Source organism: Dermacentor silvarum, chromosome 8 (assembly GCF_013339745.2).
Source record: "Dermacentor silvarum isolate Dsil-2018 chromosome 8, BIME_Dsil_1.4, whole genome shotgun sequence".
Taxonomy (NCBI): domain Eukaryota; kingdom Metazoa; phylum Arthropoda; class Arachnida; order Ixodida; family Ixodidae; genus Dermacentor; species Dermacentor silvarum.
Window position 1 is genome coordinate 133930768 of NC_051161.1, and position 61594 is coordinate 133992361.

Here is a 61594-nt window from a genome sequence, read left to right on the forward strand (position 1 = left end):
CTAATTTGCTGCCGCAATTGATGCTTCGCCTTTCGGATGAAACTGCGACATTTTTTTATGAGCACGTTCCTAGCGCCAATAAATAAACGATACAACAATAAATGTGAAATAACACTCAAGCACAACCACATGATTTGCGCTGTACGTTAGCTTAGCCGGTGTTTATTAGCAGTCAGAATTGCTCCTGATAATAGGACACTTCATGAGTGCCTTTTCGTAATTTCCAGTCGTTTCTCGTCCATGAATTTATCGTGGTGATTATGGACTGCGATAATTCGCACGCATTTCAGAACTACACAATTTTAAGATCTCGCGAGAGTTGAGAACGACTACCTGTCATTCTTTTGCAGATACACAATTGTTCTGGAGCCAGAGAGAATATTTACAAATCCGGCTGCCGGGAAAGCCAGAAACGTTATACGAAAATGTCCTTTACTTCTGAGATTCATTGATAGCTTCCCTAGCCGCTTTTAGGCGAGAGAAATCTCCACCGCAATTTGTGGGAGCTATGTTGTGGGTAACATTCAATACCCAGCCGAGGCTGATGGTGAGGTTGCGCTCCGTCAACTTTGCGTAGGTTTCTGCTATCTGCAAAACAAGAAAAGACATTGTCACAGCCTGAAGAATGTTATTGGTACTACTTAAATTGCGTATTTCATTGGTTGATATATCTAAGCGCTGTGGGGTGTCAGTGCGCTTTTCGGTTGTCTGAGCAGGCCACACTAATAACTGTTTGGCGTCAAAATAAGACTGCAATATGAGCAGTTTGTTGGATGATGTTGGAGTGAAAAAATTAATTCATTGCATCACATCTCCGTTTTAAATTTACCATCTGCACCCTGCCGGCTCCAATAGTTAAATGTATTTGCGCCTTATTTTCTTCCTCGGCACCACAAAGTTCGAGCTTTCGGCACTTGCTAGAAACGCTTCTAGTTTTTTCAGCTGATGACAGGCTTTATCTCACAAGTTTCCTCATGCGAAGCATGAGTGCTGCATTTGACGTAGGATACCGATTCCATGCAATAACGGAATGCATTAAAATGCGCCGTGGCATTATTGGGAACTATCTGTAACGCGGAATATTTCGCAGTTGAATGTTGTCCCGCGATACTTGGCTTTTGAAGTTATACATAACTTATTCAGCTAACCTATATTTAATGACGAATATAGGTACAAGAAACTACAATGACCCAAAAGGTTATACAAGTTTCATGCACTGTGCGAATCGCTGTTATTCGACGCATCCCTCAGGGTAGCAGGCTACCTAGCATTGTTCGGTGTTACGCAAAGTGCTTCCAGGTGGAACAACGGTTTTTTTGTTTGTTTTTGTAGAGCGAGCAGGGTATACGTCTTACGCGGGTGTGTTTCTGACGACAGCAGCAAGGCGATGGTAAAAAGGATAATGTAACGGCGGTGCCATAGTTTCTACTTCAGGCATTGGAAGCCAGTTTACGGCATGCCGTTTCTTAAGGCATGCCACAGACATTAAGAATGTCGAAGCATGTATGTCTCAATGCTTTTCTGAGTCACTGTTATGCCAACAGGAAATATGGAAGACCACCTGTGACTAAATATTCATGATTCCTCTATGCACGTTACCACATAGCACAAAAACACTTACGCCTTAGAACGTGCAAACTTAATCATATTTTTATGACGGCCGAATGCCTGAATCTGCTATCGCGGCTTTTCGAGTGAAACCACGTCTGTTAGTACAAATTAAAAGCTACCATCTAAACGTAAAAGAAAGCGTTGGCAAAAACACAACGCCGATTTCTCCATTCAAGTACATGTACAGTCGCGAGCAAAAGTTTGGAGACCACGGCATCAGCAAAAAATTCAAATATATTCAAGCACTCCTCCGCGGCCTCCAATTGGCTTAATACGTTGCATTGGTCAAACACGTGCACGTAGGCGCCCACTCTTTATTTCAGCCGGGAGGCCCAGGCTGCGAAGAAAAAAAATAAAATCGTGGCCCCTTTTATCCACAAACTTTTGCTCGCGACCGTACATCACGAACAATGTTCTCATCACAGAACCCTGAAACATATTCAAATTAAACTTGTTGCGTTTGAAGGTGAGCGGAATTTTACCATTTGTTGGAAGCAAAATTATGGCCCTGGTAGGTTTGGAGAGAATAGCAGAAAATTTGTACAGTTGAAGTAAATTGAGGCGTAATGTTTACGAATTGAGGGACAGAATTCAGAGACTAAGACCTCGTTATAAGGAACTAGGCCCACTAATCAATTATTTCTCTGAATTTATCACTGAACAAATGCATGTAAAATGTTTCAAGAAAGCAAGCCTTCCCTGAAATAAATATAATAGTATCTTGTACAGCACATATTTATTGATAATTCCGCACTGATTAGACTGAAACATGGCGGGGTGTGACGCTATTTGTAACATGGCGATATTTTTACAGTCTGCGAACTTGGGACCGCACAGAACTGCCGCAGCGCATAGTCAGTGGTCGTGGCCTCCGAGATTTGGCAGCGCACACCTATCACTGAGGACCTCCGAGGGCATGTGGTTTTCCGCAATAGTCGACTCGCGCGTTCTGTGCGCAGAAAACAATGCACTTTGTCTAAGCACTATGGACTATAGGGCGATAAGTTTTAGGTTTCACATAATTAAAAAAAATCGTCTGTTGCATATACCGAGTTATGACGGTATAACGAAATTCTAACTTGCTAGTATAGTGTCACATGTGTTCCCTTTGTTGTTGTATTTGTGACCCCCCCCCCATGTAATACCCTCTGTTGCGAGGGCCTTTAGAGGTATTTTGTTTAAATAAATAAATTGTAGTGAAGACGAATGCCCGGCGCTGCAGCCACATCGCCAGTCATCCGGGAAGCGCGAGTCTCGAGATTGCCTAAGCCGCTCTGGTTGAGACACGCTGCGAACGCTGCCCGCTGCACTGTTGTCCTGTGTTCGCATAAGAGTCTGGTGGAGGTGCTGCGGTTTCCCCCAACCTGGAATTACGCACCCGAACTCTGCCGTCCGTCATGCCGGACGACCCCAGCCCGACATCCCCACCGGTTACTCCAGCGATAGTATGTGCCGGTGCCCAGCGTCAGCGGGATCCTGACATCTTCAGAAGCACCGATGAGAAAGACGTTGAAGATTGGCTGGAATCGTATGAACGCGCCAGCAACACTAACAAATGGGACGACACCCACAAGCTCAACAACGCTATGTTCTCTCTATCGGGCGTCACCAATCTGTGGTTTCGAAACCACGAAGCCGATCTCCGCACATGGGCTCGCTTCAAAACCAGCATCGCAGACGTTTTCGGCCGCCCTGGCGTGCGCAAGCTTCGCACTGAACAACGCCTGCGCAGCCGATCCCAGCAAACTGAGGAAACGTTCACCAGCTACATAGAGGACATCGTCAACCTCTGCTGGCGTGTCAACCCGACGATGGCGGAGGTGGACAAGGTACGTCACATCATGAAGGGCATTAACGACGATGCCTTTCAGATGGTGCTGTCAAAAAGCCCTGACACAGTTTCTTAGGTCATTGAGCTTTGCCAGAGTTTCGACGAGCTCTGCAGGCAGCGACTTCTCACACGGCGCCCACCTGTGTCCGATGAAAGCCTCGCGAGCGTGGCCGAGGCTCCTGGCATGGACTCCCTGCTTTGCCAAATTAAAGAGTTCGTCCGTGCTGAGGTCGCTCACCAGCTTTCGCTGCTGTCCTCAGCCACGTCACCACCCTCGCCTTTGCCGGCCAACCTTCGCCAGGTCATCCAAGAGCAAGTTTGCGCAGCTCTCCCTTCTGCCCGCGAGACTCCACCGGTGCCGACTCCCGTTGCTTTTCCCGAGGTGACTGCACCTCTTAGCTATGCCGAGGCTCTCGCACGGCCACCACCTCAGACCTTTGCGCCATTCCCATCAGCCGTGCCACTGCGTCCAGCCCCTCACTTCGTTCAGCCGCGGTACCCACACAGCAGTGGACAATGGCGCACTCCTGACAACCGCCCAATATGTTTTGCATGTGGTCTACCTGGCCACATTGCACGATTTTGCCGTCGCCGCCCAACATCCTACCGCCGTAGCTTCGACACCGAACCATACGGTTCACCATACCCGTCGTCCTCCGTGCCTCAGAACCCTGGCCAGATGTCTTCTTACTCGGACCACCGCCCTCTTGTTGACCGCCGTTCGCCATCGCCCCGACGTCGCTCGCTTTCACCGATGCGTCGTCGTCCCTTCTACGCCGGAACGGGAAAACTAATCGCCGCAGTTCCAGAGGCGAGAACTGCGTCACCCACGAACAGACCAAGGCCTCTCCCTTCTCCGACTAATATTATTGATGTATATGTGGACGGCGTCGCTGCACTCGCCCTCGTTGACACTGGTGCCGCAGTTTCGGTTATTAGTGCCACACTTTGCCGTTCGCTCAGGAAAGTTACGACGCCACTGTCAAACGTATCCCTTCGTACTGCCAGCGCAGACCGCATCACACCTGCAGCTGCGTGTACTGCTCGTGTTGTGATCAACGGCCTCCTCTACATCGTCGAATTTTTGGTGCTGTGTTCTTGTTCCCATGATCTTATTTTGGGCTGGGACTTCCTTTCCGCTAATAAGGCCATCATCGACTGTTCTCGTGCTGAGGTGGAATTTCAAACGCTGTGCGACGCCCCGCTCCTTGACGCTCGTGAACCTGACGATTAAAGTTTTTGTTGACGAAGACGTTACCATTCCACCGCACTCTTCTGCCCTAGCCACGGTGTCATGCAACCTTGTTGCTGATGCCAGCGCACTTTTTACGCCATCCGCCATTTTCGCTCGTCGCAAATGTTCCCCGCTGCCTTTCGCTGTTTTGGACGTTCATGCCGGCATCAGCAGACTGCTCGTCTCCAACCAATTGTCCTGTCCTCTCACTTTGCTTCGTGGGGAATGCGTTGGCCGCGTCCAGTGTGTCGACCCTGCTGCCATCATTGATATGCCAACTGGTTCCACCGCCACTCATGAGGTCGCCGGAATGACCTGTAACCCCGCGCAGGAGCCGACTTCGCCCGATGTTCTCCATAGCTCCATCGCCGACACGTTGACTGTTTCCCAACGCGCCCTAGCTTCTACGCCTTCTCGACAAGTTCCGTTCGTCTTTCGACTGCCAGCATGTTCCCTTGGGCCGCACGTCAACTGTTTGTCATCGCATCGACACGGGTACTAGTGCGCCACTGCGACAAAGACCCTATCGTGTATCCGCGACAGAGCGCCGTGTCATCGATGACCAAGTAGCTGACATGCTGAAGCGCGGCGTCATTCAGCCTTCGGATAGCCCCTGGGCATCTCCCGTTGTTCTTGTTAAGAAGAAGGACGGATCGATTCGATTCTGTGTCGATTACCGTCGTCTTAACAAAATAACTCGTAAAGATGTTTACCCTCTTCCGAGAATTGACGACGCCCTTGACTGTCTCCAAGGCGCGGAGTTCTTCTCTTCTATCGACTTACGTAGCGGCTATTGGCAAGTCCCCATGGCACCCGAAGACCAACCTAAGACGGCCTTTGTAACACCAGATGGCCTATATGAATTTCGTGTCATGCCTTTCGGGCTTTGCAACGCCCCAGCCACATTTGAGCGTATGATGGACAACCTGTTGCGTGGTCTCAAGTGGAAAACGTGCCTGTGCTACTTAGATGATGTGGTTATTTTTTCGCCCGATTTTCCCACCCATCTCTGTCGGCTGGAGGAAGTGTTACAGTGCCTAACTGCCGCCGGCCTTCAGCTCAACCTGAAGAAATGCCACTTTGGCGCAAGTCAGCTCACCATCCTTGGCCATGTCGTATCTAAACACGGTATTCTTCCTGACGCCGCCAAGCTCCGTGCAGTTGCCGATTTTCCCAAACCTTCCTCCGTACGAGAACTTCGCAGCTTCCTTGGCCTCTGCTCTTACTTTCGCCGCTTCATTCGGAATTTTGCGACCATCACCGATACTTTGAATCAGCTTCTATGGAGCGACTTGAACAATTACGCCTGGTCCCCTGCCTGTGACGATGCCTTCCAAGAGTTGCGTCGTCTATTAACATCGCCGCCTATACTGCGTCACTTCGACCCGAGTGCTCCGATCGAAGTACACACTGACGCCAGCGGTGTTGGGCTCGGCGCTGTGCTCGCGCAGCGCAAATCTGGGTTCGACGAGTACGTCGTTGCATACGCAAGCCGCACCCTCACCAAAGCAGAGACAAATTATTCCGTTACGGAGAAAGAATGTTTGGCCATAATCTGGGCACTTGGTAAATTTCGACCCTACCTCTATGGCCGCCCCTTTGACGTAATTACAGACCACCATGCACTTTGTTGGCTGTCCACATTGAAGGACCCCTCAGGTCGATTAGCTCGCTGGGCTTTGCGGTTGCAAGATTTCGACGTGCGCGTTGTCTACAGGTCTGGCCGCCGCCACACCGACGCCGACGCGCTTTCCCGTTCGCCCGTGTCAACCGTAAGCGATGCCTGCCTCTCTGCCGTTGACCACGTACTTTCGTTCCCAGTAGGCTGCGACATGGCTTCGGAGCAACGCAAGGATGCCTGGATTAGTGCTCTTATCCGCTTCCTTTCTAACCCGTCGACTGTTCCTCCACCTTCTCGAGCTTTGCGCCGTCAAGCTTCGCACTTCGAAATGCGGGATGGACTTCTCTATCGCCGGAATTACGTCTCCGACGTCCGCAAGTGGTTGCTCGTCATACCGCGACATCTTCGTGGTGAAATATGTTCTGCCTTCCACACTGACCCGCAGTGTGCACACGCGGGTGTCTTCAAGACGTACACCCGGCTTCGCTCCAGGTTTTATTGGCGTGGCATGTACACCTTTGTGTGCAAGTACATTCGGTCGTGCCCTCAGTGCCAACGCCGCAAAGTTCCTTCTCAGCATGTCTCTGGTCCACTACAGCCAATCCCGTGTCCTGCCAGGCCCTTCGATCGCATTGGGATTGACCTGTATGGACCCCTTCCGAGCACGGCTTCCGGAAACCGCTGGATAGTCGTCGCCATCGACCACTTGACGCGATACGCAGAAACAGCCGCTCTGCCTGCTGCCACAGCTCGTGATATCGCATCCTTCCTACTGAAAAACTTTATTCTCCGTCACGGTGCACCTCGCGAACTTTTGAGCGATAGAGGACGTGTGTTCCTCTCCGAAGTCGTAAACGCGCTCCTTACTGAATGTCGCATCGTTCATCGCACCACCACCGCCTACCATCCTCAAACTAACGGTCTGACGGAAAGATTTAACCGCACCCTTGGCGACATGCTCTCCAAATACGTCGCCTCTGATCACACTGATTGGGACCTCATTCTGCCATTCATCACGTTCGCCTACAACACTGCACCACAGGCGACCACAAACTTTTCCCCATTCTTCCTCTTGTACGGCCGCGAACCTTCGACTACTCTCGACACCATTCTTCCGTACAGACCCGATTCATCCGAATGTACACCCATCTCTGAAGTTGCCCGCCGCGCCGAGGAATGCCGTCAACTCGCCCGTTCCTTTACAGCCGTCGACCAATGGCAACAAAAATCTCGACGTGACGATGATCACACGCATTGTCACTTTCTTCCGGACTCCCTTGTGTGGCTTTGGGTTCCTGCCGTTCCTGTTGGCCTCTCATCCGAGCTGGTATCAAAATATCAAGGACCCTACCGTGTTGTAGCGCAGACATCGCCTGTGAACTATATTGTCGAGCCTGTCACGCCACCTACGGACCAACGCTGTCGTGGTCGTGAAACCGTCCACGTACAACGCCTGAAGCCGTATTACGACCCCTTGATTCTATGTTCACCATGAGTCGCCAGGATGGCTCCTTTTCCGATGGGGGGTGATTGTAGTGAAGACGAATGCCCGGCGCTGCAGCCACATCGCCAGTCATCCGGGATGCGCGAGCTCGAGATTGCCTGAGCCGCTCTGGTTGAGACACGCTGCCAACGCTGCCCGCTGCTGTCTTGTACTGTGTTCACATTAGAATATATACATACGTAGACTCTCTTATTCACCAGATATCTGGAACATTTCGAGTCATTTGTAAAGGCTACGAATAATTTGCTTCACGATATCTTAACTTATTAAATCTGGCCATTCCGCATAACACAATCCTTGTAATGCTCAACGTCGCCTGTTTTTATACTGACATACCACAGGCTGATGCAACAGCAGCAGTCCTGAATACTTATGAAGATTATAGTTTGAGGAACCTGCTCATAACGAAACCATGGGATCACTGGTAAAGCTTATTCTTGAACTCAATAACTTTGAATTTAGTAATTGGCATTATGTTAAGATCAGTGGCTACGTCAATGGTGTCTCTAATAAGCCCTAATTACGCTAATATCTTCAGGAGTGTTCTGCAAAGTGATTTTCTATCCAAAACTGACCTACATCCTTTCTTTTGTAAGCGTTTTATTGACGATATCTTCTTGATTTGGGCACTTGCGGAAACCAGCCTATTAAAGTTCTGTATCATAGAAGGGTTTATTCACTTTCATTCTTCAATAAATTTTTCTCACAATGACTAGTCAATGACCCAGACAGCGACTACTAGTCATCTTCGGTCGACTTTATGGACGTCACAATTACGATATCGCAAGGTGAACCGCTGAGAAAACTATATCACGAACCTACTGACAGAAACCGGCTCCTACAATTCCAGAGCAGCCATGTGCGACATTGCAAAACCGGCATTCCCTACAGTCAGGCTCGCCGTTTCACGTGATTCAGTTCCAATCGAAAAGATTTTATTTCCAATTGCGAACAACTGAAAAGTGCTCTCGTTAAACGGCAGTATCCATCAAATTTAATTGACGACGCCATTCGTTGAGCAAACAAATTAAGTAGAGCCGATATTCTTAGCATTAACTGATAACCCGAAAGACGTACCCATACAAATATTGTGCTAACATTCTCGGCATGAGCACCAAAAGTTTTTTTAGATTGAAACGCCACCCGAATATCCATGCCCAAAGTGAACATATTTCCGATATCTTTCCCGAACCGCCTTGCGTCGTGTACCGATGGAGTAAAAACATCCGGTATATGTTAACATCCTAATATAAATAGGCAAGACAAAACATCTGGCTGCGCCCCATGCAACAAAACATGTTGCAAGGTGTGTGTGCATATGCTAACAACTCAGAAAGTGGTTAGTACGCTTTCAGGCTTTACCTTAAAAATTCGCGGACCTTTAATTGCGATACCTCCAGCGCTATGTACATGCTTGATTGCACCGTTTGCATAAAACAGCCTATTGGCTAAACGGAAACATCGTTCCGAATACGCTTTATCAACCACAGATCACATGCTAATACGCTTCCTAACATACAATTGTCAGGACCAATTCGCGTACCAGGGCGTTCTTTCAAGAAACATAAGACAACTTGAATCAAGGTTTCATTCCCATTACGATCGCGAAGTCCTCGAGTCTTACCTGATCTATACGTTTAACAAAAGCAAGGCACACTAACTAGCGTTCCTATTAACATCCTTGACATTAGTCGTGACTCCCTATGTATGCCGTTAGACGCAGCTTTCTTTCAAAAACCCACTTTTCTTCTTTTTTCTGCGCAGTTACGTTAATTATATGTCGCTAAGCCTTCATCACTCACCCTGCTCACTATGACGGTTACTGGGCAGTGCGTATCACCTGCATTCTCACAGGGTGCTCTATTATCCCCACGTTTTCTTTTTGGATCTCGTTTGGTTTGCATCGTAATGTGTAGTCAACTAACGATTCAATTCTGTACTATATGCCACGTGTGAGCCACATTTACATGTTTTTAGTGATCCTCGACTGGTTTGCATTGCATTGCTTAGTAAACTAATGACTGATGTGCTGTGTGCCACGTGGGTACTGTAGAGCCACACCTGCTTATATTATAAACTTGATTATTTCCGACCGGAACATGTGTGGACATAGTGTAGTTGTAAAGTGTGGGGTGGTTTTTTTAAATGCGAAGCATTTCTTGCTGGCGGCTCTGTCCGTCCCTCCCGCGGCGTCCCACACCCCCACAGCGCATGCGCTTCCCCTCCCCCTGTCTCTCGTCTCCTACGCTCCCCCTTTCTCTCCTCTAGGAATCCTGTACGGCACAGCGCCCGCGTCCCACACCCGCACAGCGCATGCGCGCCCCCTCCCCCTCTCTCTCCTCTCCTACGCTCCCCCTTTCTCTCCTCTAGGAATCATCTACGGAGCGCCACCCGCGTGCCACACCCCCACAGCCCATGCGCGTCCCCTCCCCCTCTCTCTTCTCTCCTGATCCGGAGCGGCGCGCACAACAGGTGGTGCGACAGCTGAAACTCCGCTGGGGGCGCCACGGTAGTTCCGCAGTATAAAAATGACGGATCGCGCGCGCCTCATTCTCTCTCCTGTGCAGCGCCGCGATGAGCGCTCGGGCCGCAGCCGCGAAACCATCTCCCGCTCATGCTAACCATCTCCCCGCTGCTTCGCATCCACACATGGTTCCCTTTAGCGGGAGATGGAGCAATTTTTTTCTTGTTGTCATGTGCGATCTGACTGTGCTGTCGCCAGTACTGGATGTATGTCAAATTTCCTATCACTTACTGTATGATCGACGTTGCCGCGGTTATCGCTATTTTTAGGTTGTATTGTGATTGCCATTATTGTGCGCAACGCTATCTCATGTATACAATGTTGATAAGGAACCCCGATACTTGTTTGACGACGGCTGCTCCACCAGCCGAAACGTGAGCAAAATATACTGTGCAAGTCTAAGGTAGGTCATACTCGCTTTCCTTCACACACACACACACACACACACACGTATATATATATATATATATATATATATATATATATATATATATATATATATATATTGATGCATTTAGCTACCTGTCTATCTAGCTACTTACGCCCATACAGCAGCTCACGTTGTTTCCAGCTAGAGCCACTTACGCATACTATGACACGATTGTCAAGATGTCCTTATGGTTATTCCATTTTCATCATCTGACTCTTGTCATGCTGTCGCCGTCGCGCCTACTACACCGACCGAGTGGCCTAAGTTATCTAGCAGCATGGGCTGCTATGTATGTGGTCGTGGTCGTGATGTCGTAGTAAACGTCAAATTAGCCTCAATTCAGTTTTCTCATCTTGCTCTCATCATGCCTTCATCGCCACCCCATCGTCGTCATACAGTCGTCATTCATTCCTTGGCATCTCGACATCGTAAGCCGTTGTGGTATTTTTTCTCATCATCACCGTCTGTCTCTCCATCTGTCTGTAGCTACAGCTTCGTCATCCTCGCTCGTCGTGCTGTCGTGATAATGCAATGGTTGTTAAACAGTCGTTGTCATATTATACTAAAGTAATGATCACGGCCGGGACGTCATCGCAGATATCACGTCGTCATTGCAGCTTCGTTGCGACTATCGTGGTGCCGTCGTAGTGATGCCTTCTACGCCGACACAGTCGCCTAACAAGGGCAAAAGCTTGGGCCACTAGGTATGTGCTGACGGGCGTTATAAAAACATACTGTATAACTCTTCTTCATTTCACAATACTTCTATGTCTAATAAACCAAACCTAATATTTTCGGGAGCACCAGGAAAGACGTCATCAAGGTTCTCCTAATATTCAACGACATAATCGGCACTGAACGCTTTGACTTCACATACATATCTAGCCATTAGAATCAATTATAAACTCACAAGAGCTAGGCATACAGAATATTTATTAACAATGCTAAACGCTCGGCTTCTTATGTCGCAACTTTGCTCAAGCCCCATATTTTCTCACGTTATTTCTCTATAGAACACTGGTTCGTAAGTCGTATGTTCGAATCCTCCTCCAGTCCACTAGATTTTCAGGCACGGAACGGCGCCTGGCACCAGCTAAAAATATCGCCGAGAGCTAGTTGGGCTATACTAGTCCAGGTGCAACCAAATTAGGAAGGCCCATTAAGCTTCACAAAGTCACTCCTTCTCCAGAACAGGAATTGGACTCCCTGGTGGCCACTACCTCCCTCATGACTCCTGCAATTAACCCATGGCGCTCAGTCTCCAGCGGCTGCGGAGCACCTGACCAAAGCGGCGTTCAGACCTGCGACGCGACAGAGGGTGCTAAGAATCTCCGGGTATGGGCAGGCCGCCCCTAGAAACTGAACCTGGCAGCGTTCAACACGAGCTACCTATCGAGTGAGGCTAGATTAGCAGGGCTATTTCAGGAATTATCACGTATTGCCTGGAATATTGTTTGCCTTAATGAGGTAAGAAGAACTGGTGAGGCTTATACTGTGCTGTCTAACGGCCAGGTCCTCTGCCACAGAGGTCTTCCAGATAAGAGGGAGTTCGGAGTAGGATTTCTAGTCCATAAGGAAATAGCGGGTAATATTGATGAATTAGGCAGCAATAATGAGAGGGTAGCAGTCGTCGTAATGAAGCTGAATAGGAGGTATACAACGAAGGTAGTACAAGTTTACGTGCCAACCTCCAGTCACGATGATGAAGAAATAGAACAGTTTGATAAAGATGTGGAATTAGCTATGAGAAACGTGCAAATTCAGTATACTGTAGTCATGGGCGACTTCAATGCAAAAGTGGAGAAAAAGTAGGGTGGTGAGCAAGCTATTGGCAACTGCGGCATCAATTCTAGGAACACTAGAGGCGAGATGTTAGTAGAATTTGCGGAAAGTATTAGGCTCCTAATAATTAATACCTTCTTCAGGAAGCGCAGTAACAGGAAGTGGACCTGGAAAAGCGCTAATGGAGGAACAAGGAATGAAATAGATTTCATGCGCTCTGCCGATCCCAGCATAGTGCAAGATGCAGAAGTGTTAGGTAGGGTTAAGTGCAGTGACCATAGGTTAGTGAGGCGTAGGATTTTTTTCAATTTGAAGAGAGAAAGGGAAAAATTAGTCAAGAAGGAACAGGCCAACCTAGACGCAGTAAGGGTAAAAGCAGACCAATTCAGGCTGGTGCCCGCAAACAAATATGGATCTTTAGAACAGGAATATGAAGACAACATAAAGGTATTGAATGAAACTGTAACTAGGCTGATCTCAGAAGCAGCAATTGAAGTGGGACGTAAGTCCCCAAGGCAACCAGTAAGTACGCTTTCCCAAGTAACAAAAGACCTGATAAAGAAACGGCAGAACATGAAAGTGTCAAACTCGAGAGATCAGATAGAACTCGCTGAACTGTCGAAACTGATCAACAAGAAGAAAGTAAGGATTATCCGAAATTACAACGTGGAAACTATTGAGGAAGCAAGAAAATATGGACGCAGCATGAAATCAGTGAGAAGAAAACTTGGCATAGGACAAAGCAAAATCTATGCACTGAAAGATAAGCAGGGTAATATAATCAGCAATTTTGATGACATCGTAAAAGCAGTGGAAGAATTCGAAGTAGTGATGAACAGAATACACAGGCTCCTTCTATAACTAGCGATGAAATTAGAAGAGCCTTGAAAGACATGACCAGAAGAAAAGCTGCTGGAGAGGATGGAATAACAGTCGATTTATTCAAAGATGGAGGAGATATCACGCTTGAAAAGCTTGCGGCCCTTTATATGCAATGCCTCATGACTTCAAGTGTAGCAGAAAGCTTGAAGAACGCCAACATTATACTCATCCCTAAGGAGGAAGACGTTAAAGAACTGAAGAATTATAGACCCATTAGCTTGCTTTCAGTAGTGTATAAAATATTCACCAAGATAATTTCCTATAGAATCAGGGCAACACTTCAGTCAACCAAGAGACAGACTGGTTTTAGGGAGGGATATTCTACAATAGATCATATCCATGTCATCAATCAGGTAATAGAGAAATATTAGGAGTATAATCAACCTATCTATATGGTTTCATAGATTATGAAAAAAGCATTTGATTTAGTAGAGATACCAGCAGTCATAGAGGCATTGCATAATCAAGGAGTACAGGAGGCATAGGTGAATATCTTAGCAAACATCTACAAGGATTCCATAGCTACCTTGGTTCTCCACAAGAAAAGTAGAAAGTTACCTATCAAGAAAGGGCTCAGGCAAGGAGACACAATCTCTCCAATGCTATTTACTGCATGCTTAGAAGAAGTATTCAAGCTCTTAGACTGGGAAGGCTTAGGAGTTAGGATCGACGGCGAATATCTCAGCAACCTTCGGTTTGGAGATGACATTGTCCTATTCAGCAACAATGGAGACAAATTACAGCAAATGATTGAGGGCCTTAATCGAGAAAGTGTAAGAATTTGGTTGGAGATGAATATGCAGAAGACAAAGATAATGTTCAATAGCCTGGCAAGGGAACAAGAATTCATTATCGCCAGTCAGCCTCTAGAGTCTGTAAAGGAGTACGTTTATATAGGTCAATTGCTCACAGGAGACCATGATCATGAGAAAGAAATTTACAGAAGAATAAAATTGGGTTGGAGTGCATACGGCGGGCATTGCCAAATCGAGACTGGGACCTTACCACTGTCCCTGAAAAGAAAAGTGTACAATCATTGCATTCTACCGGTGCTAACATATGGGGCAGAAACTTCGAGGTTAACAGAGAAGCTCGAGAACAAGTTAAGGACCGCACAAAGAACGATGTAACGAAAAATGTGAGGCCTGACGTTAAGAGACAGGAAGAGAGCGATGTGGATCAGAAACAAACGGGAATAGTCGATATTCTAGTTGACATTAAGCGAAAAAAGTGGAGCCAGGCAAGCCATGTAATTCGTAGGATGGATAACCGATAACCGATAGTTACAGAATGGATACCAAGAGAAGAGAAGCGCAGTCGAGGACCGCAGAAAACTAGGTGGGGTGATGATGTCGGAATTAACTAGCGCAAGACAGGGTAATTGGATATCGCAATATAAGCTGATCATGATGATGAGAACACTAGTTCGTTCTAAACTGAAATTTGCGTCTACAGTCTGGGACCCTCTCACGAAAGCCTAAATGCATTATTATAATCAGTGCAAAACAAGTCGGTTCGTTTTATTTTTTTTTTCCAAATATAACCGAAGCTCTAGTATAACCTCCATGGAAGCTAACATGTCCCTTCTTTCTCTAGCATTTCACCGTAAAGTTGCACGATTATGCTTATTTCTTAACCTATGCCATCATGCCACAATCATGATGCCCTAATTAGTCGTCCCCAAAATGTGTCACACCGCATAGATCTTCAATAGCAACTCGAAATTCAAGCATGCAACAGTAGAGTAGAGCGCCCGCTTAGGCGGCGGGAGGTTGTGCGTTCGATTCCCACCGCCCCCAGGCACCTCAGGCGTGATACTTTTGGGAAAGGAGTCTGCGCCCGAAAGTTCCGTCGAAGCCCTCGTGAGCACAGAAATCTTTTTCACTCTTTTATTCCGCGCTTGTCCCTCGATTGGAACCATGTTCTTGCTGATACTGTCGCCATCTCTAAAATTAAACATTTCCGTGAAACCTTACCTAACATTGTAGAGCTAGGAGCAATTTTATTCTATAACAACTAGACTCAGGGCATTCTGTTGAATGTTTTTTTTAGGTTTCGTATTGCGATTCCACTATATAATGCAGGTGGCGTGAATGCACATGAACAAAAAAATAAGAAAGTAAATTATTAAAAAAATAAGCAAATTAGCTAGCCAACACAAAAGATGATGGTAAGTTACGTCATTCAATTACCTGCCAAATAGGTATGGGCAAAATATAGCGGTGGCATAAATTATGGCAAGGCATTCCTCTGACGTTGTAGAACAATTGGCCTGCGCTTTCAACAGCGACTGGCTAGCGTAAGCTATGACCCTTTCAAAGTCATGCTTCTTCTGGAAGAGGACGGTGCCGAGGCCTACAATACTTGCGTCGGTTAGGATTTTGGTATCAGCAGCTTTGTCACATTTGGCGAATATAGGTGGTGACTGCCGGCACCGTTTAATCTCATAGAATGCTTCCATTTGCAACGATTCCCTCTCTAATTCAATGTCCGATTTGGTGAGATAAGTCTGTCGCGACAATAGACCTTTATAAAGTACCTATAATAGTCAATTGGGCCAAGAATTGAGCGCATTGTTTTCTTGTCGACGGGCTCTGGGAATGTTGCTATGACAGTTGTATTTTGCAGAAAAGGACGGACTCTGGACTTTACAAAATTATTATGGTGTTTCATATGCCAAAACCACGATCTCATTATGAGACACGCCATAGTGGGACATTCCGGATTCATTTTGAGCACCTGGGGATATTTACCGTGCCCCTAAATCTAAGTACAGGGGTGTTTTTGCATTTCGCCCCCATCGAAATGCAGCCGCTGTCACCGGGATTTCATTTCCAGACTACGTGCTTAGCAGCTTAACATCACAGCCACTAAGCAACCACGGTGGGTGGACTGCGGACTTGCTGATAATTTGGCCCAGGAACGGGAGCTCTCCGTACATGTAGCGGTACTTTTTCAACTTCTGGGTGAGGCAGGGTGACTTTATCGTTTCTTTTAGAATGCCAATTAGGCTTTGGTGATCGCAGAGGTTTTCAGAAAAGACCACGACATCATGCGAGTAGAACACGTCTGTCATTTTACGCCTCTCAGCACCTTGGCCATAACGCATTACAATGGTACAGGCGCTTTTCAAGGGTCGAATGGCATGACGCTTATGTCGAAGAGACCGTAAAGCGTAAAAAAAGGCAATATTTTCTTGATCCCTCTCGTCAAATTCGCTTTGGCTGCAGCCAGTGTTCCTACCTAGACTGCATCCAGTTCTTATCTACCGAATCTGCACTTCTTAAACAAAAAGAAGTAATTTTGCAGAACGATTCATATAAACGTCTAAAACTGGTCATTTTTTATTCTACAAAATGATTTGAGTGTAACAATCATAACATTCTTTCAGATCAAGTTTACGTACACGATATAAGAGGAAATCCGATGGAGCTGATCAGGTCATACCTTCAAGAACGGCAACAAGCTGTATGTGCCGATGCTTGTAGCTCCAGTTTTGATTATGTAAGATGCGGAGTACCTCAGGGAAGCATCTTATGTCCGTTTCGTTTTAACGTGTTTGTAAACGATCTTGTCTATATATCCAAGAAAGGAAAGTTTGTAATAAATGCCGATGACAATAGTTTATTTTTATGTGGAAACACGTCCAATGAACTCCTGCTTCAAGCAAATGTCATATTAGAAAATCTCCATAACATTTCACATGTAAACAGCCCAAATTATAATTATAATAAAGAAAATCCGTTATTTTTCCTTCAATAAATCCCAGTGTTACGATATCGATGCACAGTCTTCATTGGAGACTACGCCATCGAAATCGTTAGTAAATATAAATATATTGGCGTAATATTTGATGGCATTTCAAATGGGCTGATCACTTCCGTTGTGTCTTTCAACTTGTCAGAATCTGTAGGAGCTCTTTCACGAGGTCGCGACTTGTTTCCCATGACAGTTAAAAAAATAATATATTCATTATTTTATTATCAATTAGGCTGCTATCATCCTGTGTCGGGTACTGCCGCTTGCATGCATCTAAACCCACTAGTACTTATACTAGTACTAGTATACCCACTAGTAGCTTATACCAGACCATTGTTTAACAAACAAATTTTCTCCCCTCCAACTTCTACTGACCTTTATTCTACTTCGTGCTATGAATAACATGAACTTACCTCGGACTAAGTTCATATTCCAACTCTCATCGTTGACACTAACGCCCACTCATACATGCATCCCAGGTAATGAGAAGTGACATCTACCTCGACTTCGCACGTCTGGCTCCCAAATGTTACGTTTTTCTGTTACTAACACACTTAACACTAACGAATCGTACCTAAAATCTGTACCTAAGGAAAAACAATACTTCAGAGAGAGAGAGAGAGAGCAAGCGAGAGAGGAAAGGCAGGGAGGTTAACCAGAAGTCAGTTTCCGGTTTGCTACCCTACACTGGGGTGGGGGATAAAGGGGTTGGAGAGAGTGCAAAGAGAGAGAGAGAGAGCGAAAAAAAAACAGAAAAAAAAAACACAGGCATTGGTAACAAAGGAGGCGTTCCAGTCACAGACGTTCACACAGGCCAGTGGACTTCAGGAACCGCAGGAGCGCTTGCAAAATACTTCAGAGATTTTTTGAGCAAGTGGCGTGCTCAAACCCAAGTTAGGTTATGTTTTTTTGCCTTTGTACAAAATAAATTCAAATGCTTGACGTTTACTTACTATATTGTAGTGTTGAATTGCAATTATTCTTTAAACCTTCTGTTTCTGCTAGAGCGTAGTTTTAACTATACTGTGCACCGAATATTTAAATTTTACTTTTTTTCACACTCAGTTTATTTTTGTAATTGTACATTGTCTATGGTTCGTTGTTTCATGATGTACGTGAAATTGTACAAAAATGTTTTCCCCCCCTGCTGCCATTTTGTTCACGGGCCCCAGACCCCGTCAAGCTGATGCAAAGCAGCTTTTTATCCAGGCTATGTTTTTCGCGGGCAAATGAACGAATCTTGAAATGTGTTATTCATCGACATAAAAAAATGGTGTCCGATTGACGCTGTTGCCTCCCGAACCGGCCGGGCGCATTCTTTGATTGTTTCCCACCGAGGCAGGCCCTTTCATGAGCGTCGCCCAGACGGCGACAGTGCCAGACACCGACGAGACGGGCAAACACGCGCTCCAACTCAGCAGTGCGCATTCTTTGGGTGCTTCCCCCGATTACACCCCAGACAACGGCAGTGGCGACGCGGCCAGACAGCAGCAGTGACGTTCGGACAAAGAAGGTCACTTAGAAGCGACCGACCACAACCACCAACCTTCGTTAGAAGCGGGGATTAGCGTGAAGGCCATTCTCCCGACCCTGGCAAGATAGCCGGTGGAGGGCAAGAAAATAACCCCCGTATTCACAAACGCACCTCGACTCGACCCTCCACTCGAAATGCTCCTTGAGGGCGGCTTTTTATTTCACAAATCGCCCTCCACTCTAAACGCGCCTTGAGTGAAGGAAACCTCGAGCGTTTTACTCGAGAATCTCAAGGTAGCCCCGCAGCTACTTTGAATCGCTCCTTGAGTGAAGTTAGTGCGCAAACATGGCTGCGTTGTGATCTGTCGCTCGCCTCGTCGGCTTTTTCAGATGGACGCCAGTTGCCTCCGCAGCTTTTCTTTCATTAACGATGCTGCGCATCTTCAAGGGCATCGTTTTACGGACTGGTGCAATCCTCTGGAGCGCTTCGGCAACGGAGTAATTCTACTGTGTCACCGAGACAGACCGGCCGTCCTGTCAAGAAGACTGCCAGCTAGTGCCGTCACATAACACCCGTGCAGTGTCCTGTGGTCTTATTCCGTACGTGAGCCAGTTGATGACCTGCATACGTGTATTCTTCGTGCGAGTGCTCCGAAACTACTATCAGCGCCAGTGCCGTGTCTCTCGCGGGGGATCATACAAAACAGCACCATTTGAAACGCTGCACGATACATAACTGCGGCGCACTTCGAACCTATGAAAACAAAACAACTGGGAAGATTCCTGCCGTTAGTGGGTGTATTGCCTGTGTGCTCGATTGCTGGATGCTGGTCTGGCTGCGCGAGCGCCGGAATTCGCTCCGCCTGAACGGTTTTTACTCGGGCGCATCACTTACTACGCTATTCCAAGGACGGCGTAGCGTACTACAGCAAGGCGAGCTTCTCTAAAAACGACCAGGTGCGTTCACTTTTCTGTTTTTCTATAATTTCATGCAGTTATTTGCTCTAGGGAAACCAAAAAAGTATACTGTTTTTTGCGTGGGGACGTGTGACAGTAGCTGTTATTTACAGTCATTGGGAATAATTACGTGAGCCTTGCTTCAAAATATTTAGTTTAATTAGCTTATGATTATGAACATCCAAGCCCAACAAGGAAGTGAGCAACCATGAAATGGTTTTCATAATTATACCTGCACGTATACAGAGGGAATGTAATATTTTATTCCAATACAAAACATTGAATAACAATACCAGAGGATAGTTTTTGTCCATCACATTATCTTTATTGTAATAAAAAAAAGCTGTAGCAGTTGACCCAGCTCCTAATACAGAAAACGCTAGCAAGTTGTAGCAGATATATGTCACATATATTTGTTGCGCACATTCCAGCTATTATTGAGTGCATTATGTAAGTGTTAGATTGGTGTATGTCGGTCTGGCTGTGCAAACGCCAAACCAGCTTAAAATTGTATCTTTGCAAATGTGAGTGAAAAGTGTCCGAGCTTATCAATGTAAAAAAAAGTCGGCTTCCTGAACACAATGAAAATCTGTAATGAATGTATTTACTTCGAAAAGTAAACTGATGAAAACGAATACTGTACCTAAGCTAGTTTTTATGCGCGTTAACATCATCGTATGTTTATAACCAACCCTTTCGCTTATGCAGGAACCAGGCTGCCAACGCAACCACGCAGAGCAACTGCCTTTTCAAGGGTGCTGCGCTTGCGTTGGTGTGCAAGCGGAGAAGAGTGGAGCTCCAGTTAATGTGTACTGCTGCCCTGTAGTCGTTGTCGCACTATTTTGGCTAAAATATCTATCTCCTTTCTGACATCCTAACAGCTCAAACATCACCACTAAAGGCATTTTGCATAAATCTGCCTTCATAGGCACCTTGCAGCTAGGGTCTGTATTTTTCATCCAGGTTTCTTTTCTTAAGCGATATTTAATAAAGCAGTCTGTATCACTGAATAATTTCTTGTCAGTCCAAGTGTCAATCTCTGGAACAATAAATTAAAATTATCCTCGCCTTTTTGTGTTCTGATAGGATTGCAAAAAGAGCGTGGACTCTGATCCTACAAACACAAGCAGTAGCACTACTGACAAAGCTTTTATAGAATAAAACGCCATCCGTGTTCTAGACAGTAGACTAGCAGTGTCCTAGACAGTAGCATACCGTCCGGTGTGGCCACCCGACGGTATGCAGTGGTAAATTCTTACATAATATACGCTGCTTCAGTTCCGTTTCTAACTTCAGCTTAACATTAATTATGAATGCCAGAACAATGAATTTGTTCCATTCGATGCGGATCACAGTTGGCTTCCATGGGGCTTGCAGAAGTTGAGTAATTGACCGAAGAACAGAGCGTGTCTTGTGGGATCCCACAACAGGCCAAATGGTGATGCAGACTGTCACAATGGCATTGCTGAAAAATACAGTATAGAGCGCATTACTACCATGAGTTCCGCAAATCTGAGAACAACCATTAAAATTATGGTATATTTCTGGATGTACACTTGCTCATGCAAAAGTAGCTTCAACATTCCTCTAAATACTAAAGTGTTGCATTACAAATTGTGGGCAGTAAGAAAGCTCACGTCTCAACCGTAACACTTTATGGGCAACTCATGACTTCGCACATCATAATCATGACTATGCTCTTCAAAACAATAATATATGACTGTTGAAGAGGAATGAAATATGAGTTTGAGTTCATTACTGCATAGCTGTTTCATGTTTGCTGTTTTAAATAACACAGCGTGCATTTCACCATTTTGTTGTTGTGGCCAGACATAACATCAATATTATTAATGATAAGTATGAAAAATAAGCACAGACTAACTACCGGGCTGATCAGTCAAGCACTTCCGCAGCACCTAAGTTCTTTCAGGGAAGCGAGATGGGCATTTCCATAGGCAGACACCGTATCTGTCGATGCTTTCACTTCAGTTGCATGTCTTACCGTGCAACACAGACGTTGATTTTTTTCCATCAGCTGGTCTTTCCAAGGCCCCCATCCTGCAGCAGAATACAAAAAAATGATATGTACATAGGGCGTTCGCACGCCAAGTTGAGTGCAGCTACGCAACTGAAACGAAAAGATACAGCACAACTAAAAAAAAGAAAATGTGGGCGTTGCGTGAACTTGCAAGCACAATTTATGGAACCTGCAGGAGATGCTACGACATAGCACATTGATAAAGGTAAGACGAACAAACACTAATGCTGGTAATGAACTACTGAGAAGTGAATTTTCGGAAGAATAAAAGATTACGGAGCGTATGTGTGAAGTGAAGCAGCACTGGAAATGCAGGCACCAGTGCTGGTTCACTGACGATATGTGCTACAATTTGAAGAAACCGACTATCCACCACGGCTTCTAAAATAAAGTACAGGACTGAAAAACGTTTGTTTCCTTAAAACTGCCGGAGCTGCGCATACAACGATATGCATTCTGCCACATGTATAGTACAACTGCTTCTTCTCTACTGAAATATTTCCTACGCGATAGTGGAATGATCATCGGACACAGTCGTGGAGCGGTGCCTTGTGCATTTATGTTTAAACAACTGAACCGATAACAGATTGTCGCGCCGAATCTCCCACAAGCTCCAATGCAACAAAAAAAAAAAAACAAAGGAACGTCTCGCGCAATCTTATGCTGCCTCGAATAGTCTGCTTCGGGTGCTAATGCCCGCAGCATCAGCAACTGGAGCCAGTCATGCTTGGATACATCGGACACGTTTTATTGATAGCGCGGCGGCAACTTCACGAGAACCGCAACAGCGTAATGTGCTTCCATGCAGAAACTGCTCACTCACCCTTATTTTTTGTCCTGTTGCTTTCAGAAAGCTTTCATCAGCACATGGTCTTGAAGTTAAACAAAGCTGCCCATCGGCCGTTCCATGCGTTGCCTCCTTCGAAGTCCATCCAGCTCGATCACAGTACACACACGGACAAAATCATCCATAATAACCACGATTAACAACTGCAACGTGAACCGCAAATTAAGCACAAGGAAACAATGAGCAGCAGACAAATGCGGGCGCAAATTTTCTTATTTCTCAGCCATGCGCCATGCTCAGCTGCTGGGGTGCGATCGTTGCCAGACCTCAAACACAGCTCCCGCTTGATCTATCAATCGAACGCTAACAGTCGCAGCGCTGCCGAGCTAAATTTGTGCTTTGCGCCGTGTTGTCATTTGATAACAAAGCCAAATTAACGGAAACACTTATCTGTCTTAAATAATTGGGCTTTTGCTAAGCGCATTTAAGAATAGCCTCGATATCAGACGCTTTTCTCGGTCGGTGCACTTCACTCGAGTCAAGGGCGCATTTTCAAGGCGTTCCTTGGCGGAGGAAAAGTGAAGTAGTGTTCATGAAACGCAACGGCGCCTCGAGTGAAGGAACGCTTGTCGCCTCGACTTGGCTGAGTCGAGGAGAAGCGGTGAGTGAAGGCGTAAGTCACCGACTTTCGTTGAAGGAGTGTCAACCCCCTGTTTCCGGATTGCCTCGTCCGTGCTTCGAAGGTGAAACATTAGAGGCGGAGTTCGGTGAACAATACGACCCCTCTGATTGGTCGCATCAAGGTCATCTGATTCCCTAGCCGGGTCAACTAGGGAAGACCGATGTTTTATAAGGAGACATCTTGCGTGCAGTGGTGTCCTGACGTGTTCTGATATGTGCTCAGACATGTAGTGAGCTGAGACTTTCAAAGTGCTCCCCCATGGAGTGTGCTTCCATATCTGGAGCCACTGTACATATGTAGAATAAACCCTTTTTTTTTCTCTCACTCTTATTCCCGGATGTACTCATCCCTTTGGCTGAAGGATCAGCGGCCTAAACGCTACCCGAGTCTCAACAAACTGGATGGCAGCTCTGAGATGAATCCTAACCCCGAGCCGCGACCAACTGGATGGTCGAGGTGAGATCGACCCTTCAGCCAACGCCAGTCACCGGCATCTGGTTCGCGATCAACTGAATCGCCATGGTGAGATGGACCCTGCAGCCAACGCCAGTCACCAACAACTGGTTCACGAGCGACTGGATGACAGCGGCAAGATGAAACCTGCAGCCAACGCCAATCGCCAACTGGTTCGCGAGCGGCTCGATGAACGCAGCGCATCATGACTGCACGGTACAGGGTGAGTGCTAGACTTTGCGCTTGAGTCATCGGATCGTTTAGCCTAGACTTTCTAAAAACCGAGGAAGCGTGTACAACTGCCGATTTTGATACTGTGGTTGTTGCGCATCCAAGCAGAAAGCAGTTTTCAGCATAGATCTGAACCAGCTACTAATGCCAGACCTCATATTTATGTGGGAGTAATTGGGACGTAGAGACCTACCGGAATTGTAATCAGTTAAAGGCGACCCAGGATTTCCGTCCTCTTGCAATTGATTCGATGCGGTGGAGGAGAACTTGGGGACTTGGCACTACTTCGGTGTATAGGCGTTTGGTTTCTGCTGTATTTTCCAGGCTTCAATTTCTCTTAGGAAAACAGAATTGAACCACTCGTAGTTTTTTACTTGTATTGTAATTTTTGCGGGTTTCGCAGCAAGTATTGTGAATATCTGAGTCAAAGCCTAAAGTAGTGACCATGGACCTCATGAGTTTGAGGAGAGCTAACCTGTTGCAGTTGTGTGAAGAGCTCGACGTAGAGGTACAGGATGACAGGTCAGAAGCCGAAATTAGAGCAATTTTAGAATGCAACCGTGATCAGAAATACTTTGAATACTTCGGCAACCTAATTCTGAAAGAACAAGAAAAGGAGGAGCATGAAGAGCGAGAAAGGCAGGAGTATGAACGAATTCACCAGGAACGAAACAAAATTGCAGAGGAACAAAGTAGGCAGGTAAGGAAAGAGATAGATGCTCTCAATCAAGAGATTGAAAGATTGGAACAGGGTTTTACAGTGGAGCAGCTGGTATGTCAGGCACCCGCAGAAATATTACACAGAAAGTGTGAAGAAGTTGCGCGCACGGTTCTACCGATGGTAGGAAGAGAGGCAGATCCGCGTGAGCCTAATGGTACGTTCACAGGTGAGGCCGTCATCCGTAGACCTTGACGTAGTTCTTGAGGAGCGCGTTAACGGGGACCGTATTGAGCGCGACGAGATACTGTGCCAATGGAATATTAGAGAAGCAGCTAGGCCAGCTGGTGAACGATTTGGCACAGTTATCCAGGGAGTAAATCGCGAAGGTAGCTCTTGCAGAAGCCCGAAGTGGCCCTGAGTCGTCAGATAAAAGCACCAGTGTAGAGTCCAATCGGTCAGAAAAGTGCGCTAAAGCACAATCTAGGCAGGGCAGTGCAGTTGTGGACAGCTCCCAGGAATACGAGCTACGTTTCGCAAAGGAAAATAGCTGCATTGTCCCTAAGTGTTTGAAGCTCTCCACCAGTCGAGGTAGCATTGAGAGGAATGATTTACCCGCAAATAATTCGGACTGTGCCTGTGCGGTTGAGACGGAAATCATGACCGATGATATAAGTGCCGGTCAGCAGGATATGCGAGCGGAAGGCTCGAAAATGAGCACTAGAAAACGTGTTGGGATGAAGCGGCGTCGCAAAGTTAGGAATGCGGCAGACAGGGCAACGCGGCCGAATAAAGGCGCTAAACACAGTGGGGAATGCAGTCAAAGAGTTAGAACGGCGCGTTTGTTCCTTGGAATGTTTCCAAACTGGGCGCGTCCGAACCACCGGACGAGAAAGAAAAGACAAGCCCGATCGGCCCGCAAGTGGACGAAAGCGAAGGTGGTGCGGAGGGAGAAGTATGTTCCCCGTCTTTGGTTTCTTTTCGAGGCATGCTAGGCGTGGCACAGGAGAGCGAGTCGGTAAGCCGACGCGAATTGGCCATACGCTGCAGTAAAATTGCAGTCCAATGTCCAGAAGGCATGTTGCCTGCATGTAAAGTGTCAGCGGTCGCCAGCGTGGAGAATGGCCTATGTGTCCTTTGTATTCTCTCGTTAACACGAAGAGCCCTCAGACCGCGCCCGCCTCGAGTACGGCTTAAAGATACGGCGCCACCATAAGCCACGCGGAATGAAAAACGGCGCAGGTTTTGTGGAACATAATTTTGTTTGTTTCTTTATTTTTAGTGTTTGGTTATACGTTTTAAGATCTCCGGAATACAGATCGTCTCAATAGGCAAGTTTTGAGCTTTGTTTAGTTTGTTTATTTTAGAAACTCAGCAATATTCCGAAAGAGATGGTTTCCGCGCGTTTAAATTATTGAAACATTTTTCCGCGTGTCGCTCTTTTTTTAAGCAGATGGTCTTTATTTTTGTATGTGCGATACGCTTGCAGTGACAGGTCCAGGCTATTTGTTCGAAGCCTGTAGTGGTACGCTTGATTATCAGTTTACTTTTCGCTAGTGTTAGCGTGTAATTTACGCAATATTTTTTTGTTTCTTTAGTGCCTGTCCTATATGAACAAGAGAAAGAAATTGTTAGTGCGTGATTCGCACGTATTACATGTAAGTTTCTCCGCAAATTTAAAGCGACTCTGACAGTACATGCATGATGCATATGTGGCTCTCTGCTTGGATGCGCAGTACGTGCCATACTAGCGGATGTAAGACTGTTCATGGCGTTTGTGCTGCGTATGATATTTCATTTATAATTTGTTTAGAGCATTTTCAAGTATTCTATATTTGCTCTCTGCAGCACAACGATCTGGTTTTGTTCAACACAGAGGTACATGTGAGCTCGCTTTGGCGGAACGAAATTTTCGGTCCAAATTATTGGGTTAAACTATGCCTGGTGGATTGAACTGATTTCGGGCGCTTGAGCGCTATGTGGTGCTTTGTCATTGGGAATGCTCTTCTCTATGGGAAGTTGCGAGAAAGTTGTGAATCCTGGTCTAATCTCAAAATTGTGGGCTTCAGCGAAGGTTTAGTGATTTGATGGCTGCTTTGGTGCTATTATTAGATAAGGGCAGGTGCGTTGATTTGCTCTCTAGACCCGATGGCTCTCGGTGCGAGCACGGCGCTTTCCGGTGCCCTGTGGTCGTGTGTGTGATTGTGTATTCCCAGGGAGAAGGCCACAACGAGGTTAATGTTGGGACCTGATGCTCGAGTGTGTCATCGGCCATCATTTCAAGAAGAAACCCCGAGCACTCGACCGACCACCGATGCTTCGGGAAACCTGACAGCTGGTCACCCTCAGGTCAGATCTCCCGGCGGGGGAGGAGTCTGTTGCGTCCTGAACCGGCCGGGCGCATTCTTTGATTGTTTCCCACCGAGGCAGGCCCTTTCATGAGCGTCGCCCAGACGGCGACAGTGCCAGATACCGACGAGACGGGCAAACACGCGCCCCAACTCGGCAGTGCGCATCCTTTGGGAGCTTCCCCCGATTCCACCCCAGACACCGGCAGTGGCGACGCGGCCAGATAGCGGCAGTGACGTTCGGACAAAGAAGCTCACTTAGAAGCGATCGACCACAACCGCCACCCTTCGTTAGAAGCGGGGATTAGCGTGAAGGCCATTCTCCCGACCCTGGTAAGATGACCGGTGGAGGGCAAGAAACTAAGTCACCAACTTTCGTGGAAGGAGTGTCAACCCCTCTTTCCGGATTGCCTTGTCCTTGCTTCGAAGGTGAAACATTAGAGGCAGAGTTCGGTGAACAATACGACTTCTCTGATTGGCCGCATCAAGGTCATCTTATTCCCTAGCCGGGTCAACTAGTGAAGACCGATGTTTTATAAGGAGACACCTTGCGTGCAGTGGTGTGTCCTGACGTGTTCTGATATGTGCTCAGACATGTAGTGAGCTGAGACTTTCAAAGTGCTCCCCCATGGAGTGTGCTTCCATATCTGAAGCCATGTAAATATGTAGAATAAACCCTTTTTTCTCTCGCTCTTAATCCCGGACGTACTCATTCCTTTGGCTGAAGGATCATCGGCCTAAACGCTACCCGAGTTTCAACAACGCTGTGAAGGCCGTTGGAGTGCGAAGCTGTAAACAACAACTACAACGATTACCCATTGCGGCGTAGGCTGAAATCATTCACGTGGCGACATTCAGATGCACTTTACCTAACTATTAACCTAGGATGTCTCGGCGGCTGGCGACTTGGCTTGCGCCGCTACTTCGTGGATACAGAAAAAAAAGTGGACCAGGGAGGAGATATATTCGCCGCACCTGATGCATATGCGGCACATCAGCACTCCTGAATATACGTGGCCTTCTTATAGCACTGTCACAATACAAATCAATTGCTAGGCGGGTTCTTCTCTTATATTTGAAAGTGTAATTACGTCTCTCCCCGCTTCGTATGCTACAGTCAAGCTGCCGTCGCAGCAGCAGCTTGCGCAAGAGTTATCTTAAACAGGAAGCGTATGCGGGGAACGCTAAGTTCTTCGAATAACATGTAGGCGCAGCAGTCCCTTATTATCAGTCATGTGGTTCGGGTGCTTGTTTAGAGCTCGTTCTTTACTGAAACGTATGTTGTTCCGTATGTTGAATGCGTCATTCCAAGGAATGTATGTAGAAAGCACTCAGATTCACTTAGCTGAGTGCTTGTAGCCTCTGCTTTACGGTGATATGAGCCATTGCATTTGTGCGTATGAGCCATTGATGAGGGTAGTTTTTTGTAGGCGTTACGCCCCGAAGAAATCCCGGGATCCTTGCCATAGAAAGCTTCGTTGAAAAATAATTCCGTTTGAGGATCGGTCCAGTGTGTCGTCTGTACGTGGGAGGGAACGTACGTCCTTTTTTTATAGCTTTGTTCAAGCTACAATACACAAAAAACGCTGAGTTCCACCCTTTTTCGTCACCAAGACGACAGGAGACGCCCATATTCTCAACGATAACAGGATGATTTCGTCTAGCAGCATTGTGTCAACTTGTTGCTTTATATATTCTCTTTCTTTCGGGAAAACTTGGCAGGGGCTGTCACGTAGTGTTAAAGCACATTTTTGAAAATTCATGTAAGAAACATGACTTAAGGAGTTGGTCTAATGCTTGATGACAACTAATAGAAATCCTTGCATGAGTTGGTGCCTTTCATCTGTTCTTTCTTCCGAACAGCCGCAGTGGCTTAACGGCTATGCTGTTGCGCTGCTAAGCATGAGGTCGCGGGATCAAATCCCTGCCGCGGCGACCGCAGTTCGATGGGGACGAAATGCCAAAGCGCCCGTGTTCCGTGCATTGGGGGCATGTTAAAAATTCCCTGGCGGTCAAAATTAATCCTGAGTCCCCCACTACAGCATGCCTCATAATGAAATCGTAGTTTGGCACGTAAAACCCGAGAATTCCATTCAGTTCTTGTGCCTGGGTTCGGCCAGTTTACCGTCGATGCTGTGGCGAGATATAGCGACCCGGCGACGGGGATCGGAAATCTAATCTCGTGGTATGGGCACTGGCGGAAGACATGACCCGCTTCTACACTGTGGCAGCAAGGCGGACGGTGGTCAGGTGCACGTCAAACAACATCTTCATTGGCGCTTCGCGGAGGGTGACCGTGGCGGCGGCCGCTGTTGGCAGCGTAGGTCATCGCTTCCGCAAGATGAGGTAATTGGTTGTGCAGGTCGTAAATTTCAAGTGAACGTTAAGAAGGTTAAGGTTAATCGCTGATGATGTCAGTAATTGAGTTCGCATGAGCCTACGACGAAGGGAACATCTTGGGCAGTTCTTCGCGCGCAATTGTCCTGATAGTTATGCGATGATGTTGGAGCCTAGAACTTAGATTTCGAAACTTAGGCGTGAGCACCTGGCGGTTATATTGCCTCGTGCGCATGTCCAAGGTCTGTGCCCAAATTCAAGCTCTTCTCGATAACTGTGGCTTCGGTCGTTAATTGAGAGCCAGTCTTGGGCAGGTTGCGAAATGATCCGCCCAAGTTGTTTTGTTTCGAACGCGCGCATCAGGATGTAGACATATTTCTCTTAAAACAAGTCAGAGACGGTGTGTTGAAAGAGGCGAATCATTTGTTCTCTGAAGATAGCGATGTCGTAATTAGTGATCGGCACACATGGATTCCTGCATGCTCGGCCCTCTCTTTGTGGACGACGCTCATGAATGTATTCAAATAGGCTTTGCGGGAAAGGTCCCATGTTGCCAACATGATCTCACGATTGCCCAACCAAGACTGGTGGCATCTTCTAATGTGAAATTTGCATGCCGTAGCTTGTCATAGGGGATGCAATTATTGTAGAACGCGGCCCGTTTGTGTATTTCCAGTCAGCTATCCGGGCCTTCGAACGATGATCCGTTGAAAGGCGGTGGGTCCCTGGCTTGTTGAAGTACGATGGCTGCAGATGATGCTGAGTTCGTCATTGTTCTGGTTCACTTCGCCACAATCTCCTAAGTCATCTACGTATGAAGGCTGTGCTCCGGTGGCAGGTGTTATAGTATCTATATAGCTTGATACCTCGGGCGACGTTGACGTTGTCTTCAGGGTCTCGGTTTGATGGGGGCACCCGGTAATTAAATGCAAAAGCACATCCGCCACGTTTCACGTAGTCGTGACAATGAAAAACCACAGTGGCACAACGCAAGCCACCCAACTTACTAAATATTGGACGAACCTGCGCCCAGCTAAATTACTAACACCCATTACAAGGGTAGATGTGAGCACACTCGTCGATTGTCAGCAATGTTATATGCGGATATAGCATGTAGGTATTCATAAGGTAACTGGCCGAAAGTTCCAGTGAAATCCATGGTGGCCATGTGCCTTCCAGCAAATTACTACACTACTGTCGAAAATGCAATCTGATTACACAAGCTTAGGGAACAACAAACAAAGAATAGAGCCAGCGTATTTCTGTCCACTTGCTTTGTTCCTTTGTGTTCTGTCGCTTGAAATCCTTATAATGCACTTGAAGGAACAAACCAGCGATAACATTGCAGAAACTTCAAATACTGAATCTGAGTCTTGTGCTGGGCGATAACACTGAACATGCATTAGCTGGTGAAACACGGTCATCGGTACAAAATAACTATGAGTGGCAATACTTCTCGTTCCGTCTGATCCCTTCTGACGTCTTTCACGCCAACTTAGGTGACTGCGTACTGTCTTGTGGAATTGATAGAGTACTGCGCTGCTCTTCTGAATGAACCAAGCCTGAAGAGAATTATAGGTAACTTCGGCAATAGGCTGTGTGACACTGAGGCCTATGCCGTTCTTCAATGAACCTCTTTCACGCTAAATTGTGTAGCTGGATAGGTACTGCTCTTCAAAAACCTCGTTGGTGTCAACTTGTCTAGCTGCGTACATGTCCATGCGCATGTTCTGCTCATCAATGAACGGAGTTGACGCTTCCTTTGAGTACCTGGTTATGGCTGGTGGAAGAGTGTACTCTTGAATGTAAAGACAGTACTTCAGTGTTGCGCCATGCGGGTCGGCATAAAGACATGCCATACATAAAGAAAACGTTTTGTCAGAATAAATATTTACAGTAGCGCCACGCGCGGACTTTGCAGTGGTGCCACTAGATGGTTCCCCGTGTCCATATGAAATCACGAGAGAGAAGCCCGTTGGCATGCGTGCCATATACGTGACGCGATATGGCTCTGCCACTAAGCTGTATCACCGCAGTGCTTCAATGCTAATCACAGTAATGTCCAGATTCATCGCGAGATACATTTTCTGGAATTTTTTCGAACTCCATCGAATGTATCATTGCTTACTCCTTCCTCCACTACCTACTTCAGCACTTAACAGAACTGTTTCTATGATTTTTGTATCTCAAACATCGTTGTTTCCAATACAAAAAGCTATGGTGATTTAAAGTGCCATCGAATCACATTGACCTAAGCACTGTTCCAAGATATTCCATTGCTATTTTCTGTCCACCCGTTGTTGACGCACTTCAGTGCGCCAACATTTTAAAAATATGGCTTTCTTTGAACTCACTTGCAAATTATGCCAAAACATGAACTAAGAGAATGTAAGTGCATACACTCAGCGCTTCATGCCTTTCAAGACCTGGTAGAAATAGCAAACTGCATCAAACAATTTTCATTTCAACTCCTGTAAGTTCATTTCCCCATGCAGGGTTTTAAAAAATGAGTATTCTACGTTTATTGGCACCTTTACATTTCTGTGCATACATGCCATCACCCCTGTGCTTTCTCCAGGCCGACGTAAACGCATACGCATGATATGCGCTGTAGGTATGTTTCGATGGATGGGACACTCAATTTTAAAAGGAGAGCTATGTGTCCTGTGAATTATATACGGTATCAAATCGTCTAAAATATCTGTTCACTGCGCGTCTGTCCGGTCTATATCTTTTCTTGCATCGCTTGCAATTTGCGCCACAAGAAATGTGAACAATTAGGCTTAGCTAGAAACTAGCCTAAATATTAGCGGTTCAGCAAAAACTTCTAGGGTCATTTATCCTTTAACCTTAATCGATAAAAACCGTACGAGTGTTTTTTTTTTTTCATTTCTAATATAACGGACCCAAGAGCATATTTGTGCCTGAGCCTCAGGTGTTAACCGTATAGATCTCGAAAAAATTCAATAATTGCCCATCCGCCGTGGCGGCATAGAGGATTGGCCGCTGCGTTGTTAAACCCGAGGACGTGCTATCAAATCATGGCCGTGGTGGCCGCATTTTGATGGGGGCGGCGCGCATGATGGCCCGTGTGCCGTGCATTGCGTACTCGTTAAAGAAACCCAGGAGGTCAAATATTTCCATTTTTCACTATTACGGCTTCTCAATCGCACCGCGCTTTTGGCACGCAAAACCTAGAATTCATTGTTATTTCTTTCATATCAGTTCCTCTGGGGTAAGTTTCATTTTTTTTGCGCAATGGGTTAACTTTACTGCCATAATGTTCCTTATTAATATAAATGTGAACATAATCGAACTGGATCCATTTATTTATTTATTTGTATTAGGGTTTATCCATGGTGAAAGAAGAGATTAGGTGGTGGGAGGAGCGATAAAATTTGTTAAGCAATACAGATGGCATCTGCAGAACTGTGGTTGCCGTACATATAAACAAAAATAAAAAAGATGGACCAATTACTATGAGGAACAAGAACGTATAAGTAATACAATAATGATGTTAGAACTTCTGCGCAATTACATATAAAGCATGTTAGAAAAAAATGAATCCATTAAATGTGCCATGAAAGCAGCGCTGGCCGAAAGATGGGAATGTAAGAAGTCAAAATAAGAGCAACAGATTCTGTCTTGAATCGGTTGTAACCGAAAAAAAAAAACATTGCTTTGACAAGCTGGCCACAAACGTCCTGTCAAGCACAACCATTTCTCCCGATTTTTTTTCCACAAAAGATATTCGATTTCTGGACAAGGAAGCACAGCTCGAAAGCTTTTCATATAACCGAATTGATCAACTTGCCCTTGATTTGAAATGCGATGATGCCTGTTTTCTGATGTACTCATCATCAGCTCAATTTATGCCATTTCCAGCATGAACTGCTCGTTCAGCGAGTCCCAGAGGTACGTTCATACATTAGATCAAGATGTAATATGCATTCAAGTGCCATAACTTAATTACATTGTCAAATTCCTGTCTGTCGTCGAGCATGATGCTGTCACTTTGCATATATTGGGTTTTTGTTGTAAAGCACTAGTAACGTGCTTCACGCCATACTGAGGCAAGAAGCTATATTTTTTTCATTTACTTCTATTGAATATTGGGAATGCCTGTTCGTTCTCACAAAAGTTCTTTGTTCGCATGCCTTGTACCATTGCTTCTTATGTTCGTATTGAATCGCACTATTTTTTCATAGTGCTCTTTCGAAGAGGTAAGATAGGTAAAGAGGGAGATGGGTACTCTAGTTTCAACTTTCTATACTAGAATGTGCTGGGCGTACTAATGGAAAATAAAGGGCGGTGAGCGTATTTCGGAAACAATAATTATAAGCAGGTACTTTAGTATTTAATGTGTTTATCTACGGAATTTTAGACACAGTTGCAGATTTCAAGCTACCGTTTCGGAGATTTATGTGTTTTCAATATGACATTTTTTTAACATTGTGATGAACTCTTCCTTGAATAAATCTGCTGGGGTATCATTTTTTTACTGTAGTCGAGCTAAACAACAAAAATTTCACGCCAAGCTACTGCAATAGAACAAGCAATTCACTCATTAGCACTGAGCTTCTCTATAACACTCAATAATAATATTTCTCACAATAATAATTATGTATCAAATTACCAAGCTTTGAATCATAACCTGCCCGGTGCAACCAGCTCAAACGTAGCAAGATTTGTGACTTCTCAGTCACCACCCGCACATGTCGCAAAAAACTGATATATATATATATATATATATATATATATATATATATATATATATATATATATATATGCTACCTTTGTTAACAGTTGCACTGGAAACTTCGTGTGACCTCGAAAAATTGTGAGCTTATATGAGTATGTGCAAGACCTCACAGTAGGAGACACTTCAGTTTTACAACCTGAGTCTCCTTGCGCCGCCACGAAAATGGCGTCTCTTGGTTGATCCATGCGGCAAGCGGATTCAGTTGACCACGAAGGCATTTTTTCCGCGCTCCAAGTGTTGCAGATCGCATAGCCTAAGTTAAGAACAGGGGTAATTTGAAATCGCTGGCAGAGGCCGTCCTGTAGTGGACATAAAAATATGCAGATGACGATGATTGAATCTAATTTTCGGAGTCGCGGTGAATCCCATGGCTGTACGAACTGTTCGCCCCCGCTGCCGACGTTCTTCGTCATGCCAGCGTTGTGATAGCGACTGCTCCTGGTCATCCAGCGCGATAATTACAGGTTTACATCGTCTGTGCATTACACGATGTTTGTTATTTTAATTAACAAAGTAAATGGTACTACAATTCATATAGACGATTGAACCAACGTACAGACTCGTGTAAGGGCCGCGCTTTTGTGCCGCAATTTTGACGAGCCTTACATGGAACCGGGCCATTTATCTAATTTCTCCAACTACGAGTATGAAATCCGCCGTTAACCTCCGCGATCTTCTCCTCTCGCCACCTATAGTCGCGTACAACTTTAGGAGGCAGCGGCATTTGTACCCTGAAAGGCTTATGCACACGAGCATCCACCAATGGGCGCGCACTCTAGATTGATCTCATGATCCGGACGGCCGGTGACCCGGCCGACGGAGGACATGGCAGGCCGCGCTTCGAGCTGGGCCGAGTCGCGTCAGCGGGACCACCGTAGGGGGACTTTTTCTTTACTCGCGGTGGCAATGGGCTGCTGCGCTTCAGTGATCAGGGCGGGGCGCCTCTCCTGTCTTCTTAAGTTGTAACCGAATTTTTTATATAGGTGCGACGCGCGAAGATACGCTGAGTTGGAAAATTCGCAGTGGAGCGCGATAGGAATCAGCGATGAACGCGATTGCTTCTCGGTGGGATTAAAAAATATATATATGAGCTCTCAAGTTAGGGGGAGCGGCTCGTACACGGATTTAGACGAGAAGAATCTTCCCTCGTGTAATTGTCTTATGTTTCGATATCGCTAATACCGCTTCGCATTTCCGGCGAAACTGCAGCCTCTTTTTCTTTTTTTTTAATTCTGATTCCTAGTAAAAGCTACTGCGCATGACTGCTATTGATTCTGATTTCGAGTGAATCCGATTTGGCCTCACTTCGGTTACCAAGGTAATTATACAAATTTAGGACCTCTGCATGCACGTTGCGATCTTTCCATCCCCAATAAATGTTGTAAATTAATATAAGTTCTTTCTTTCGTGAATCGCTAGCATCACCTATTGGAAAGAGAAGCAATGCTGAGACATATCTCATTCACGTGCATTTCACACACCATTGATAAAAGACTCTACTGAAGGGATCGCTGAAGTCTGCAGGTCTTTTTCGGTGTCAAAAAAGGGCGCAAACCAATTTGTAGCGAGTTGAACATGTAGAAAAATATTCATTTTCTAGACAAATCTATAGGTTATCCACATCATTAGAAATAATTGTTAGTTGGCTACCTCTTTCTCTTTAAAAATAGAATAAACTTTGTCCTATGTACACATTGAAATATAATGTGTCTGTGCATGGTGCTCACACTGGAAATTAAAATATTATGTTGAAGTGACAAAATACGGATGAGGTAGCCGCAGTTGGCGCTGCGAATGCGCTTGTTTTCCTATTATCAGGATTTTTAGAAATTAAGCGATAGTATGAATAAAAGCCGTGCACTACCGCGTCAACAATGATGGCGTTAGCTTTTAGCGACAATAACATTTAAAAGGAAAATGTAGAGGCCACTCAAAAGAAACCATAAACTTTTCGGGTAACAGGACTCTGGTATTGACAGTTTAGGACCGGGGGGGGGGGGGGCAGAGCCCCGGAGCACTCCCCCCCCCCCCCCCCCTGTAGTTGGCGCCTTGGTCAGCTTGATTGGGTTGTCACTTCCAACGCTGAACTTCCCTCCTCGCCGATTGTGATGCACTAGACATGACGCGCGAATCGGAGCGACACAAGCACATAGTCTAATGCACGAGCGGCTATAACTAACACAGCACATCTACTCCTTTTCGGAGTCCGCGCGGAGGTTGGCTTTTTCAAGGTTAAGTTCCCAATTTCAGACACGTCGCGCCACCTCGTGGAGTCGTGTGAAAACGCCAGGTTGGCGGCGTTTTCAAATTTATGATTGTAAAATAATAGGCGTAATAACGCGGTTTTCGCCAGATTTTAGGTTTCATTCTTCATTACGTCACGTAGATCACCTTGGCGACCACGATATCGGGTTAGCGCTTGTGTGCGCGCCGAGATTGGCGTAGCCGTCTTTATTGAAATGCTTTGACGGTACGGTAATCGTGATTGTGTACATTCCCCCTGCAAATCCAACGAAAGATATCAAAACGTTCATGATTGACATGTTCGGTTGGGTGATACCCAACGACGATACGTCCATTCTCATCCTGGGGGCAATATTCACTGCACCATACCCACAATAGTCACAATTTCGCTGGCTGCCATCTTCACAGTAGTGAAAGGGCTCTGAATTGCTTCTTTTAGTTTTCCAATATAGGACACTTCCGCTATCTCGCGGTTCAATTGTTCTTTCCCCTTTCTGACAAACCGTGCACTCAAAAAGGTTTGGGTGCATCCGTACTAACGGTGACATACAGCCAGGTGGGAAAAGGCGGCGTTTTTCATGGACAGCTCGTATTCTCGAAGGATTGCGTTAAGGCACGTTCCAAATCACCCAATGTAACATTTTGGGCATGACAAGGGGATCTGGTAAACAATGCCTCCTATAAAAGAAATGTGGGCAAACGTGTGATTGAGTTGGCACACACATTGACCTGCGGAAGAGGCAGTTTCACTTCTTTTTCGTACCTAGGTGCAGGCTTCTGAAAGTTTTTCTGGGACCGTAAATGGACTACGAACTCTGTACCGCAAGCTTACATTTTTAAGTCCGTGCGATAATTGGTGCACAGGTACAGTGACCGTAAATGGAGTACGAACTCAGTACCGCAAGCTTACATTTTTAAGTCTGTGCGATAATCGGTGCACATACGGAATTACAGGTAGCTTTTTTTTGTGTCTTTTCATAGTTTGCGTAATTATTACCCTTCGCGGCTGCTATAAATCTGTTACTTGCGGTGAAGGTGGCAGGACTAGGAAAGTTCTCCAAGCAGATTATCCGGCTAAGAACTACTTTTCAGATGTGCGTGGACTATCGCAGAGGCTAAAGAATGTAGGATAGCTGTACAGAACTAGATTCGGGGCTATTACTTGACAGAACCACGACTTGATTATGAGGCACGCCTCTCCGGCGTGACCTCCGACTTAATTTTGACCACCAGGGGATCTTTAACCGTGTACCTCATACCAAGCTCCACAGAGTAAAATATGTGTACCCGGCATAAGAATTTTTTCTCAATTGTCCTGCACCCTGGTAGGCCGGCGCGGCACACGCAGCACAGTCATAGCGTAAGCTGGTGGAGCGGCTCAAGAGTATATCCAATTTCGGCACCACGCACAACAGGGTCTTCGCGGCAGTCTTTTCGCCTCATTTTCACCGAGAACGATCTGAACTGTCAGCCTGGTGTCCACGGCGAGCTGCGGCTTGTAATGCTCTCTCCATGGCAGTCCGCTGAGCCCGATCAAGCCTTGCAACTGCAACCTACATGTCGGGCACGCTGCGTTTGCAGGCACCTTAAATAGATGGCGCCACCATCCTGGCAACGCTGGGGATCGTTTTTGTTTTTCTTTCTTTATTGCGTGCCTCGTCTGAATCGCCTCCGGTCGTCTGCGCCTGCGCACGCTGCGTTTGCAGGTCTCTTACCGAGATGGCGCCACCATACTGGCGGAGGCTCGGGTCGTCTGCGCCCGCGCGCCTGCCTAGGGAGCGTTTATAAGGCATTTTTCCGATTTGAGAGCAAGCGCTAGCGTGGCTCAGTGGTAGAGTATCTGGCTCTCACTCAGCGGGCGCGCGTACGATCCCGATGGGAACCGGGTACTTTTTCCGCATTTCCGTCGATATCTGTTGTGGGAACAGAAGACTCGGAACAAGTAACCATTTATTCGTCGGGGCAACTACGCTGATGTTGCGGCCATGATGTCGAGCTTCTTCTTCTTGTTGTTCTGCGGACGCCAAGCGCACTGTCCACTACATGGCTCCCCCCCTAGCGATGAAGGCGTTGCCGTCGAGCGGTTTATCTGCTTTAGATGGTGTTGCCAGCGTTCATGTGAGCTGGCTTCAAACGGTCTATAGATATCGTCTCTTCGCGTCCGTTAACAAGGAGAGTGAAGTACTTAGGATCGCGCTTCAGGACTTTAAAAGGACCGTCGTAAGGCGCTTGTAGTGGAGTGCAAGTGGCATCGTGGCGGATGAAGACAAGGCTAGTATGAAGTAATGCAGGGCTTATATACACGGTCTTGCAATTCTGACGAAGCGGTGGTGGTACGACAGTAGCCATAGTGGTTCCCAGGCGGTCGGCTTAAGAGTGTACCTCAGCTGATGTCGGTTCCGAGGCAAAGAACTCGCAGGGTACGCGAAGTGTCGTGCCGAAAACCAGCTCTGCGGATGAACACTGTGTCTTCTTTCACCGCGGTGTGAAGACCTAGTAGAACCAGAGGCAGGCGCTCTGTCCATGGAATTGTTGAGTCCTGCGCACGCAGTGATGCCTTCAGTTGACGGTGGAAGCGTTCCACCATGCCGTTGGAACTGGGGTGGTAAGCCGTAGTTCGTAGGTGTGTTACGCCTAGAAGGCGGGAGAGAGCCCGAAAGAGGGGCGATTCGAATTGTCTCACTCGGTCTGTCGTTACGGTGTGTGGGAGGCCATAACGAGCGATCCAGGTGTGCACACTGTTACACGGCGGCTGTGGCGGACACCATCGCGAACCAAAACGGCTATAAGAATGAGCCCATAACAGCTTACGCTGCAAAATGAGCAAACTTACTCTTCCGCGCGTCGAGGTGTATAACAAGTGAAGCACTACTTCTCCAAACGTTCGGTGTTATGCAGGCACCGTCTACCGGATACGCTTGTTGTCCCTAAAATATTATCTAGGGTAAAGTGCCAGGTCAATCACCACAGGCCTTGGATAACACGAACGCAGCTCTGTCCGACCTGGCTGCACATAGCCTAGAGAACTGATGCCCTCCAACGTTTTCCAGGGGCCAACCTTTACAAAGCGGAAGGGAACAAATGAACTGCGGCATAGAAGAGGCGTTTTATAATAGAACACTAAAAGGTGAACACGTAAGTCAGCCATCAATAGCCCTCACAGATGAGGAGTTTTCATGTCTGTGTAACACGATACCTCGCTTGCTGACCTATGAAAAATAGCGTTTTGTGACGCATAGTAGCTTTTTGTTTCCCCCTTCATTCCATCCTAGATAATTAGTTTGACATGTGTACCTCGGTCAAATATTTTTTGTAGCATCTTGCGGATTAAACCAGATTGTGTCTGCGCATGTGTTTTGAACTTCCTCCATTGTTCGTGTTTTTGTTCGCGCAGTAATAACGCGATTTTGCCCCAACTCACGCTTCTTTCAATCCTTCTAATCCACTTGACATAGTTTTAGAACCGTGCTACAGTAACTGTAGCTTCACTGGAAGATTAGTGCTACTGGTGCGGAGTTTCATTCTATAGCTTAGCAGCATAGCACCGCAACACCAAATCCACTACGCCACCTTGGCGGGTAGTTGTTTTGGTTTTAGTTTATTTATGAGACGGTAAGAAATTCTTTCGGAAGACTCTCGAGCGCACAATTGTTTCCGTTTCAGAGGGATCAGTTGCAACTGAAAATTCACTTCCAGTAGAAGGGATACTGAGGGGCTCAACATATGAAGCAAACATATATTGAATAAAGCTCTAGCAGAAGGGACTTGATTTGTAATTTTAATTGAAGTATAGGAATGATAAGCTAAAAGGAAATGAAAGTGCACAAAAAAGCAGCCTGTCAGCCATAGTTTCTCACTTTAACACCTAGAGGGTAATCTGGCACCAACCTCTATGGCAGTTTCCTAAAGGGCGCTATGCCGTCATGGGAATGACGGGTAATGTGCCTGCGAGGCTTGTGTTAGCTGCTGTCATAGAGTTTCTAAATAAATACTCTAGAGGGAAATTTGGCGCTAGTGTCTACCGGGACTCTCCTGGGCGTTGCCACAACCTACATGGGAATTATGGGAAGTACAGGCTACCGATTGACGTCTATCTTGAGACTGGTGGCGTTTTTTGCGGTACACTAAACGAAGCTGTATAAAATATTTTCGCATAAGATTTCATTTGATTTATGTAGTGTTTTATATTATGCATTGTATAAAGTTTGTATGACTTTGAGATCGAAGAACGGTTTACCACCAAGGTATGCATTTTTCTGCAATTCTGTTCCTGATTTTGCGCCAGTGAATAAGTATTTATTTATTTTTACAACAACAATCGTGCATATGCTTATATAATATACTAAGCAAATATTTATGGCAATAAACATTTTGTATTGCCAGGAAAGTGTTGCGCCTTTAACAGAAATGCTATAAGTGTTCTGCTACGACGTCTGCTTACTGCGAACGCGGGAAAAGTGAACTTTCCTCGCACACGAAACCTCTTGCGAACTCTATCGCTCTTCCGAAAGGCTGCGTCGGCTGTCACTATTGCTGAACGTCTTTGGGTACCGTTAAGCACATCTGCTGCAGTGCTAGCTGGGACTCTTGTGGTCTCCTAAGAGTATGCTTCATAATATTTTATGTTCGCATACCGCTTCTTCTGAAGCGCGCGCCGTCAGCTGTTATATCGTGGATTTGCGCTTACCCGTTTTGCGACAGCAGAATAAAGCCAGGAAGCAGCTACCTTTCCTTCCACAAGTAAGTTTGTGTTCTGAAATGTCCTGAAACACTAATTTCAGCGTACATAAACGAGTAATGCGTAATGAAGTCAAAGTCATGAATCAAATTTGATTGTCAAGCCACTAGAAGTACAACTATGTAGTAAACAAAATCCGCTAGGCAAGCAGCCTTCGCATTGCACTCTGCATCACTAGTAGAAAAATGCTACTGACAGGTCAATAAAACACCCCGCACATGTCTGCAGCTAATCTTTACAGCTTTAAGGTCCGCAGTGCAAATATAAGTATGTACAAGAAGCCAAAGCGCTGTAGCAAATCAGTGAGTTTCATCTACATACTGGCCACGCAAATAGCGGCTGAACGAAATATGTTAGGTGCAACTTTAAGATACAGGAAGAAGCAGTGTGGAACTGAGTGTAAACGGGGAAAGCCGATATTCTGTTTGACAATAAAAGAAAAAAAAGCAGCTGGGCAGGCTATGTAATGCATAGGACAATAGGGCAGGCGTACCATTAGAGTTGCAGAATGAGGTGCCAAGGGAAGAGTAGCACAGTCGAGGTCGGCAGAAATTTAGGTGGGGTAATGGAATTAGAAAATTTGTGTGTGCAAGTTGGAATCATCTAGTGCAAGACGGGGGTAATTGGAGATCACTAGGAGAGGCCCCTGTCCAGCAGTGGGCATATAAATAGGCTGCTGCTGGTGATGATAACTGATCGCTTTCTGCACTTATTGTGTTCAATATACAGGTGACCAATTGTCAATTTGATCCGCCTGCAAAAATGACTTCAAAACATGGGTCTCAGAGGATTTGCCCCATCCAGACGTCACGCTCTGTGCTCTGCCCACTTCGAGCCATCTAACTTTTGGGGTGGTCTACAACTACGCCGACTGCGTGAAGGGGCAGTGCCGACTTGGTTTCCACCAACCATTGACAACACAAGGGTAGAAGTATGTCTGTTTATTTCATTTTAATTTTCAATTTGTTTTCACTGAAAGCCAGGGAAGTGAACGGTGTAGCAGATCCCAGAACGTCAAAGTCTCCCTTAGGTCCTATAGGAACATGCAAACAAATTCAGACTGATTGTTAACAGCAGCAAAGAGCAAAACTGACATGAAAGAGTCAAAATTACGAATATATGTGTTACAATAAAAACGTTGTAGCAAAATATGGCTGTCCCTTTCAGTTCACAGTAACTATGATTTGACATTTCTTTGTTTTTTCTCGAACTCACTATTTCATGCGAATGAACTTACCAGGAAAGAAACTACCTGATGTGATCAAGAATAATTAAGAGCGGTGACACAATTTTTGTCCCCTTTTCTTTCTTTGTAGGTCTATTCCAATCTAATAAGCAAGGTATAAAGCTTCAACCCCTAAAGCACACAACCAATAATTATAGGTTACTTTCACTTGACCAGTTATAAATACATGCCAAGTGACATGTGTCTTCATTCCGCTGGTAGCTTCACAGGAGCAGCATGTGTAAAATTCTGTGATTTCAAGCTAGTGATGTGTGTGGCCATCGCCGGACGCGAAGCATACACTGAGGCTGCATTGCGAAATTACCCCATCCATTTCACACGAATCATATACATGTTTTGCAGAAAGTAGGGAATCCATTAGGTTGCAAGAGAAATCATCGCACAGAACAGTCTAGTGCAGGCTCACTCCATACTTGCTTACCCGCAAGGTGAAAAGGCTGGGCTAACTTGAAAGGGCGGAGGTCCTGTGATTCCTGTGATGTCAATTTTGGCACAAGGCCACACTGCACTTAGGATGTTTTAAAACATTCGTATCAAAGGCAGATATAAACAATTCTCGCACACAGTATTATTTGAAGTATCTTATCATGGTTACTGGATCAAAAGGCATCTCATGTTTTAGCATAACCTTAGGTGAGAACTCAATTTAGCTAAGAAATGTGTACAGTTGGATTGAAATGGAAGGACTGCGAAGCAAAGGCCTCTAGTTAATATATACAAATAGAAAACGTTTTCTTAAAGAAGGGCTAGGGCAAATTATTATACTATATAGTATGAAACTGTAAACACAAAAATGTAAATATGAGAATGAATTAATACAAGAACAAGCCTGCACATACTGCAACAAAGTGTGTAACTCGAATTTAAAGATTGGCAGGGTACACTTGAAGGTCAGGGGGAGGAATTCTGTGATAAAGTTGAACCAAAACTATAGACATATTTTCCCTGAATTGTTCCTCAATTACGTCAAAGAAAGTTACTCTTGTAGTGGAAGCAACGTGTTGGATCTGATTTGGATTAATCAGGATTTGTACAAGGACCTTTTCATTAGGAATTTGAAAAAAAAAACATACTGAAGGCCCATTTGTTGAACTTATGAATGAGTAGTATATTGTGAGCACAAAGCAATAAGGAAGCATTAGCTTCGGGATTGTAGAAAATCCTAATATTTATGGCCGATTTTAGATGTGTTGCAATCAGACTTCTACACATCACGGAAAAAGTGACAATTGATTCAGTCGAAATTGTAATTGAATACAGTGACCAATTATTACCCTACCAAATGATTGAGTAATTACTAAGACTAATATCTTACGTTAACAATACTTTCCTCTAAACGTTCAATAACAATACAAAAATGTGTAGTGCGACACCTTTGCAAAGACGGCCAACTCACGTCCGCTGCGTTTCACAATTTTCATAAAACACACCAGAATGATAACAACCGCCGCATCCTGTGCATTTGGATGCTCGGTGTACATTGGTAGAAAAGAGGCTTGCTAGCCGCCTCTTGTGCTAGGTATACCAAAACTTCCATGCAAGCATAAATACGGAGACGAGGTAAGCAAGTAAAGCGTAATGAATGCGGATTCGAACACACACCAAAAATTTTACGCTGCATGCTGTGGCAACATTACACTCGTCAGATCATGTCTAAATGGGTAGACGTAAATTAACGTAAAAGCACAAAAAACACAAAGGTCAACTTTGTCACACGCTATGATGACAAGTACATCACGAACCTTGTATACAACACGCTACACGTAGCGAAGCATGTGAGAACATTGCGACATCAGCATCACACAATTTGTTTTCACCACGGCACATAAGACTTGCAGTTACATTTACGTGACCTTGCAAGAAAGTATGACTGACAGGTTATGTGCGTTCCGTGCTCAGTGTTATGAGTCACTTACTAGAAGCATTCATTTCTCGACAGCAATTGTAGTGCGATGCTAAACAACAGGTGCATCATAATTGTAAAAATGTGAGTGCACTTGCCACCTGCGTTGAAACATAACTTACATGCAACATGAATAATTGGCTCTGCAATCTCACAGCACCCAGAGCGTGTCACACATGAAACTTATTCTTGCAATGACTCACGTGGAACGAAGAACAGAGGAAACCAATCATCGGCGTGTGCAATGATGATGGCCATTTTAATTTGTGAAACTATGTAACTTGAAGTCACTAGTTTGGAGCTCTAAAAAAAAAGACAATGTAGTTGTGGCACCTTAGCATCGCTGTGCCGAAATGAAAGTATCACAGTGCAAACAATATGGGGTAATGCTTCATAATGAGTGCCGTTAGCTACAAAACATAGTGAAGCAATACAAATATCACAGTACAAAACCCATACACAGACACAGACAACTACTTGTAATGCTTCCAGTTTAAAGGCCTTCGAAATGCGTAAATGAAAAAAGGCACGATGGCGTTGCAGCTGGATTAGCATAAATAGAAAGAGGAAAATACTACAAAACAAAAATGGGTGCACGCATTACACCTTTCGTCCAAAAAATCCTCCTATATTAGTCATAGAAGGCAACAATGAAACTTAAACACTAAAATTTAAAGTGAAGTAAAAAGTAATGACTAAAATGAAAATGAACATGTAAAACTAAAATAAATTAATAAAATAAACTTAACTCGTAAAACATAAAACAAATAAATGAATAAAGTGAAATCGGAAACGTGAAAATACACAAGAAATTAATTCCTCCTTTCTTGCTGCAGATGCCCAGCTACGTCTAGTGCTAGGGAGCGCACCTTCTCCAGGATGCCCTCCTGAGCCACTGCCATCCTCTCTGCCGCGACATCAAGGCGGGTGGTGGGGTGCTCGATCCTCCGCAGCACCTGAAATGAGTAACCGTGGTGGAACTGTTCGCATGAGTTGCTGATTACTCGCAACCAGCGTATGACTGGAAGCTGCTGCTGTGAAGAGTTGCAACGTGCACAACAATCCCCTCTCTGTTGAAGAGCCACTGGCCTGATGGCATCCTTTGGCAGTGTCAAGCGTCGTGTACAAGCCATAACCTCTTCGTTTGGACCGTCAAAGACCTGCTGGAACTACTCTTCTCTCATCTACTCAAATGCATCTCTTACCACTAAAAATCCATTTTTACGATACGATACGAAGCCCTCAATACAACGCATATTTCTTATTTACATTCCAAGTTGGCTTGTTTTCCAGATTCATGATTCTGTTCCCATAACAGAGCATAAAGAATATTTGTCTTTCATGTAAAATGATAACAAATAATCTACCAACCTGGAGCATCTCGTCACTCTGTTCGAGGCTGCGGGCGCACTGCGATGACATGGTTGTGAGAGTGCCCACCTGTCGCGGTCGCTATCCACGTGGTGGCCATACAGGACGCTGCAACACTGAATGCTTGCAGCATTTTCTACAGTTGCACTGCATTTTATGGTACGCATAAAACTGGCTATGGCCATGTTATCGATTATTGCGCTAGTTCAATAAAATACGAAAGCTTATTTTCTCTAACAGCTTGAGGGCAAATGACTTATCAGGTGCAGCGGCCACCCTTTCCGCGCCTGATTCGCCACGCGGTGGATCATCTGCCACTGCAAAGTAAACACATTAAAAGTTACGAACTCCACACACTTTTGGCGATAATTAAACACTCATTCCTCTTATGCTTACGTGTCGCCATGCTCCTGACGCCCGCAGCCTCGACGACCACTTCCATGGCGGCAATGTGAACGTCAGCTTGCTGGAAAGTTTCATAAGCGTGTCCCGCCGGAAGTCAGCTGATTCCGGCCGAATTCTAGGGGGGAGGTAGACGGTGAAAGTGGGAGCTAGCCCTTACAAAAAATTGTTGAAATGGTGTTGAAAAGTCATTGGTCAATGTTAACAAATAGCACTGAAAGCACATTGAGGCTTTGTTGAAACATTATTCAGGAAATCGTTGACAGGTGTTGACAATTGGCCCGCGACATTTTGTTGAAACATCATTGGGTCATTTCAATTTGAGAAGTCATTGATGCACGCAAATATTGAAAGCCCATTGAAGAACTGTTGAAGACGAGCTGAATGTCAATAATGAAAACCTGTGGAGACATTGATGAAATATGTTCAATGCCAATTTGAAACCCCATTGACATAATGTTGGAACTGTGTTGAATATCAATATTGAAACCCCACTGAAATAATATTGGATCAGTATTGAACATGAATATTGAAACCCCATTGATATATTATTGAAGCATTGTTGAACATCAATATTGAAACCCTATTGAAGTATTATTGGATGAGTGTTAAACGTCAATATTGTTTGATGGAGGCAAAAGGCATTAAGTATCAGAAACAGGACACAAGAGGAAGAACACAGACAACAAACACGTTAAGCGCCATACGTGTGTGTTGTCTGTGTTCTTCCTCTTGTGTCTTGTTTTTGATGCACTATGCCTTGTGCTTCAATATGTCATACCAACAAGCCCAACGTGCAATGTTAGTCAATATTGCAACACCATTTAAATATTATTGGAGCAGTGTTGAACGTCACTATTGAAATCACTTGAGCACTGAAATATGCTGTTTGGTGAGTAGTGTTGAAAACTGCACTAGAATTCTGTTTAAATGCCGCTGAGCTACGTTGAGTCTCATAGCATTGATGCCATATTGATGTGGTTCTTGAATACTAGAGGGCAGGAGCAAACTTAAATGCAGGCACTTCTGTATAGCAGACCTGGGTCACCCAGGGATCAAAACCACACTTTTAGATATAGCCTGTAATAAAACACATTCTAGAGCTGCTAGCAGAACCATTATGCCAGTTTTTTAATTGGCTTAACACACGAAATCAATACTCCTTCATGAAATCAACAGCTCAAAATTGATGTGGACAAAAAGCAGTTTTTTCTAGATGAGTTGTTTATTGAAGCCAAACATTTCTTAACTGTACAGCCATGTGCGCCATGAGATCAAAAAATTCCCAACGCAATCTACAAACTGCCAGCAACCTGATACAATGAGGAAATTGAATACTGAGAGATATAGTTTGCGTGGCCCTAAAATAAAACATTTCTCAAAATTGAAATGAATAGAAAATAAATAATATACAAGCATTACAGTAAATAACATTTCAAATGTACTTGCTTTCTCTATTTGGTAGCCGGTAACATAATAATCATGACACAATTTGCATGAGACCACTGAGACTTATTTATTGGTTAAATGGTGTGTGCCCATTTAACTAAACGTTATCTACCTCTGAAACGACATGGTAATTACAATAAGTTGTGCCATGGCAGCAGCTTATTGTGCTGCATTGGTTGTTGCACGATCCAGTTGCGTTTTCTGCCATGATTACTAGGTTCCTGGGCAGGCCATTACATACCAAGCGATTTATTCACTTTGACTACTTAAGATTTCTGTCTGATAGACCGTGGGCATTAGTTTCCTGCTGGAAGACTTAAATGGAACTGGCATGAGGAAATGTTTTTAAAATTTTTGAGTCTCGCAAAACAAGTTAGAAATGAAATGAAAGAATTTGCAAGAAATAAGATTTCATGCGTACATGAAAGAAAGCACATCGCTGCCTTGCCCGAGAACGGTTGTTGCACTCTGAAATTAAGCAAACTTTTACCTCTTAATTCTTACTGTTTTTAAATAGCAAAATAAACCATTACTACAAACATATGTTAATATGTTGTTTTTCTTAACAGAACCACTGTGACTATAGCACAGATTCCACTTTCCGGTGTATGTATGAAACCTAATTTTCTGGAAAATTTCTCACTGTGCTTACTTTTACTTCATCAAACAAACTTTAAATGGTATGCCGTCATGGAACAGTCTTGGCATGAAATGACCCGAGATACCTATGAAATAAAATAGTCAAGAAACACTATCTTTTGTAGAAATATAAAAAATTCACGTAAAATTGTACTAAAATACAAAGCGCAACACTTGTGCAATTACATATTAATCACAACACAGTACTTGTGCCTGACCCATCCAACCTGGGCTTTTCAGGTGACTAGAAACATCATAATAATAATAAAAATGTTGAGGGCTGCAAGTGCACAACACTTAAACTCTCCACAGACTTGGGCTCTTCTGAACACTTCAGGTCCCCTGCGAGAAGTGAGGCCAGAGTGTTCTTAATGTAGGCCATGTTTGTCCCAGGAAACTTGTGACAGGTAAAGCCTGTAAAAAAAGGAAAAACAGCACGAGGTTTAAGATCAATGTTCCACATGCAAAAGTGCGATATACAGTACGCCCTGTTATAATGGAACTGCTTCATTTGTTTTGTTTATTCAAAGTTTTCACGAGTTCAATTCTAGAGAATGACCAGCTTTCGAAGTGGACTGGCGCCGGAGGACTCCACTTAGTGCAATATGCAGAAGGCAGACAGGAAAAGCCCACTGTGGCAGAATAACTTCATGAATATCCTTGGTGTGAAAAATGTGAACGTTGCTTGCTTAAGAACAAAATGGTGGCAAAAATACTCCATACTGTTGGTGAAAAGACTTAATGGTAGACCACTGGCAACTAAAATTAGTTCTCTCAACATTCATAATCAAAATGCAGAGCACTTCATTGCACTTTTCCTTGCAGGAGTTGCTCCACATAAGGGTTATGCGACCAGAATTGAGTATGGTATATCTGAATTTGTTTTACGAGCTCATATGTTACTGGTGTGCACTTCTCGCATTATGATGGCCATTCTTATGCCTCTCTACTTAAAAGAAAATACTGCTTATAACGAGGATTTACTGCAGTTGCGCGCCAACCTGGTTACGCTAACACAAATAAATGCGAAGAAGAAATACGAAGAAATGCTCAGTCTTAAACGAGAAGTATACAAGTGGACTGGCTCTGCTAATCTTTGAGGGTCACTGCCATGCATGTAGAGTGCCGGAAACAAATCGTGTGGTCACGACCATAAATATGAGGCGGCGAAAGAACACATAAATAAGCATATCCTTTAAGAATGATGTGTCCCCAAGCATCACATTACAGATTCTGTAACCTTCTGGGACTTCTTCAAAAATCCTGATTGTGCTGTTGCCCCTTGGCTTCTTCCAAAACTGATCTTTCTCTTTACTCTATGGTTCCCATCACTGCCGTAGTTTAGGAGTATTCACCAAGTTTAATGTTTTGTGAAGGTCATTACATTTTAAAAATGTGATTATGCTAGTATGCCCTGCATGCTACAATAAACAAGGTGTAAAACTGCGGACACTAAGAAACATTTGTCACTTTGTGACCTAAAAATTATTTACCAATTTTTTTCTCGAAAGATCACTCTAAATAAAAATCCAGAATAAAAATAAAACGCTTGAATTGGGGGACGTATTTCCAGAAAATATGTGATCCTCAAAGGGTTAAACATGAACACCCACAAAGCTCATTCGATCTTTGGTAAATCTAAACCCATAGTACTTGAGCACTGGTTTATAATAACGCTGAAAAGAGGCAAGTGCGTCCTTGAAGTAAGAAAGCAGGAGACATTTCCAACAATTTCAGAGTGGGAGCGGTGGACATGCCTTATGTTCTGTAAGAAGCTTTATATAGTAGCTGTTAAGGGCCTATTGAGTACTGATCATTTTATGGGACCGTGAGAAAAAGTCAAATAAATACCTTTGTTTTTTCCATATCTTAGAATACAATGTGATATATTGGATCTTAATAGGTTGAGTGCCTAGAATGAATGGACATCTCTAAACATAGTAATGTTGACAACAAGTTGGCAACTGTTCCTATTGTTGCTTTGATCGAAACAACCAAACAATTGTGCCCATAACTTAAGCTACCTCTGCTGAAAGGCTACTGTCTGCCACATGGACCTCCTTCAAGACAGGAGCAACTTTAATTCAATGTGGTCTGTTGTATTGGTGAAACCACTATGTTTTGCGTTACAGAATATGGAGGGCCATTTTGATTGCTGAGATTTGGTGGAAGTGCGGTCCCTCGAGTTCAGCAGTGACTGCACATGAGCATAGGTTCTCCACAATTATAACAACACTTTCAGGCTACTTAAGCACAGCCTCAATACCACCCGATTGGTAGCGTCCATCACAGATTGATGCTACAAATTGGTAGTTGCTTCATTGCAACTATTCATTGCAATGACAGTCAAGTAGTGCAACTTATGCGCAAATACACCTAACTTTGTCAGTTGGAGCCACCAATAACTTCTGGCAGTTAAGGCTGCTTTTAAAATTTAGCACTTTAGTATGGAGGCGTTAGAGACTTGAGATCACAAGAACATTAATTCCAAATAGTAGGCTATTGTAGCACGTAGTTGCAGACACAGGCTACTTGAAAGTCATTTGCTGTGCTAATAGCAAGCTGGTAATTCCAAGTACAAAATGTGAATGAAAAATGCAACGGGAAAAAGGATGCATGGTACTTGTCTATAACAGCGTTGACCCTGATAAGGCCAAGAGCCTCTTTTTGCCTATTGGTGGTGTTGTTTCCGAGAAGTGAGTGGCCCATGAGGTTCTTCTCTGTGAATACATGGTGAATCAAGGCCCTTGCAAACTTGCCTGGTCCACCATGGCAAGCTGTGCCAGGATCATCTGAATGAGCACTTCTCCAACCTATGTGAAACGGCACGTTTAGGTAAATAATAGTGAGGTTTTTTAAGGATTTTAAGCACATTTACACAACAGCCACACTCCAAATAAATCACAGAAATACTGCCTGCTCCAGACCTAAAATGTCAACTAATGTCACTAATAAAAACAACTAAAACTAATGTCATAGCTTGTTATGTTGTTAGGATGTCATATGCTTCAGAAAAACAAGGATTCACCCAGTAAAAATAAAATAGTAAGTAAACCAAAGCATCGAAACTTTAATGCAAGTAGCATTTTTAGGATACTTCACATACTTTCGGATGTCTGTCTCTAACTATTTTCCAGCCAATTTGTGTCACTTGGTGGTCAATGGAATATTGGGTAGGGCTGCTATGTTGAGGGAAGTGGTTTAATAACCATCTGATGGACCTGCTTGGATCTCTGGGTATCTGACTCAGGGTATGTGTCACTCTTCAATGAACCTCTTTCACGTCATCTTGGAGAACTGCTGCTTGTGTTGGCAAGCAGCAGTAGCAGCTCAAACAGGAAGATAACTATCGACGTTAATGCGATTACCACTACACATCAGATTCGCTTGCTGTGTCCCAGACCTACTCAGCTGAATGCGTACATAAGACACAAAGGCAGGGTGTGCCAACTACCCACCTCATCAAATAAATTAATCGACTCGCAAATCAAAGGCTATGCAAAATTGCAGAGGAGACACTAAATGCTATCATTTCACTAAATCTTAAGGAGAATACCTCCCGGCAATACATTCTAATGGCAACAGTGCATTTGATCATGGTGACGCTAGACGATGAATGGACAAAGAATTCACCTTTCGCATTCCGGCTGTGGCGTCTCCAGGCTCATTTTGATTCTGAAAACAGATGTCAGTAATTAAATCTGACGCCACGATAAGTCAAAAGCAACAATCAAAGCATCTACATGGACGATTAGGCCGACATAAATGGTTGGATATAAATGACTGATTGAAAACATTGAATCATGGCTGCTCTTGCCACTGGCAGTGTGAGGTGGGCAAATAATTTATTTTTATTTCTCTCCTAAATTTTAAAATTATTTTTGCTCACCTACTGAACGGTTGTGGCCACATCTTAAAGGCAGCTCGTTCATACAAAACCAGTGTTGCATTTTTTTACTCCCCGTCTAACTGCTGCTACTACAGTTTGCTTACTCTCTAATTATTCTAGAGAACTGCTCCACCAAGAAACCATTGTTCCAAGCTTATGTCAAAGCGTCATTTAGTTTACAAGGATACGCTCCCCTTTCACTCTCTCTCCTCTTTAGTGTGTGAATTCAAAGGAAAAATAACTTATTGACATAGCTGTCTGCTTCTATATACATAAAAAGCCTTGATAATTTTTGACATTTGTCGATAACGCCTACATGCTACTGCAAGCACAGTGGGAGGACACGGCAAATATGCCCAAGCATCTCGTTCCTTTACTGATTTTCGAACTTAGTTAAATCAATCAGTTACTGAAGGGCCAAAGTCTGAAACTTCACACGATGACATTATCTTGAATGTTTCATCCCACTAAAGCAGAACATAGAATCCTACAGAATCTGCCTTTTCCGTGAATGTAGAGCGCCTACGCGAAGGCGCTTGCGCGAAGTACTCGATGGCGTCGAAGGGAGATAATGGTTAAAAAAAAAGTTCACCAGGCGCGTACCGGCGGAAAACAACCACACATGACCTGATGATTTCACAGCATTCGCTGGCATCACCCCTTTTTTATCTCACCTATCACATAGAATCACATATACGCCCTTGCAATTCTTTATTATTATCGCGCCACAGCGTGCGTCTACCGCGCGGCGTGTCAGCGGACTCTGGGCACTCGATCCTGAAGCGAACAGCGCAGCAGAATACATTCGAACGGCAAAACGCCCCGCGCATATTTTCGCCGATCCCGACACGCCATGTAGTAGATGCACGTCAATGAACGGCGTTGCGCGAACGAAATATACTTGATTACAGTACAGTTTGGACAATTTCACGTCGCATTGTTTCCACCAAAACGGCAAAGCACGAGCGCTCATTAATGCTAATTTCAATCGGTGCTGGAACACTGTACCAAAAATCGTGGCGAGCACAACATGCCCTGTTTTAGCTGGCTCCACATAGCTGCCCACCAAACGGGCAGAGCACGAGCGCTCATTAATAAGGCTAATTTCAATCGGTGCTAGAGCACGGTACCAAAAATCGTGGCGCGCACAACATGCCCTGTTTTAGCTGGCTTCACATAGCTGCTTTACGTCGCCACAAGCGCGCTGTGAAGTTAAATCAGGACAAAACTTCATGTTCAATATCACAAATCTAGTGCTGCACAATCAATTCTAGCAACGGAAGGAAAGACAGTACTAGTAATGAAAACGAGCACAAAGGCGCGTGGAAGACACGCACGGGCTCCGTACGCACTTTTGCTGATAGCGTCGCAATGAACGAGCAAGTGGAATACGAAACACTCACTCACCTTCGATGTGGCTGAGTCGGAGGCGATCATGGTGATCTTCGAGGCAACGTGTAGCCCATAAAGAGCGAGCAACAAGTTGGAATATACCAAAGATGTCACAGCGAGGCAAAGGGCACAGAAAACGCAGTAAACACATCACGCAACCGGCACCATGGAGGAAGGAAAAAAACTACGAGGGAGCGTCACGTGACAGTCTTGAAGCCTAGTCATAAAAATTTAGAGGAATGGGATGATGGGAAATAGACCCTCACGTGATAGGCAAGCGGTAGATTTTACTCGGCTCGCTTCGGTGGCTTCGGTTTCGTCTGCTGCGGGGGTTCGGAATATGCGCACATACTCGGCGTGGCAAACGCGCGCCGAGGTTAGTGAAGAAATTCGAATGTGTGAAGCAGTTGAGTCTCGCCGCCTAATTAGCAGACAGGCGCCAAGGCTGTTGCGAACGAAGGCGTCGGTTAACCGGCATTGCGCCGAACAACCCGGGAGGACCACCTCAACGACGACTGGTTGCGTTTCGGTGTGGTTTCAGGGAAACGAGAGAACCTTTCGCCCTGCAAACGTGTGAAGGAAACCAAGCCGCCCTTCCGACGACGATTCGCTGCGTTTGACGACGTCTTCTGGGAAACAATGATGCCTTTCGCCCCCGCAAAATGTGCACGCGATTAAGCGAGCGTACAGGGTCCGAAGCGACTGTCCCTACGGGAAAAAAATGCGTCCCGTCTTGTGCCCAAGGATGGACTTGCGAGCCGGAGACTCCGAACATATTTAGGGCCGTGCCGGCCCGTAGCGCAGTCGACACTGTTGTTCGAGATCTGCTCAAAGTCTTCGGCCTCTTAGCAGACCGGCGAGAACTCCCGTCAGCAGTAGGCGCACCTGCGTGATGAAGTGTTTTGTGCCAGGATGCCCTAATCGAACAGAAAATCGGCGCGATGGCCTGTCCTTCCATAGGTAAGCACAATGAACGTTTCTTTTATTTATGAAAATGGAACTGCACTATTCGCGATCGTTAGTGACTACATGCTCGTGTGAATTATAACTGACGAAATAGTGGTGCAATACTATTCAAGCCATTTTTTTTCAACTTTGTCATAATTCCCACTAAGTGTAAAACATTTATTTCTCTTTAAAGTACTTTTATCAGCTAGCGTACACTCCTAAAAATGTACGATGTGAGACTATTTATTGTCGAAGAATTACCATTTCCTGCTATAAAAATTATTGACTGAATTTTGTATGTATTTCTTGTGGCTGAAAACAATCAAAATTGCAACAAAACTAATTAATTGATGATGATGCTAATGATGATATGTGGTTTTTTGTGGCGCAAGGGCCAGGTATGGCCAAAGAGCGCCATGACTGATAATGCTGTGTTAAGCGCTGATTGATTAGTTGCGATGATAGGATGTAACATGGCTGTAAAGTGGCCTAAAATCAATCGCTATCGTAGAAGCGTAAAATGATATGTAGTATAAAATTATGACAGTGATATGTGGAGTGGTATATGGGTACAGTACGAATGACAAGTGATCATGAGGCTAAAATGCAAGAATATGAAAATAGCACGTATGCCTCCTTAAGGCCTTTGAGCCCAAAGGCTGGGAGGCAGGTGCTTTCTTTAATGCAGCTACCGCAGCAGAAACCTCTGTTAGGAGGCTGTGCTACGGATTTCCTGGGGCTGTAACATGAAACCCGTGTACATCTTTTAAAAATTCGAACAAGGATTGGTAATTAAAGAGAGGTTCTATACCTAAGATCATTTGAGGGTGAAGTGGAATTTGCTGTCGTTGTGGACATGGAAAGTGCTTTTTCCTATTAGCGTTTAATTCAGTGCATTGCAGCAGGACGTGAAGCACGGTAAGTGGCTCACCACATTCATCACACGTGGGTGGATCACCACCGGACAACAGGTAAGCGTGTGTACTGTATGTGTGTCCTATCCTAAGTCTGCAAAGTGTTACTTCTGTGCGGCGGTTCTTGGATACCAGCGGCCAGTTGCCAAGATACGGTTTGATAACGTGTAGTTTATTTGCTGTTTCTCTATCCCACAACCGCTGCCAGTAAGCCCTGAGCTTTTTCTTTAGGGCGGGCTTGAGGTCCATTACAGGGACAGTCGTGGAAGAGTTGACAACGTTCGCGTGGACGGATGTGGCTAGCTGGTCAGCCAATACGTTTCCTTCAATCTCTCGGTGCCCCGGCACCCAGCATACCACGATATGTTGCTTGGACGCATACGTGGTGCATAGTACTGAGTAAAGGGATGCAATTACAGGATTTTTATATTTTTTGAGTTTTCAAAGCGTTTACGACGCTCAAAGAGTCTGTGTTTATAACTGCCCTTGGGATATTAAATTTTTTAATGTGTTTAACGGCGGCCAATATCGCGTGGGCCTCTGCTGTGAAAATACTTGTGTTAGGGTGCAGAACACCGGCATCCGAAAATGATGGACCGACCGCTGCATAAGACACGCCGGAATTACACTTCGATGCTTCTGTAAAAAATTCAGAAGAGGAGTATTTGTGCTGCAGTTCAAAGAAGTACATTCGGATATGCGCGACAGGTGCGCGCTTTGTAATAGCTACGAAAGATGTGTCACAGTGTATAAGTTGCCACTGCCACGGCGGGGGCCGTATAGCAGGGGGCATAAGGTGGTATTCAAACAGCGGAACCCTTGTTTCTTCAGCTATGTCTCTAACACGCAGTGAGAAAGTCTGTGCCACTCTGGGCCGGTTGCAGAATAGTTGAGAACTGGACAAATCATTTATGGTGGAATACGCGGGCTGCTCACTGTTTGCGTTCACTCTCAGAAAATACATGAAAGACGAATACGTTCTCTGCAGATGAAGTGACCACTCATACGATTCAACGTAAAGGCTTTCCACTGGGCTTGTTCTAAAGGCGCCTGTGGACAGGCGAATGCCTAAGTGGTGGACAGGGTACAGCATCTTCAGAGCAGTTGGAGTAGCCGACTGGTAAACTATGGCTCCATAGTCTAGTCGTGTGCGTACGAGGCTTTTGTACAAGTTTATAAGACATTTTCGATCACTACCCCAGGTTGTGCTTGACAGCACCTTTAAGATATTCATTGTTTTCATACATTTGTTTTTAAGATACTTTATGTGCTGTACAAAGGTTAATTTTGCGTCCAAAATTATGCCTAAAAATTTATGTTCCCTGTTCACAGGCAGACGCTCACCACGCAACACAATTTCAGGATCAGGGTGCAGGCCTCTTTTTCTAGAGAAGACTACACAGGTGCTTTTTTTTGTGGGTTCAGTCTGAACCCGTTCTCATCAGCCCATTTGGAGACCTTGTTGAGACCAAGCTGGACCTGTCGCTCACACATTGCGAGAGAACATGATTGAAATCCGATCTGCACATCGTCAACATATGTTGAATAGAAGATGTTACGTGGTATGTATAGGCGAAGAGAATTCATTTTTACTATAAAGAGCGTGCAGCTGAGCACCCCGCCCTGCGGCACTCCAGTTTCCTGTACAAATTTTCGTGACAACACGTTGCCCACTCGAACACGGAATGCGCGATTAGACAGATAACTTTCGATAACATTGAACATATTACCGCGTATGCCTAAGTGTGAGAGGTCTCTCAATATCCCAAACCGCCACGTAGTATCATAGGCTTTCTCAATATCAGGAATACAGATAAGAAAAACTGCTTATGAACAAAAGCTTCACGGATACGTGCCTCGATACGTATGAGGTGGTCACTGGTGGATCGGCCCTCCCGAAATCCGCACTGGTATGGGTGGAGCAATTTGTTTGATTCGAGGAAGTGTAGTAAGCGACAGTTAATCATTTTTCAAATACTTCGCAGAGGCAGCTTGTTAACGCTATAGGTCTGTAACTTGATACAGAGGAAGGATCCTTTCCGTGCTTCAGAATTGGAATTATGATAGCCTCCTTCCAAATAGAGGAGATCTCGCCGGAAAACCATATAACGTTGTAAAGGGAAAGGAGGGTTTTTTGTGTTTCGGAGGGTAGTTGTTTCAACATATCATATATTATGCGGTCTGAACCTGGGGCGGATGTATTACAACAGTTCAGTGCTGCCTGCAGTTCTGCTATGCAGAATGGTTTGTTGTACGCCTCACTTCCTGTACATTTTCTTTCTAGCTTTTGTTGTTCTATTCGCGTTTTGTAACTTAGGAAGGTTTCGGAGTAGTGTGAGGAGCTCGATATGTGTTCAAAATGAGCACGAAGAAAGTTTGCTTGATCTTCCAGGCTTTCTCCGTGGCTGTTTACTAAAGGCAGGGAATACGTTTGTTGCCCGTTAACTTTCTTCACTCTATTCCATACTTTCCTTTCGTCTGTGTACGAGTTGATGCTTGATATAAACTTTGCCCAACTCTCTCGTCTTGCTTGTCAGCGCGTTCTCCTTGCCTGCGATTTGACAAGCTTAAAGTTTTCCAGGTTTTCTGCTGTTGGAGAATCGCGAAGCAGCGCCCAGGCTTTGTTCTGGTTCCTCCGTGCTTGCCTACATGCATCGTTCCACCAGGGAACACGCCGCTTGGAGCCCCTGCCGCTTGCTTGAGTAATACATTTAGAGGCAGCGTCAAGTATGAAAGCTGTAAAATATTTAACAGCATCATCTATGTTTAGACCGGACATCTCAGCCCACGTCATGTGAGTAAGAGTTCGGTACCGTTCCCAATCGGCTGAGTCAACCTTCCACCGAGGGACCTGCGGGGGAAGCTGATCTTGTTTCGGCGTACTCAGGATTATCGGGAAGTGGTCACTGCCATACGGGTTTTTAAGTACATTCCATTTAAAATACGGTAAAAGCGTCGGCGATAAAATGCTAAGATCTATGGCAGAGTATGACTCAGGTTAAAATACCTGGACTCCTTCGTATTCAAGAGACATGCTCCAGAGGAAAAAAGGAGCTGTTCAATAACGCGACCTCACGCATTACAGCGTGAATCGCCCCACAAGCTACTGTGTGCATTAAAATCACCAAGAATCAGATAGGGCTCTGGGAGCTCATCTATTAATGATTCTAAGTCGCGTCTGTGAAGCTGATAGTGTGGTGGTATGTACAAGGAACAGATGGTAATGATTTTATTTAAAAGTGCGGCTCGAACGGCCACTGCCTCAAGGTCCGTTTGGAGCTTCAAATGCTGACACGCCACACTTCTGTCAGCAATGATAGCTACACCGCCAGATGACGCAACAGCATCCTCGCGGTCTTTTCGGAAAGTCATGTATTGTCGGAGGAAATTGGTATGCTTGGCAGTTAGGTGTGTTTCTTGCACACACAGCACTTTAGGATTAAACTTAGAGAATTTCTTGGACGTCATCTAAGTTTCTTAATAGTCCTCTAGTATTCCACTGTATGATGTTGTCCATGTTGAGAAAAAAAAATGTGCTGCGTGTCTCAAAAGGGAGGAGTGACTTACTTTAGAGAGCCTTTGTTAGGCCCTGTAATTGGTGTTTTGTCTTTTTTAGAGCGGTCAAGAGAACCTCGCCGCTCCTTCGACGCTACCTGCGCCGTTTGGCTTGGACTGGTGTCCATAGCCTCTTGCGAGGCACTGGACACCCGCTCCAGAGAGCGATGCGTGCGTCTCGTAGACTTCATCTCGAGCGATGAAGTCTTCGTCCCCACCGGGCTGGAGGTCGGCAGGACCCCTGTGGCCTCTGCGGTGCCCTGGCTGCTGCCGGAGCTTGTAGAGGCCACTGGTGTGGACAATTTGAGAGATGGCAGGGCAGCGTTGGCTGCTCCCACCTTAGGGGCGGGTGGCGTTAGCCTCGGCAGGCTAGGCGTGGTCCGGGCTGCCGCCAGAGGCCGTTGTGGTGCCGCCCCCCGTTGCACCACTTCGGCGAAAGATGTTTTGAGCAAGAATAACGAGGAAATACGTTGTCGTGCTTCACGGAATGTTATGTTCTCCTTCACTTTTACAGTAATTATTTCTTTTTCTTTCTTCCAGGCTGGACAGGCTCTGGAGTATGCAGGATGAGTGCCGTCGCAGTTCGCACAGCGTACCTCGTCATTATTGCAATCGTCAGAAGAGTGACCGGTTGTGCCGCACTTTGCGCACATAAGCTGCCCTCTGCAGCTCTGGGATGCGTGACCAAATCTCTGACATTTGAAGCAACGTCGTGGGTTGGGGATATAAGGGCGAACATAAAGTTTTACGTAGCCGGTTTCAAGAGTCTCAGGTAAGGTAGTTGAGCTGAAGGTAAGTATTAAATGCTTTGTTGGGATTTCAATGTCATTCCGCCTGATTTTGATGCGCTGCACGTGCATTACGCCTTGGTCTTTCCATCCATCCAGTAGTTCTTCTTCGTTCAATGTCATTAAGTCTTCATCTGTTACTACGCCTTTCACTGTGTTCATAGTTCGATGTGCGCTCACAGAAACAGGGATGTTACCAAAGGCTACGAGGTGTGCAAGTTTGTTGTACTGTTCCTTTTCTTTTAGTTCGAGGAGCAAATCTCCGCTTGCCATCTTTGTTACCTTATAACCGGCTCCAATGGTCTCTTTTAGGAACTTGGCAACAAGAAATGGTGAAATTATTCTAGCTTTTGTAGATGATTGCTCACAATGAAGGACGTGGAATTTCGGGAAAGTTTCTTGGTTTCTTGGCCAGAATAGCGAGGTCGCGTCGGTGCGTACCCTTTTCGAGGCACGATCGGTAGAAAAGGGGTTTGAGGATCCCATCAAAAGAAGTGGTTCATTCGGCAACGGCGTCTGCCACCCACCACGGAGCCCAACAAGGGGACGTGGCAGAACACGTAAACAAGTCTGCACAGCGCCAGCAGTATGCCGTTACTATAACCTAACGGCACATGGGCGAACATTTCTAACAGTTGAGTACAGTGCATTATGTGGTGTAAAGTTAAATTACCGGACAACAGGAAAGAACTCAGTGACGAACGGACGAACTGCGCACTCTGTGTTGTGTGTTGCTCATATTTAGTCGACGCGCCCTACCTCACCACCGCGTCGTTCTTGAACAGGGGAGAAGTGTGGTAGGAGGACGACAACTTTATATTTGTGATCGGTGTGCGGAACCGATATTTGAAATGCGCGGGCTTTTCCGTGCTGGTGCTCGGCGTGCGGGGCCAAAAAGCGCGGGAGTGAGCGTCGCTGGTGCGCGTGGACGGTGCGCGTGCCGGGAGAGACCATCGGAACGACGGGGCAGCCAGGCTGACAGAACGGGCAGTGCAGCGAGATGGAGCGGACCGAACGCCGGCCCACGTCCCGGCATCCCGGTCCTGCACTGTGAACTGGGCACCGCCCCGGCTTCTACCATCGACGCGGGTCCTGCGGAGCTGGGCCTCGTTTCCGCTTGCACGACCGCTGCCGTGTTCCAGGCTCGGGCTACGTCCCGGAGTCCTGGTCCTGTTCCGCAAACCGGGCGCCGCCCCGGCTTCTACCATCGACGCGGGTCCTGCGGAGCTGAGCCTCGTCCCCGCTCGCACGACTGCTGCCGTGTTCCAGGCTCGGGCTACGACCCAGAGTCCTGGTCCTGTTCTCCGAACCGGGCGCCGCCCCGGCTTTCGCCCACTGCTGTGCTGGGCTTCGCCCCGGCTCTCATCCCACCGCTACGGTACCGAGCTCGGGCTCGGTACCGAACGGCACGGCACGAACGGCACATGGGACGAATACGGGAACACGAACTATACAGATAAGCTGGATAAGTGTCACGCTCGAGCACTCACAATTCTACACGGGAGTCCGGCCTCGTGGCGACGGCTCGGCGGACTTGGCGCTGACGGCGGTGGGTATACGGGCGGCGGTTGAAGCTCAGGATGGCTCCGGGACGTAGCCCGGTTCCGGAGCGTTGGCTCTGGGTCGTAGCCCGAGCTCGGCACCGTAGCGGTGGGATGAGAGCCGGGGCGAAGCCCAGCACAGCAGAGGGTGAAAGCCGGGGTGGCGCCCGGTTCGGGAGCAGGACCAGGGCTCAGGGTCGTAGCCCGAGCCTGGAAGCACGGCAGCGGTCGTGCGAGCGGGGACGAGGCCCAGCTCCGCAGGACCCGCGTCGATGGTAGAAGCCGGGGCGGCGCCCGATTCGGAACAGCTTTTTGAGCTATCCTCGACCTCTTTGAGGTTAATTTAAGGATCTAGGCTGGTTGGTGACCTGTTAATTTCCCTGCTGCCCCCTGGTTGCGTACCTTTTTCTGACAGAAGACTGCGACGGCCTTCGGGGCAATCACTAGACAGATTTTTCGAATTGCCGAGTCTGGAGCCCGCGTCAAACGTGTGCTCAATAGAACTTGTATAGGACTCCAGCACGCGAATCTGTATCTGTGAGCGTGCCCTTTCCGCCTCCGCGACCTTGAAACGCAATTGCAACATATGTTCCTCGCGGTCAAGCTGATTCCTTTCCGCTTCTCGTTTTGTAGCGCGTTCTTTTCGTTCTGCAGCTCGTTCTTCTCGCTCC

At 45.6% G+C, this 61594-nt stretch overlaps 1 protein-coding gene across 1 annotated transcript; it reads right to left on the reverse strand.

The window, feature by feature from the left end:
* Window positions 1–44847: 44847 nt before the first annotated feature.
* On the reverse strand, window positions 44848–53337 carry LOC125947725 (uncharacterized). The gene is made up of 4 exons (XM_049672979.1): window positions 53193–53337; window positions 50524–50709; window positions 48207–48310; window positions 44848–44991 (listed from the first exon to the last, which is right to left on the reverse strand). The coding sequence occupies exons 1-4, from the start codon at window positions 53326–53328 to the stop codon at window positions 44848–44850; spliced, it is 570 nt and encodes a 189-aa protein (XP_049528936.1). The 5' UTR covers window positions 53329–53337.
* Between the last annotated feature and the right edge of the window lie 8257 nt (window positions 53338–61594).

Excerpts from the sequence above, each read along its gene's own strand:
- LOC125947725 (XM_049672979.1), bottom strand. The coding sequence starts at position 53,328 with ATGTGTTTACTGCGTTTTCTGTGCCCTTTGCCTCGCTGTGACATCTTT. Across the intron at positions 48,311-50,523 it reads CAGGGTCAACGCTGTTATAG|GCTTTACCTGTCACAAGTTT; the intron begins ACAAGTACCATG and ends CTTTTTTTACAG. Across the intron at positions 44,992-48,206 it reads GTTCAGAAGAGCCCAAGTCT|GTGCTGCGGAGGATCGAGCA; the intron begins GTGGAGAGTTTA and ends TACTCATTTCAG.